At 42.9% G+C, this 72,089-nt stretch overlaps 2 protein-coding genes across 5 annotated transcripts; one reads left to right on the forward strand and one right to left on the reverse strand.

The window, feature by feature from the left end:
* Positions 1–968: 968 nt before the first annotated feature.
* Positions 969–32,392, reverse strand: fbxl8 (F-box and leucine-rich repeat protein 8). Of its 4 annotated transcripts, none has more exons than XM_080187139.1 (5): positions 32,301–32,392; positions 27,813–27,948; positions 23,677–23,711; positions 9,211–9,422; positions 969–2,215 (listed from the first exon to the last, which is right to left on the reverse strand). In XM_080187139.1, the coding sequence occupies exons 4-5, from the start codon at positions 9,259–9,261 to the stop codon at positions 1,286–1,288; spliced, it is 981 nt and encodes a 326-aa protein (XP_080043265.1). In that variant the 5' UTR covers positions 9,262–9,422; positions 23,677–23,711; positions 27,813–27,948; positions 32,301–32,392; the 3' UTR covers positions 969–1,285. The 4 variants fall into 4 exon arrangements, 3 of the variants coding, with proteins under 3 accessions (XP_080043265.1, XP_080043263.1, XP_080043264.1); XM_080187137.1 differs by having other exon boundaries at positions 969–2,264; XM_080187138.1 differs by lacking the exons at positions 969–2,215; positions 9,211–9,422 and adding exons at positions 21,956–22,439; positions 25,610–27,628.
* Positions 32,393–32,779: 387 nt separating this feature from the next.
* tradd (tnfrsf1a-associated via death domain) lies at positions 32,780–56,670 on the forward strand. Its single transcript, XM_080187140.1, has 5 exons — positions 32,780–32,817; positions 44,445–44,588; positions 47,901–48,169; positions 51,858–52,104; positions 53,204–56,670. Exons 2-5 carry the CDS (start codon positions 44,453–44,455, stop codon positions 53,497–53,499), a joined length of 948 nt encoding a protein of 315 aa, XP_080043266.1. The 5' UTR covers positions 32,780–32,817; positions 44,445–44,452; the 3' UTR covers positions 53,500–56,670.
* The last annotated feature ends 15,419 nt before the right edge of the window (positions 56,671–72,089 follow it).

A 72,089-nucleotide genomic window follows, 5' to 3' on the forward strand; every position in this document is an offset into this window, starting at 1 on the left:
TTTTAATTTTTTTGATTATTGCATTTATGTTTATCCGATGTCTTGAATTCTTTTTTAAAAAATTAGTTCATAGATTCTAGATTTTTTGAACACTCTGTACAGCTAATAGTTATAATTAGGAACAATATATTTTATAAAACTAAGGTTGTGGCACTCCTGACTGACACCTCTGCTAACAGCCATAAATGGTCAGTAGAACAAACTCTCCAACAGATTATAAAGTCTGTTTTTGAAAAAGGAAAGATTCTTTCCCAAACAATTCCATTTTTGGGCTCTTTTGATTATATGGTTCATTTATGCAGACACCCTTGCATTTTGCAAAAGTAAAATTAAGATGATAAAAAAGTCAAAAGTGATGACTGTGCGGGGGTGGGGGGGGGCGGATGAGGAGAGAGTGAAACACTAGAGTTTGTTATTTTAAATACCACAAGACGTGCAACTCCGATTACACTTTGTATTGATGTGGCTCTGAACTGGAGAATATAGAGTGAGTCGGCAACTCAGGCGGTGGTCAGGTCTGTCCTGCTGTTTGAGTTGTATGTGGTCTTATGCCCTCTGAAGGCAACCTTATAAAATGGAAAGCCTTGCTTCTCATCTGCTCAGAAACTGGCTGCTTATTTTCCAAAATATTTGATGATCAGTGGGCTTACAAGTGAGTTGATTTTAAAATATGGAATTTCTGGGCTGATGAAAAGAGGCTCAGTGGGCCTGATGTGTCTCAACCTCATTTCACATTACGATGCAAATACTCCTATGCACTCAATTGATTCTGCTATGTTTTGAAGACTAAGGAGAGAGTTTGCCTACTGGGCAGGATACTAAAACATAGTAAGGTCCACCATCAAATAACTGTGTGTGGTAGGGGAGGGAGGGAGAGAGAGGGGGAGAGGGGAAGTGGGGGAAGGGGGGGAAGGGAAGGCTGAGGGGTCTGGGAGCAGGAGGGGGGAGCCGGAAGGGCAGAAGAGAGACAGTGAGGAGAGAGACAGAGAGAGAAAAAGAGGAGAGAATAGGGTTAGGAGACAATTATCTATCTCATCTTCCCCCCAGCAATTACACAATGATTTTCAAGGCTGTTTCTTTTGCAGAAGTTGGTAAGTTTCAGCTTGTTTTTTATTCAACTAGATCTTTTTGTTCAAAGTTGATATTTTTTCAACTTGCAAAGCAAATAGATTTTCCCTTGGACAGAGTCCCTACAAAACAGACCCTGAGCGCACTTTTGAAGTCAAGCAAATTTGATGGATGATCCATTCTCATGTCAGAAGATAACTTTGGTCAACTTCCAAATTCATTGTAGAATTTCAGGCAGCCATGGATGTGGCTCTTTGGATGTTTTCAGTGTATATTTGCAGAGTCTGGGGCAGTGGAGGAGGAAAGCTTGCACGACATCCGCAGACACCACACAGTAGCAATGAATCTCCTCCAAAGACAGGCAGCAAGATGCTAGCTGTATCAAGGCTTGGTTCAGTTTATCAGAGGATGTTGTTTGCAGGACCACCCTTTTCAAAGTGCTGTGGTAGTTTTGAGAGATAAAGCTAACCTGTTCCACCATAAATGTGAAGGTGTTTAATTCTATACTAGCCACAGGGATAGCAGGCTGCAGGATTTGGGGTATTTTCTTTGCAGGGACTGTGTGATCCAGCTCGATGTCCACAGAGAGAGTCGGGTGTCTCTTTGCCACAGCCTCCCATATCTCAGCGGAGATAGCTGGGTTGTATTTATCCATACGTTCACAGTGCAGCTGAAGGAGTTTCAGGGGTGGGCGCTTGTCATTTAGCAGCTCAGCAAGGACATCTTCTGTCAAGCTTGAATAAAACAATCCCAGAGCAGACAGATTTGGACAACACCTCAGGGCCTCCTTAAGGCTTTCTGAAGTCACTGTACACACAAATGTCTTATTATTGATGAATAGACTCTTCAAACATGGACTTCTGCTGGTGACAAGTTGAATGGTGTCATCATCCAAATTGAATGGCATTTTTCGGAAGTCAATGTGTCGGAGGTGCAAATGAGAGTTTGCTTTGAATAAATTGTGGACACTTTGCAGCAAGTCTTGCCCAGAATAGAAGTAAGGATTTTCACCCGTGCACACTATGGAGAGGCCCAACAGATCAGTTGCCAATTCAGACATATTGTGCAGAATTTGGGCAAAGTTCTTGCGATTTGCCTTCAAAGACTGATCACACAAAATCTTCAGATATTTCACGTTACGCTGGAACTGTTGATAAAAATGCACATTCTGGTCATTTTCCTCTCCAGAGTCACACCTGTCATCGAAAGCATAGCAAGACATTAATACAAACATACCTTAGGAATAAGGCACAAACAATCCAAAGAGAAAATGGTGAATGGAGTGTGCTCTTGCTATAAGCCAAGACCACAACATTGTAAGACTACACACAATCCGCTGACTGCTCCATTTGATCCTATTGTAGGCTAGGATCAAATTAGAGCGTAATAAGGACTTAATCATCTCAAAAATGTGTTTAGAGGCTGACAGAAGTGTTATTTCAGGATCATGCACAAGCACTGGTCCAGCTTATTGTATGTGAACATGAAGCATAAAAGGATTAAGTGGAGCCACAGAAACAGCCCTCGCTTTGCCCAGTTAATACTTCCAACTGTTCCCTCTGGACTAAAAACAGAATCATAGAATTAACTGAAAGTCATAAGTAGCTCGCAATAGAATGCTACAGAATAGAAAGAGGCTATTCAGCCCATCATGCCAGTGCCAGCCCCTTGAAAGAGCTTTCCAATGGTCCTCATGCTCTGGATCCTTCTCCATAGCTCTGCAACTTCATCCAATTTCCTTTTCAACGTTACTGTTGAATTTGCTCCAACCACCATTTCAGACATTTCTCCTTGATCTCCCTATCAATATGTGGAACTTTACATTTCTCTCCACAAAATTTCATCTGCCACATGTCTGTCCATTTCACCAGTGTATCTCCAACTGAAGTCTGTCATTATTCTTCTCATTGTATACTGCATTTTTAAGTTTTGTGCCATCTACAAAGTTTGAAATTATGCCCTATTTACCTATGCTCAGTGAAATACTGACCCCTGGGGAACAGCACTATATACTTCCCTCCAACATTACAACAGCTCTCCACTTTACAATCGTTATCCAATTTTCCACTGACACAGCCACTACACTGTAATCCCACAGCTTTTAATTTTGCTAAACTGTTTACTATGTGGTATTTTATCAAATGCTTTTTGAAAATCCATTTGCACAAAATCAACTGCACCACTCTCATCAAATAAATGGATGCCTCTTTAGTTTTAAAGTTTATTTATTAGCATTACAAGTAGGCTTACATTAACACTGCAACAAAATTATTGTGAAAATCCCCTAGTCACCACACTCTGCCTGTTCCTTCATTATCTATTCCATATTTTTCCAAGTACAGGCACACTGTCTCAAATCAGGCTGTCCAAAAACTGGAGTTGTCTGAAAATCAGACATTTTTATAATGTGCATTGCACCAATTTTACTTAAGTACAATAAAATTGAACTAACCTGGACAATACAGCTAGGCACTGCACTAGTGTAGCGTGGCACCATACTAGTTATCTGCCTTGCCGCTTGCCTGCCAATCTTTTCCCGCACTCCCGCACTTGATCTCATCAGGCCTGGCTTGGCCTGAACCGACCAGTCTAAAATCTAGCAAGATCGGAAATGTGGCATAGTCTCAGTCTCAAGTTTACTGGTTTTGGGATACTGTCCCAATTAAGGATCCTCAAGTTGTTATCTACAAAATTTTTCTTCACTAGCAGATGGATTAGCATGTATTTGATGGGTTTATCCCTCTCTCCATTTTTGAACAGAAGTGTAACATTTGCAATCCCTCAGCGCTCCTATATCTAAAGGGCCAGAGTTCTGCATTTTCCACCTTTACATCCTTCAGTAACCTAGGATGTATCACATGTGGACTGTGTGACTTTTCTATCAGCACTGCCAACCATTTAAGTACCTTCACTTTATCTGTTTTAAACTTATCCAAATTTTTCTGTCATCTCCTCCTTCATTGCAACACCTGCAGCAACTTATTTAGTGAATACAGTGCAAAGTACTCAGTACATCAGCCATGCAATTTACCTTCAAAATAAAAACTCTTTTGGTCCCTAAGCAGTTCCCACCTCCATCCCTGCTTCCTTTATTAAAGCTATTTATATGTTTACAAAACAAAGTTTAGAATGAGCTTTTAAATTCCCCACTGTTATATTCTTATATGCTGTCTCTGCTCCTCTTATTTCCTTCGTCAGTTCCCCTTTGTATTTTATTCAACTTGGTTCTCTACCATATTATGAACTGGACATTTATCATAAGGCTCCTTTGTCTGTTTCATTTTAAAAAACTGTATCTTGAGTTGTTCAATGGCTTCACCTCCCCTCTCTTGGGAATATATTTAGACTGAATCTGAACTATCTCCTCTTTGAAGATTTCATAAGAACATAAGAAATAGGAGCAGGAGTAGGCCATCCAGCCCTTCAAGTCTGCCCCGCCATTCAATAAGATCATGGCTGATCTGTCGCTGCTCAGTTCCACTTTCCCGCCCTCTCCCTATAACCCTTAATCCGCTCTCCTATCAAAAACCCATCAACCCGCGTCTTAAAAATATTTAGCTAGGCAGCCTCCACCACTTCAACGGGCAGAGAATTCCAGAGATTCACCACCCTTTGAGTGAAGAAGTTCCTCCTCAACTCCGTTCTAAACCGCCCCCCTTTTATCTTGACGCTGTGCCCCCTAGTCCTACTGTCTTTTTTGAGCAGGAAGAGTCTTTCCACCTCTATCCTATCCATCCCATTCATCATCTTATACGTCTCAATGAGGTCTCCCCTCATTCTTCTAAACTCCAACGAGTACAAGCCCAGTTTATTCAGCCTCTCCTCATAGCTCAACCCCCTCAACTCCGGTATCAGCCTAGTAAACCTCCTCTGCACTCCCTCCAAGGCCAAAATATCTTTGCGCAGGTGCGGCGCCCAAAACTGCACACAGTACTCCAGCTGCAGCCTCACCAATGCCCTATACAGCTGCAGCAAGACCTCCCTACTTTTATATTCAATCCCCCTCGCTATGAAGGCCAGCATCCCATTCGCCTTCCTGACCACCTGCTGCACCTGCAAGCTGGGTTTTTGCGACTCATGCACAAGGACCCCGAGGTCGCTCTGCACTGTCGCCTGCTGCAGTTTCTTGCCGCGTAAGTAATAGTCCTTCCTACCATTCTTCCTACCAAAGTGGACCACCTACTCTTTTACTGTTTTACCACCTGATTCACCTGGGCCAGATCTCTCTTCAACTCAGTGAATTTAGCTCTTTTCCAGTTGAGTAGTTTCACATGCGATTTTTCCTTGTCCTTTTTCATAACTATTTTCAACATAATTATGTTGTTATCACTGCTTCCTGAATGCTTCTGCACTGAAACATGCTCCACTTTACCTGCTCCATTGCCCATAACTAGACCCAGTACTGCTTGCTTCCTCACGAGGTTAGAATCATATTGAATGATTAGAGTCTCCCATTATCACTACTTTGTTCCTTAATTCTAAACAAATTAATTCCATTCTTCAACACTTAAATATATCATTCATTGCTTGAACAGTATCTTTAATTAATCCTGCTACTCACCCACAACATTTTTTTTGCCCTTCTTATCTGTCCTTTAATACCCTGTAGCCAGGCTTCCATTATTGCTATTATATAACTTGCCAGAGCTCACTGGCCTTATTTATTACATTATGTAATTACATACTTGCATCCCAAATATGTCTTAATCAGCTTTGCATTTTTACTCTGGCTGATTCCTCCTATTTCTGAACTATTCTTTAATCCAATGTGGTTTGTCATTCCCAGTGCTCTGTGCACCTTGTATTTCCTGTCTGATGATTCACTTGGCACTATGCCACTGAGTTTAAAATAGACCATCTTTAAAATTTCACACATGGGAATTATAAATAATGCAGAATCTTTTCCAACACTTCCAACCTGAGTTCTCAGACTGTCATTATTGCTCACTGTGCAAGTATTCACTTTTTCACCTTTCAAAATATGCAGATCTCTTCTCAAATGGGACGTTTACCAGACCAATTCTGTGCACACTTTTTCACATAAACTTCACAAAACAGAGTGGAATCAGTGAAGTAATCTTTACCTAGGACACACCCTGTGGATAAGATCCTGTCAATTATTTAATTTGGCTGGATAAGAGGTCTGCTTTAAAGTTCTATGCACAAATGAACCGACATTCCCATCAAACAGAATAAGTGCAACTTCCACCCACAGCCATGTATTTGTGTTGATTTCAGGGATCCTGTAATTTGTTTTTGAGTCATGTAATTTTTAATTGAACGAACTCCATACCATCTGCATCTATTTTAACCACCACCACACCAGCCTCCATCAAAACCAAACTATATTTTTACAACAATATTTTTAAGGGCACCAATACCTTTGGATTTAGGATGTGTCAATTTCCAATCCATGAGAATCTCAGGGTAGGTATTCCAGATCCAGCAATGCTGCTGCAGGGACAAGGTCACAGTGAAAACACTATGTGCCCTGTATAAGAAAATGTACATTCATTGTGAGATTGCCCAAGGCATAGGGTGTATGCTGATTTGGGACCTGTGGGTAGGAGAGAGTGGAAGCAGTGACTCTGAATGTTAGCTGCAATAAAACCAGCAAATTACCATTTGGATTGTGGAGCAATGGAATCTGGAGAGAAATTCTGGCCCACTTGAAAATGCTGCCCTTGATCTGCTGCTGCAGGAGGGGTCTGGAGCCAAGGAATACCTCAAAGTGTTGGCTATCAGTCAGCAGTAATGCTCTCACCTCCAAGTCAGAACATGCCTATTCATAATGTGTAGCCACAGAATCTATGTCACAATGAATTTACTTTCAGTCTGTTGCAGCTTCAATAAGTCAGTTTTTGAAACTCTATTGCACAAAGATTACTGCAGGGCAGAGTTTGTTGGTAGCACTTAAAATGCTTCTAAAAGGCACAGATTTGTGCTACCCCCAAAATATGCCGCCAAAAAAAGCTATGTGTATGTCGCATTTTTATGAATGGTGCCTTAGGCAGAATCTTCCCGGTGCCACAGGGAGCGTTTCACAAAGTGAGATTGGGAGAATATCCCAGGAAAGACATGGTGAGTCAGTGCACCTTCAGAGGACCTTTCCAGGCAGCTCTGTACCTGCAGAGCTTACCCATTTGGCAGCTGCGAGTAGTCAATCTCCATCATTACGTGCTTATTTGCGGGCTCATTGAGGTGACCACTGGGATATTCCTGGAGACATACCTCCCCCTTACTGATGGCCAAGCCCAGCAGGTGCCTGAAGGAGAGCTTCCAGCAGCTTAGCTAGAGGAGCGGCAAGGTCTCAAGTGCTAAATACGGTCCTACCAGAGCCACAGCTATCATTAGACCATAGACGCTGCCACCAGCCATTCTGTGGAGGTTTCCCCTCCACTGAGGCAGCATAAGAATAACAGAGAATAGGAGTAGCAGTAGACCACATGTCTCGTCAAGACTGTTCCACTTTTCAATACAATCATGGCTGATCTGAGGCTTTAACTCCACTTTCCTCAACCACTCCCTATATTCCTTGGTCCCTGAGAGACCAAACATTTGTCTATCCCGGAATTAAATGTAGTCAACCATGGAGCTTTCACAATGCTCTAGAGTAGACAAATCTAAAATTTCACAACCATTTAAGTGAAGAAATTTCTTCTCAACTTAGTCCTAAATGATCAATCCCTTATCTTGAGACCTGAGTTTTAGATTTCCCAACCAGGGAATAATCCTCAGTGTAGACCCTGTCAGGCCCTTCACAATCTTGCTCGTTTCAGTGAGAATCCCTATCATTCTTCTAAACTCCAGAGACTATGGGCTCAATTTACCCAGCCTCTCATCATAGGTCAGCCTTCTCCTCCTAGGGACCAACCTTGTGAACCTTCACTGTATTGCCTCCAATGAAAATAAATCCTTAAACATGGAGACCAAAACCACACACTGTGGTCTCATCAAAATCCTATACAATTGCAACAAGACGTTATGATTCCTGCACTCCAAACCTCTTTAGTAAAGACCAACATGGCGGTTGCCTCACAACAGTGCCTACTGATTATTTAAGTGAAACAAGTAACTCCTCAGAGGGGCCCTGGAGATGGGAGTTGCCCTCGTGTTCCCTCTCGTGGCAGCACCCATCTCTGGTGGTGGGACTGTACTGCCATTCTTCCAAGACTGAGGTTCTCTGATTTGACTTGCACCCCAGAGGAACCTGTCCCTTTGTCCTTAGTTGGATGGTGACCCAGTGGCAGCCATGGGAAGATCTAAGAGCCTGGTGACCTGACAGTCCAACTGGAGTCAGGACCCAAAAACAGTCGTAGCCTAAGGGCAGAAGATTTTGCCGCATCTCTGTTTTTCCAAACTTCCTAATCATAACAACAGGTGTTCTGATGTGGGTTGCACTGCCTAAAGGGTGTGTTGAGAGATTAAATCACAGCTTGCAAAGGTGAATGGGATACGTACTTGGGAAAATAATGCGGACTATGGGGTAAAAGAAGGGGAATGAGACTAAACAGCTCTTTCCAAGAGTTGGCACAGATCGAATGGGCCGAATGGTTTCCTTCTGTACTATATAGAATCCCTACAGTGCAGAAGGAATCCATTTGGCCCATCAGGACTGCACTGACAACAGTACCTCCCAGGTTCTATCCCCCTAACCCCACATACCCTGCAAATCTCCTTGACACTAAGGGGCAAGTTAGCATGGCCAATCTACATGTTTGGACTGTGGGAGGAAACCAGAGCACCCGAAAGAAACCCACACAGACATGCAGAGTCTGCCCAGTCAGCTAAGACCAGAATTGAACTCAGGTCCCTGGCGCTGTGAGACAGCACTGCTAACTATCATAATTGCATCTTTACGTTTTGTATCTGTTTAAAGGAACACTACATATAAGCAACTTGAACAAATGTGTAATGAGATGAAGGGGGTTTACTAATTACCAGTCTCTATCTCAACACTCATGCCCCAGCAAGGATTCAACTTGAATGGAACATTCAAAACTAAAAAAAAGGTTTTATTTGTTCAGTGACAAGCAAGTTGCAAAATTCCAAATCCATCATTTAAAGAGTTATCTGCAAACAGACAGCACGAAATGGTTCCAACACAACTGCAGCTAAAAATCCAGCAGAATGACAACTCACCTCACTACCGTATAATACCACACAGCAGGAGAAACAACAGCCTCTGCCCATCTTCTGCAGACCTGTGAGGCTGAGTGCCTCTCACAGACCGACAAGTAGGAAAATATCAAGGCCAGGAGCTCCTCAGGGATTTCCATTCATTTGGGTTAGCTTTCTTGCTAGTTAGACACAAACTCGACTCCTTGGGAGATGGCAATTGTGCACAGGGGTACCTTGCAACAATAAAGACATTAGTTATTGCAGAACTGTTTCTGAGCCATGTCTGAATCTTTCATTTTATAAGATCTGACTTCCCACGGAGTAAGAGCTGTAAGGTTGCACAGACTATTTCACTGCCTCTAGAACACCAAAGGCTAAGCAATGAGCAGTTGGCAGGTTGTAATTCAGTTGACAGACATTCCTCAATAGCAGCTGACAGGAATTTGCACATTGTTATAGGTTGTATGACTTTGTCAGCCTTTTTTGCAATATGCTGTCCTGAGCACTGTTAACTAATATTGTGACTCACCCAGTAGCTTACTGGAGCTTATCAAATCTGATTCAATAATTCACAGACTGACTCAAATTTTCTGATCATGTGTCATATTCACACTCTGTTAACAATATTGGGAATGTTTTATTCCAAGATGGAGTCTTGCTCTCCATGGAAACCACAGGTACGGGTGCTCATGCTTTTCCATCCATAGTAAAGTTAATCGACAGAAAATTGTAAGGAATGTGCCCTAGACTTTCTACTATGTGCATTTGATGAATAAGGCTCCTTCATAGCAACATACACTCAGGAAGTTGCACACTGGCCAATTTGTGTTTGACCTATTGTTTTAAAGGTTGAGATTCACCCTCACTTAACATCACCATGTGCTCTCTCTCTGTCTCAGAGTGGTTATATTGTAATGTGGTGCCTTTGTTGCTATAAAGTTTGTATAACATCCTCATACGGTTTCACCCTGTAGATGTAAAAGTTTCCCCTCTAATGTTTCTAGTAATCACCTTAAATCTGTGGTCCATGGTAAATGACCTGTCCACAAGGGGAAACAAGTCTTCCTAGCCTACTCTCTCCAGGCCCCTCATAATTTTGCACACCTCAATCTAATCAACCATCAGTCTTCTCTGTTATGAGGAAAACAACCCTCCCTGCCCAAATAAAAGCAAATTATTACAGATGCTGGAATCTTAAACAAAAACATAAAATGCTGGAAAATCTCAGCAGGTCTGACAGTATCTGTGGAGAGAGAACACAGCTAATGTTTCAAGTCTAGACGATTCTTCATCAGAGTTAAAGATAACTAGAAATAGGATGTGATTTATACCGTTGAGGGGAGGGGAAAGCAGGGGGATGGAGCAATAGGGGCAGTGACAGAGGGTCAGTAATAGGTGGAGGCTGGGGAGAGATTGACTAAGATGTCATGGGCAAAAAGCCAAGGGGAATATAAATGGTGGCGATCATGGCTGAGAAGGGTGTTGACAGTGACACAATAAGATATCAGAATGTTAATGGCAGAGCAAAGATAAGCAGAGTGTCAAGTGATAACCTGAAAGAGGCAACACTCGGTCCTAGTGGGGTGGGCGGTGGAGAGACAGTGGGGAGAGAAAAAAGATGGAAAGTGGGATTTTAAAAAAAGGATGGAAAAAATGAATCAATGGAAGAAATAAACCATGTAAGAAATTGGACCTGTTTCTGCTAAAATTATGGCTAATACCCATTTCTCATTCATGGCACAATTACGCACCAACATTCAATCTCCTTGTTGAAATGAGCACTGTTTTACTTGTTGTCAAGTAACTTGAGGTGTTGATGCTCTACTATCTTTGAGGTTTCTGGAGGTAATAACAAATCAAATGTAATTCTCAACTTTCTCTAAGAGAAATAATGAAGGTGAACTTTGTGCAGTCGCATGAGATAATGTTTCTATAAGATGCCAAAAAACTATTCATATGATGTGATATCGAACTTTGCTTTTTTGAAGCTTCTTAAAAAAATGTTTCAAGAAGTGTTTCAGGGAATGCACTAGTTGATGGATGATCTGGTATGGATTTTATGTGTGGAGTACCATTTACTTTAAGATAATGCTTGAACTCTTGTGGAAGTAAACTGTGAACCATTATCACTAACATTCTGTTCCAGTTTATCAAGTCTTGCAAAAGATTTGTCCAGTTTCTAATAGTTTGTTCAGTTGTAATAAATTTCATGATAGCAGCTTTTGGCCACTGTGAGTGTGCATCAATTATGACTAAGAATATGTAACCTTTAAATGAACCAGCAAAATCTACATGCAATTATTGCCATGGCATTTTGGGCTATTCCCAACATTGTAAAGGAGACAATAGTGGAGTATTTCTTAATTGTGCACAGAATTGACACTGTCCTACTTTTTCTTCAATCTGAGCATCTAAACTATCCAAAAATAACTACATGCCAGTTCCTTCATCTGGACTATACCAGGATGTCCTTAATGTAGTTGTTCAAGAAATCATCCTTGCAGACTAGGAGGAATGATACGCTTGTTGCTGTTTTGATTTCTTATTGGGAGTTCCCAAATTGTGGATCTTCATTCCTCCACCAAATTGCAAAGCCTCCTTTGGATTTGATCTCTGCAGTCACAGAGGACATTAGCAGCTCTTTAGAGATAACAAGGTGGTAGCCATTCGGAGCAAGTTCCTTTTGTTTGAATCATAGCCAGTTATGACTTCAATCATTTTGAAGTCTTTGTCCAGTTTTAAAAAGTTCTAGATTTGTCTGGAGATATATTTTATAAAAATATAGAGGGAGGTCTTGGCTCCAGAACACTCAAGCTTCTTATAGCTGTGCTGGTTTAGTCCTCACTCACTGTTTTGCTGAAGGGCAGCCTCAGTCTCTTTTGTGCCCATTTATTGTAGTTGTGCAACTATAGAAGCTAGGGCCATTAACTTTGGTTGATTTTATTGCTTTGTTTGAAACACCTTTTATAATCACACATAGATATGCATGTCCATGCATCTAGCTCCACTAGAGGTCAGTAGATCACTACTCCAGCTTCCAAAGATAACTCTGGATTTCAACATGGTCATAATGTGGCGATGTCGGCGTTGGACCGGAGTAAACACAGTAAGAAGTCTCACAACACCAGATTAAAGGTTTATTTGGTAGCAAAAGCCACTAGCTTTCAGACCGCTGGCTGCCTCTTTGTCAGGTGAGTGGGAGTTCTATTCACAATCAGGGCATATAAAGACACAAACTCAATTTACAGAATAATGGTTGGAATGCGATTCTTTACAGCTAATCAAGTCTTAAAGCTACAGACAATGCGAGTGGAGAGAGCGTTAAGCACAGGTTAAAGAGATGTGTATTGTCTCCACACAAGACAGTTAATGAGATTTTGCAAGTCCAGGCAAGCTGTGGGAGTTACAGATAATGTGACATGAATCCCATATCCCGGTTGAGGCTGTCCTCATGTGTGCAGAATTTGGCTATCAGTCTCTGCTCAGCGATTTTGCGTTGACCTGTGTTGTGAAGGCTGCTTGGAGAACGCTTACCTGAAAATCAGAGGCCGAATGCCCGTGACTGCTGAAGTGTTCCCCAACAGGAAGGGAACAGTCTGGTCTGGTGATTGTCGAGCGGTGTTCATTCACCTGTTGTCATAGCGTCCACATAGTCTCCCCAACATACCATGCAACAGGATATTCTTTCCTGCAGCGTATCAGGTAGACAATGTTGGCCGAGTTGCAAGAGAATGTACCATGTACCTGGTGGATGGTGTTCTCACGTGAGATGATGGCAACGGTGTCAATGATCCAGCAAGTCTTGCAGATGTTGCTGTGGCAGGGTTGTGTGGTGTCATGGTCACTGTTCTCCTGAAGGCTGGGTAATTTGCTGTGGACAATGGTCTGTCTGAGGTTGTGCAGTTGTTTCAAGGCAAGAAGTAGGGGTATGGGGTTGGCCTTGGTGAGATGTTTGTCTTTATCAATGGTATGTCGAAGGCTTAGGAGAAGATGTTGTAGCTTCTCCACTCTAGTGGAAGTACTGGACGACAAAGAGCACTCTGTCCACTATGTCCCGTGTTTGTCTTCTGAGGAGGTTGGTGCAGTTTTTTGCTGTGATGCGTCGGAACCGTTGATCGATGAGTCAAGCGCCATATCCTGTTCTTCTGAGGGCATCTTTCAGCGTCTGGAGGTGTCTGTTGCAATCCTCCTCATCGGAGCAGATCCCGTGTATACGGAGGGCTTGCCCGTAGGGGATGGCTTCTTTAACGTGTTTAAGGTAGAAGCTCGAGAAGTGGAGCATTGTGAGGTTATCCGTGGGCTTGTGGTACAGTGAAGTGCTGAGGTGACCGTCCTTAATGGAGATGCATGTATCCAAGAATGTGTTCCAGAGAGTAGTCCATGGTGAGTCTGATGGTGGGATGGAACTTGTTGATGTCATCATATAGTTGTTTCAGTGATTGTTCACCACAAGTCCAAAGGAAGAAAATGTCATCAATGTATCTAGTGTACAGCATCAGCTGAAGGTCCTGTGCAGTGAAGAAGACTTGTTTGAACCTGTGCATGAAGACGTTGGCATATTGAGGTGCGAATTTGGTCCCCATGGCTGTTCCGTGTGTCTGGATGAAGAACTGGTTGTTGAAGGTGAAGACATTGTGGTCCAGGATGAAGCAGATGAGTTGTAAAATTGCATCTGGAAACTGGCAGTTGTTGGCGTTGAGTACTGAGGTAGTTGCAGCAATGCTATCATCGTGGGAGATGCTGGTGTAGAGTGCCGAGACATTCACTGTGACCAGGAATCACAAACCTGATCACGAACCCACTCAGGTCAACCTATAACACAATCTACAATGAGAGACTTTACCATCGCACCTCTCTCACACTCAACCACCTCATACACCAGCACTACAGCAAATGCCGCATCCTGGAAACCAAGATAGAATCCATATGCTCAACTTGCGCTCAGGACACAGACCAGCTGCGAAACTCTGCCAAGTAAACGAGACAAAGGAACTACACCATCTACATGCATGCCAAGAACAGGAAACTTGAGAAACTCAGCTTCACCACCAGCAGCAACCAAGCGTCTCCCAGTACCACAGTAGAAAACAGTACCAGTGCAGGGACGTCCATTGTCAACTTGTCAGACTACACACTTCACCAGATGAAAAGGAAGTTCTCAGCCAAGGGCTCAATTTTTGCCCCACCACCAAAATAGACTCTATCAGTCTCACAGCAGACACAGAGGAATTCATCAGGCAAATGAGGCTGCAGGAGTTCTTCCACAAATCCCAAGACCAACAGCAAACACAATGAGACAGCCAATGAACTGGAACAGCCAACAGAGAGATCTGCAGTGCAGCAACTGTAGAGGAAAGAGTCGAATTGGACTCCTCTGGAAGGATGCTGCCCTCAACTTGACATATATGCTCAAGCCATCAGGAGGTGCATCAACACCAAATTCATCAGCCACACTCACAAGACAGCCCCGCAACAAGCACAATACAATGCCATCTGCGCTCTCAAGACCAACCACAACATTGTCATCAAACCAGCAGACAAAGGAGGGGCCATCGTCATACTGAACAGAACGGATTACTGCAAAGAAGTGTACCGATATCTGAACAATGGGGAACACCACAGACAGTTACCCGCAGATCTGACCAAAGAACACACCCATCAACTCAACACTCTGATCAAGACCTTTGACCGAGACCTTCACAGCACCCTCCATGCTCTCATCCCATGTACTCCCCGTGTTGGAGATCTCTACTGCCTCCCGAAGATACACAAGGCACACACCTGGCCATCCCATTGTATCAGACATGAGACCCTCTGCGAGAACCTCTCCGGCTACATCGAGGGCATCCTGAAACCCATTGTACAAAGAACCCCCAGTTGCGTTGCGACACTACATACTTCCTACAGAAGCTCAGCACACGTGGAGCAGTTGAACCAGAAGCACTCCTGGTCACAATGGATGTCTTGGCACTCTGCACCAGCATGCCCTACAACGGTGGCATTGCTGCAACTGCCTCAGTACTCAGCACCAACAACTACCAGTTTCCAGATGCAATTTTACAACTCATCCGCTTCATCCTGGACCACAATGTCTTCACCTTCAAAAACCAGTTCCTTATCCAGATGCATGTAACAGCCATGGGGACGAAATTAGCACCTCAAAATGCCAACATCTTCATGCACAGGTTCGAACAAGACTTCCTTACCGCACAGGACCTTCAACCAATGCTATACACCAGATACATTGATGACATTTTCTTCCATTGGAAATTGCTAATTGTATTAGCAATTTTGAAAAACCTGAGGGTTGACAAGTCCCCTGGGCAGATGGGATATATCCTAGGATTCTTTGGGAGGCAAAGGATGAAATTGCACAGCCTTTGGCTTTGATCTATGGGTCCTCACTGTCCATGGGGATAGTGCAAGAGGACTAGAGAGTGGCGAATGTTGTTCCTCTGTTCAAGAAATAAGAGTGACCCTGGTAATTATAGGCTGGTTAGTCTTACTTTGGTGGTCAGTAAGTTAATGGAAAAGGTCCTGAGGGATAGGATTTATGACCATTTGGAAATTTTGCAGCTTAATCCGGGATAGTCAGCACAGATTCATGAGGGGTAAGTCTTGCTTCACAAATCTGATTAATTCTTTGAGGATGTAACTAAGAGTGTAGATGAAGGTAGAGCAATTGATGTTGTGTACGTGGATTTTAGTAAGGCGTTTCATAAGGTTCCCCATAGTAGGCTCATGAAGAAAATAAGGAGGTGTGGGATAGAGGGAAATTTGGCTGATTGGATAAATAACTAGCTATCTCATAGAAAACATAGGGTGGTGGTGGATGGAAAATTTTCAGACTGGAGACCAGTTACCAGCAGTGTACCACAGGGATCAGTGCTGGGTCCTCTGCTATTTGTGATTGTTATTAATGACTTGGAGGAGGGGCTGAAGGGTGGGTTAGTAAATTTGCTGATGACACCAAGATTGGTGGAGTAGTGGATGAGGTTGTAGGCTGCAAAGAGACATTGATAGGATGCAGAGCTGAGCCGAAAAGTGGCAGATGGAGTTTAACCCTGATAAGTGCAAGGTGATTCATTTTGGTAGGACAAATTTGAATGCAGATTACAGGATCAATGGCAGAGTTCTGAGGAATGTGGAGGAACAGAGAGATCTTGGGGTTCATATCCACAGATCTCAGAAGGTTGCCACTCAAGTGGATAGAGCCGTGAAGAAGGCCTAAAGTGTGTTAGCGTTTATTAACAGGAGGTTTGAATTTAAGAGCCGTGGGTTGTGCCTCAACTGTACAGGACATTGATGAGACCACATTTGGAATATTGTGTGTAGTTCTGGTCACCTCACTATAAGAAGGATGTGGAAGCATTGGAGAGAGTGCAGAGGAGATTTACCAGGATGCTGCTGGGTTTGGAAGGTAGGTTTTATGAGGAAAGGTTGAGGGAGGTAGGGCTTTTCTCTTAAGAGTGGAGGAGGATGAGAGGTGACTTAATAGAGGTTTATAAAATGATGAGGGGGATAGATAGAGTGGGCGTTCAGAGACTATTTCCTCGGCTGTTACTAGGGGGCATAACTATAAGGTTCATGGTGGGAGATAAGGAGGGATGTCCGAGGTAGGTTCTTTATTCAGAGAGTGGTTGGGGTGTGGAAGGGACTGCCTGCTGTGATAGTGGAGTTGGACACTTTAGGAACTTTCAAGCGGTTACTGGATAGGCACATGGAGCACACCAGAATGATAGGGAGTGGGATAACTTGATCTTGGTTTCGGACAAAGCTCAGCATAACATTGAGGGCCGAAGGGCCTGTACTGTGCTGTACTGTTCTATGTTGGACTCATGGTGAACAATCACTGAAACAACTATATGATGACATCAACAAGTTCCATCCCACCATCAGACTCAACATGGACTACTCTCCAGAATCGGCTGCATTCTTGGACACATGCATCTCCATTAAGGACGGTCACTTCTCCACTTCACTGCACCACAAGCCCACAGATAACCTCATGATGCTCCACTTCTCCAGCTTCCACCCTAACATGTTAAAGAAACCATCCCCTATGGGCAAGCCCTCCGTATATACAGGATATACTCATATGAGGAGGATCGCAACAGACACTTCCAGATGCTGAAAGAACAGGACATGGCGCTCGACTCATCGATTGACAGTTCCGACGCGCCACAGCGAAAAACCGCACCGACCTCAGAAGACAAACACGGGACACGGTGGACAGAGTACCTTTCGTCGTCTAGTACATCCCTGGAGCGGAGAAGCCACATCATCTTCTCCGGAGCCTTCAACGTATCATTGATGAAGACGAACATCTCGCCAAGGCCAACCCCATACCCCCACTTCTTGCCTTCAAACAACTGCACAACCTCAAACAGACCATTGTCCACAGCAAACTACCCAGCCTTCTGGAGAACAGTGACCATGACACCACACAACCCTGCCACAGCAACCTCTGCAAGACATGCCGGATCACTGACATGGATGCCATCATCTCACGTGAGAACGCCATCCGCCAGAGAGTATGTACATACTCTCGCAACTCGGCCAACATTGTCTACCTGATACGCTGCAGGAAAGGATGCCCTGAGGCATGGTACATTGGGGAGACAATGCAGACGCTACGACAATGGATGAATGAACATTGCCCAGCAATCACCAGGCAAGACTGTTCCCTTCCTTTCGGGGAACACTTCAGCGGTCATGGGCATTCAGCCTCTGATCTTCGGGTAAGTGTTCTCCAAGGCAGCCTTCACGACACAAGACAGTGCAGAGTCGCTGAGCAGAGACTGATAGCCAAGCTCCGCACACATGAGGACGGCCTCAACTGGGATCTTGGGTTCATGTCACATTATCTGTATATTATCACCTATAATGTGACTTGCCTAGACTTGCAAAATCTCACTAACTATCCTGTCTGGAGACAATACACATCTCTTTAACCTCTCTCCACTTACGTTGTCTATACCTTTAAGACTTGATTAGCTATAAAGAATCACATTCCAATCATTATTCTGTAAATTGAGTTTGTATCTTTATATGCCCTGTTTGTGATTGGAACTCCCACTCACCTGACAAAGAGGCAGCCAGCAGTCCGAAAGCTAGTGGCTTTTGCTACCAAATAAACCTTCTGGCCTTTAACCTGGTGTTGTGAGACTTCTTACTGTGTTTCAACATGGTCTCCAGACATCCTGCTGTTCACTCAGTGATTTAGTTACTTAATTTACTTTGATATCAGGCCATCCTGTTCCTCTGCAATATTTCAATATCCAGCATTCTGGGTGCCACTTCTCTCTGTGGCAAGTCAGAGTTTTGCCTACTATCACTTCTAACATTTTCAAATCTTCACCAACTCGCTTACTAAGTCTCAGTCACTGGGTAGGGTAAGTAATTCAGATTTCTGATGTTTATTTACTTATGCCATTGCCAAACTGGAGTCTATTGGCACAATCCCATTACTATCTACCTTTCTGGCAGTGTGGGTCGACTAGAAACTTTTTCTTGCCTCTTTCACAGGAAACTTCCCTACAGCCATTTGGACTCTTTTTCCAAACTTGGTTTCAAGTGCCTTGTGATAACTTTCCAAAGAAGTATACGGTTAATTTTTCCAGGAACAGATGCAATAAGTTTGTTTTCAATTTGAATATTATAATTTTCCCTTTCATTTGGACATGGGGGCAGGGGAGGAGTGATTGACTTGATGGCTAGACCATGGTGCAGAATCATAGATTCCTACACTATAGAAAGAGGCTCTTCGGCCCATTGAGTCATATGGTGGTACAGTGGTTAGCAACACTGCCTCACAGCTCCTGAGGCCCAGGTTCAATTCCAGCCTTGTAGCAGTCTTTGTGGAGTTTGCACATTCTCCTGTGTTTGCGTAGGTTTCTGCCTACACTCCAAAGATATGCAGGTTAGGTGGATTGGCCATGCTAAATTGCCCCTTAGTGTCCCACGATGTCTAAGTTAGATTGATTGGCCATGGTAAATGTGTGGGGTTACAGGGATAGGATGGGGAAGAGGGCCTGGGTAAGATACCCTGTCAGAGAGTCGGTGCAGACTTGATGTGTCGAATGGCCTATTATGCACCGTAGGGATTCTATGATTCTATTAGTATGCACTGACTCTCTGACAGAGTGTCTTACTCAAGCCTCCTTTCCTGTCCTATCCCCTAACTAAGAGTCAATATATAACAACTTGTTTCTCTCTAACAGAAAAGATGCCAATGCTCGCTCATGGTCTGTGGCTAATTACCTTATACAACTCTGATTTTTCTGCACGAAGTGTTACATTGCCAAATGTATTTATTGCGATAACATGGCTAACTGGTAGTTGACTTTCTTAACTGAATGAGAACACCTCCTCTGGTTGTCCTATGTAACGTTATGTTCTATCTTCAATAGCTCACCAAGAGACAGGCTTATGTATGGGCAGGTCAGACCTGCTTGACGTAGTTAGTCAAACCAAGGATTCTATGGATCCTTCATTTGCAGCATCTGATTAGAGGCCATCCTCAAAGTTGAAGCCCCACATACTTCACTTCTCCTTCCTTTAATCTCTTGTATTCCTGCTTCACTCCGATACCTTTTTATTAGCATTGCCTCATTAGATCCTCCAGTTGCTATGCTCCCATTCATCTGTAACCTAGTCTAAACTGTCATTCATTAGAACAGTAAGCCCCTCCTGACTTTCTATTTTAAATGCATCATGTCTTTTGGCATTTCTGTAGCTCACAGCTTCCTCAAAAATCATTGTGAGCTGCACATATTCCAGTTATGTAACATCCTAACAATTTTGAAATGATAGATGGCACATTCTTCAGTTAATAACTCATGTTAAGTTCAATTCTTTAGGTTCACAGTGGTGAATTGTTCCACTTTTGCTAGTTCAGCCAAAACACCAGCTTTGGGTGAGAGTAGCAATTACTTTTGAGGATATTGTTAAGTAGCTTTTAATTGATACAGAGTGTCGCTTTCATTTAGCACAGGTAGCTCAATAGAAACCACATCAGTATTTATAGAATGACTTACTGCAGCTATTTTACAAGGCATTACTACTCTCTTTAGTGACCTCAAGGTAATGGCATTCTCAAACCACATGGTACTTTCATACCTGTGCTGTTCAGTACACTTTCTCTGAAAAAAGAACAAATGAAACTTGACATGGGACATGATGAGGTAATTCATTTTGGAAAGTCAGTATTTTGAGGTAATTCATTTTGGAAAGTCAGTATTTTGAGGTAATTCATTTTGGAAAGTTGGTGTTTTAAAATTTCCAGGTGTTCGATAAGGTGCCTCACAAGAGGTTGCTGCAAAAGATTAAGGTACACAGAGTTGGGGGTAAAGTGTTAGCATGGATTGAGGATTGGCTCAATCCAGGAAGCAGACAGTTGGAATAAATGGGTGCTTTTCTGGTTGGCAGTTGGTGACTAGTGGCGTGCCGCAGGGATCAGTGCTGGGGCCTCAACTGTTTACCATATACATAGACAATCTGGAGCAGGGGACCGAGTGTAGGGTAACAAAGTTTGTGGATGACACAAAGATGAGTGGGAAAGCGAATTGCGCGGAGGACGCAGAATGTCTGCAGAGAGATTTGGATAGGCTAAGTGAGTGGGCGAAGATCTGGCAGATGGAGTATAATGTTGGCAAGTGTGAGGTTATCCACTTTGGAAGGAAATGATAGTAAAATGGACTATTATTTAAATGGTGAAAAATTACAACATGCCACTGCGCAGAGGGATCTGGGGGTCCTCGTGCATGAATCACAAAAACTCAGTTTGCAAGTGCAGCAGGTTATCAAGAAGGCAAATGGAACGTTGGTCTTTATTGCGAGGGGGAGTGGAGTATAAAAGCAGGGAGGTCTTGCTGCAATTGTACAAGGTACTGGTGAGGCCGCAACCAGAGTACTGTGTGCAATTTTGGTCCCCTCATTTGCGAAAGGATGTATTGGCCTTGGAGGGAGTACAAAGAAGGTTCACCAGGTTGATACCGGAGATGAGGGGGCTGGTTTATGAGGAGAGATTGAGTAGATTGAGCCTGCACTCGTTGGAGTTTAGAAGGCTGAGGGGAGATCTTATAGAGACATATAAGATAATGAAAGGGCTAGACAGGGTAGAGGCAGAGAGATTACTTCCACTTAGAAAGGAAACAAGAACTAGAGGGCACAGCCTCAAAATAAGGGGCAGTCAATTTAGATCAGAGTTGAAGAGGAACTTCTCTCAGAGGGTAATGAATCTTTGGGATTCTCTGCTCATTGAAACAGTGGAGGCTACCTCGTTAAATGTGTTTAAGTCACAGATAGATATTCTGATCAATAAGGGAATTAAGGGTTATGGGGAGCAGGCAGGTAAGTGGAACTGAACCACTATCAGATTAGCCATGATCTTATTGAATGGCGGGGCAGGCTCGGGGGCTAGATGGCCTACTCCTGCTCCTATTTCTTATGTTCTTACAGAAGTCAGTGGAACTACACAGCTCGGACATTATTGCATATCCTTAACAAAACCTGATGTTTATTATCAGAGTGTTCCAAAAGTATTAATGATATCAGGCAATGAGGATCGGCAAAGGGGAAGTTGCAATTCGTTCAAAAGTTGATGAAGAATATAGGAGATTAATAGAAGAAATTAGTAAGAAGTGTGAAATCTGTATATTAAGAAAAAGTATCAGAAGATATTGACATCTCCTATGCCAAGTCTTCTATAAACACTTGACTTTAGTGAAGGATTGGCATGTATTTACAGATGTAGGACAAAGATTGTCATTCTAGACTGGTGATTAGATTTGGTGTTTTTACAAATATTATCAACAAGATCATGGAGAAATGGGTAGGGACTAAATCTGAGCCAAAAGCTATCTTTTAAACTGATAATAGAGGGGAATTTGCCAATTATGTGTTCAGATGCGGTGAACACTTAAATTATGGTCCTGAATACTGGAGTTGCAAGTCTTTTCAGCAACGGACTTTGTGAAAGGAAGCATGTAGTCATTGACAATATGTCACATTTTAGCTACCAACCAGACTGCAAGTTGACAACCATCGAGCATTGTTCCTGCAAAGAATTCACTATAGATGTTGGGAAGGTCGAGTTCCTATCGATTAGTCTGTGTACAACATCCCAATTGCCTTTGGTTCTGTGTAATAGTCTTCCTGTTCCAGAAGGTATTAGCAGTTTCTCCTTTATTCGGCACAATTGAATGCTTTGCATGCAGGTTGATAGGCTTTCATCAGGTCTGAGATCCCTGAGGGAAATCAGAGAGGACTGAGACAAGTGTTTAAAATCATCTGATACAGATTTCAATTCAGACATTTAGTATGTTATTAAAAAAGGATCAAAGGCAATGGACACCCTTGTAAGCTAATATCATGTGATGGTAAGACAGTATTCATCAACCAAGGCAAAGTGTTAAGGTTTATTTCTCATGGTTACTCAGAATTAAATACAAAACCTTGAACTCTGAGCTGTTGCTGGAGTCAGAAGTCTCACAACACTAGGTTAAATTCCAAAAGGTTTATTTGGTAACACAAACCACTAGCTTTTGGAGTGCTGCCCCTTCATCAGGTGAATGGGAGTTCAGTCCACAAACAGGGCATATAAAGACACAAACTCAATTTACAAAATATTGGTTGGAATGCAAGTCTCTACAGGTAATCAAGTCTTAAAGGTACAGACAATGTGAGTGGAGAGAGGGTTAAGCACAGGTTAAAGAGATGTGTATTGTCTCCAGCCAGGACAGTTAGTGAGATTTTGCAAGTCCAGTCAAGTTGTGGGGGTTACAAGACTTGATTACATGCACAGACTCTCCACATCATGGCTACTGTTGATGGAAGCAGACATGATAACTTGTATCTCTGGTGCTTGTGTGTTTTATGACGAGCAGTTTGAAGAACAGAATGCAGTAATTTTTAATTAATTTACAGGACGTGGTCATCATTGGCTGGGCCAGCACTTATTGTCCATCCCTAACTGCCCTCCATTTCAGACGGCATTTGAGAATCAACCACATTACTGTGGCTCTGGAGTCACATGTAGTTCAGAGCGGGTAAGGATGGCAGATTTCCTTCTCTAAAGGACATTACTGAACAAGCTGGCTTGCTACAACAATCGATAATGGTTTCATGGTCATCATTACATTTTTAGTTCGAGATTTCTTTATAGTGATAATGCAAGTGACCTCGATACGCACGACAGAATTATCACATCCAAAGGCCTATGATGCAGAGTGAGCTCTCAGATGACATACATTCCAGAGAGGTTGAATGAGTGGAAGGATGTGACAATTGTGGAATGTGCAAGAAAGGCAACTGGTAAGTTTCACTATTAGTTGCATGTCCAGAATGATGGTTAAGAAGGAAGGCCATAGACTGGCAGAATGGGGTGAAAGAGTGGAGAGTAGGAAAGCACAGGTGCACGTACTGATTGTGGGTTGACAAGTGACCCTAGTGTAAGAAAAAGATGACCTTTCAGAGAAAACTCACCAATTGTGCAAGAGGGAGATCTCATCGTAGGAGTTCTGAAAGACACAAAAGTGGTATTAAGAGTGATAGGTCAACTTGATTAGATGATGAAATAAAGACCACAGAATAATCTTGGAACAAAATTAGAAACAAAACTTCTCAAGATGTTTTGGTGGCTGCCAAAAACATGAAAATAAACTAATAAAAGAGCCAGAACAAAGTGGTAAGATAGTTGGAGATAATTTGGACTTTACTGAGCTACCAAATAAGGATCGACCAGTTTTGTCACAAGAAATTTGCACTGAAAAAGAGATATGGAGATAGGACTTACAAGGCTAAAGAGAGGCTGGTTGCTGCGAGTACTGAAGACTGATTCAGTCATACAGATGCTGGAGTGGATTCCTCCAGAACTGGAACAGGGTATGGTATATTTTGGTGAGATGGTTTTGCTGAATTTAGATTGTATTTAGCTAAAAGCAGATCCCGCAATGTTGCATTGGCACCATAAAAATAGTAAAGACCATACCATTTTGGCACTTCCAAGATGCATATTGATTTCTTACAAGGTGGCCCAGTGGAATTTGCAAAGCATCTTATTAATAAGACTAGAGCAGAATTTAAAATTGGCCATCAAGCTTGTGGGACTTGCTGGGGCCTCAGCTATTTACCATTTATATAGATGATCTGGAGGAGGGAACCGAGTGCAGGGTGTCGAAATTTGCTGATGACACCAAGATTGGGGGAACGGCAAATTGTGCGGAGGGTGTGGAGAGTCTGCAGAAGGATCTAGATAGGCTGGGCGAATGGGCCAGGAAATGGCAAATGGAATTTAATGTTGGCAAGTGTGAGGTGGTCCACTTTGGTAGGAAGAATGGTAGGAAGGACTATTACTTACGTGGCGAAAAACTGCAGCAGGCGACGGTGCAGAGGGACCTCGGGGTCCTTGTGCATGAATCGCAAAAACCCAGCTTGCAGGTGCAGCAGGTGGTCAGGAAGGCGAATGGGATGCTGGCCTTCATAGCGAGGGGGATTGAATATAAAAGTAGGGAGGTCTTGCTGCAGCTGTATAGGGCATTGGTGAGGCCGCAGCTGGAGTACTGTGTGCAGTTTTGGGCGCCGCACCTGCGCAAGGATATTTTGGCCCTGGAGGGAGTGCAGAGGAGGTTTACTAGGCTGATACCGGAGTTGAGGGGATTGAGCTATGAGGAGAGGCTGAATAAACTAGGCTTGTACTCGTTAGAGTTTAGAAGAATGAGGGGAGATCTCATTGAGACGTATAAGATGATGAATGGGATGGATAGGATAGAGGTGGAGAGACTCTTCCCGCTCAAAAAAGACAGTAGGACTAGGGGGCACAGCCTCAAGATAAAGGGGAGGCGGTTTAGAACGGAGTTGAGGAGGAACTTCTTCACTCAAAGGGTGGTGAATCTCTGGAATTCTCTGCCCGTTGAAGTGGTGGAGGCTGCCTCGCTAAATATTTTTAAGAAGCGGGTTGATGGGTTTTTGATAAGAGAAGGGATTAAGGGTTATGGGGAGAGGGCGGGAAAGTGGAACTGAGCCACGACAGATCAGCCATGATCTTATTGAATGGCGGGGCAGGCTCGAGGGGCTAGATGGCCTACTCCTGCTCCTATTTCTTATGTTCTTATGTTCTTATGATATTAAGTAAAGTAGATCTGGAAAATGGTAATTGCTCAATTAAAGTACTAGCTGTGTTCTTTAAAATTGTGATTATAAATGAAGCAGCTTTAAGTCATTCAGAGACTCCCAAAGGAATCAATGTATAAACTGGAGCTAGGTTCTTTTGGACATTTCTCATCTGGAAAAATTAATTGCAAGTTGAAATACTGTACACAGCATAGACAGTAATGTGCATTCCTAAAAGAAATAACTTGTAAAATAATCACTAAATATAAACAAATCATTGTATAAATTCAAATGAGATAACACTCACCGGTCTTTCTTTCTTCTTATAGTGTCTCAGATTTGGATGTCTTGCTTCCAGTCTGGTTCAAAGGGTTTTGTGATGGCTGATGAATCCAAGGTACCATCTGCAGACCACTGTCCATGAGGTAGGTGCTTCTTGCAGAGGCAGGTAGCTTAGTTGCTTGGAAGTCTGTGCACAGTCTCCAATGCCCTGACTTTGCCCCTGCTTGTTCCTGATATTGTTTGTCGACATGTCAGTGCCTTCCCAAATGAATCTTCTCCATTTTGACCAGTCACAAACCAGAGGCTTCCAGAGTCGGTAGAGATGTTTGATCTCTTCAAAAATGCTTTGAGATGATGCCGCAATGATTGGCACATTGGCCTGGGAGAGAATGCTGTTGGATTGCCTTTCTTGACACTAAATCCGGAGGATCTTGTGAAGGCATTGTTGATGGTGCTTCGAGATCCCTTCTGCAGGTTATCCAGGTCTTAGAAGTATAGGTAGGATGTGCAGGGGTCACCGCTGCCTGGTGAAGCTTGACCGTAGGATCAGGTTTGAGAACCTGATCGCCAAATGTTCTTAACTTCAGTTGGCCAAAGGCTGAGCTGGCACATTAGAGGCAATGATGGATCTCATTGTCTGTCTGCCTTCAAAAGGAGGCTTGCAAGATATGGACAATGGTTTATATTGTTTTGAATCTCTCAGTTGATCTCAATCAAAGAGGAGAGATGTTGAGCTGTGGGAGCTGGTTGGAATAGGACCTTCATTTTCCAGATGTTTAGTGAAAGGTCCATTTTCTTCTTTGCTTTCTGAGTGCACTCGAAAGCATCTTCTGCATACCAATACTCACTGATACCGATAGCTGAAGTTATTTTGGTCTTGAATGGAAGGCAGCATAGGTTGCACAGACAGATATTGTTAGAGTTAATGGGATGAAGGGCCAGGCTCATCAACAACCTTGTAAAATTTATCCAAGGACTGTTGAACGGTTTCTCTTTTCTTCTGCCGGTAAATCTCTTTGTAGCAGCTAATGCCATCATTGATTGCCCGATTCACTTTGGCACTGCGCTCTTTGTTTGGGTCGCTCTCTGTGAAGATTTCCAATGCCTCTTCGATGAGTTGGAAAGCTCTCGATAGTCGTTTGGTTGATAAAACCCGAGGGGGGAGTGTTTCAGTGCCAACTTCCTCTTCAGCTGGTTGACTCTCTAGCTGCATCAAATCTTCACTGGATGATTTCTCTCCATGGGACCCAAGCGATTCCACCACGTCAGCTTTGTCCACTTCATCAAAGCCGACTTCCCTTGCCAAGGTGATGGCTTGATGCTGAACCTGAGGGGCAGTGTCACCTGGCCCTTTGTGTTTGCTGGCATACTCAGTCTTCTCCTCTTTGGAGATGTATGTTCTCTGTGGCACACGCTTCCAGGAAAATCCCGTCTCATCAAAGTTAAAGACTTGTTTCGATGAGTAACTGCTTTCTTCAATAATTCTCTTCAACTGGGAAGGAAATTCATCAGCTGCAGCAGTAGCTGCTTCACTGGTCACTTTAATGTTGTGCAAACAGGAACGTTTCTTGAAACGCTCAAACCAACCACGACTAGCATTGAAACTCTCCAACTGTGAATTCCCACCCTGCTCATTCTGTAACTTGTCATAAAAGCTTTTCGCTTTTGCTTGGATGATCACTAAACTAAGAGGCACCTTGCGTTTGTTTTGCTCTTTGATCCAGACTTCCAAAAGTCTTTCCATATTTTCCATGATGCTGCTTCTAGTCCGGCTGATCCTGCCAGCACTGAAGGGTGTGACACTTTGTGCGCTCTGTTTGATCTTGTTGGCGTTACCACGGATTGTTCTCACTGTCGTAGGGGGTAGCCCCAGAGCTCGGCCAATAGCAACAGCTCGTTCTCCAGCCTCAAAACGTTTTAAAACCTCCAACTTCATTTCCAAAGTGATAGTTTTTCTTGTTTTCTTAGCAGCAGCAGACTCGCTGCCATCACCTGCTGGATGCTTTTGACTCATGTCTCAGAGTGATTCCAAAGGATTGAAGCACTAAATCAAACGTTCAAGACAATCTCAAATGATTTTAAAATGGCTTATCTGCATCCACCCAGTGCAGCGTTGAACAAGGCCACATTCAGGACTCCAAAATTAATCAGAAGAGTCCTGAGGGACAAGTACTGCATTCTGCATTTTTCACCCAAACAAGCCCCAGAGCCAAGGAAACCAATTTTACCTGCAGCAAATGCCTCTCTCAATGACTTTAAACTGGCTTCTCTGCTTTGCCCGCCACACAGCTGCACAGCCACCAACCTGGGAGGATTGCAGTCAGGAACTGCATTAAAGTGAGCAGCCCCAGCTTTAATGTCACCCTGAAAAAAAAATACATTGAGTATATAGTGTTTCTTTGTACAGCACTGTTCTGCAGAGTTTGCAGCAAAGATTCAAACGTGACCGAACATCTCTCTCCACACTCATTCCAAGATGGCACCAATGAGTTCATGGGATGCTATGCAAACAAAGCAACAAAAGTCAGAATGTTCAGCACAAGTACTGGTTCCAGTACATCCGTAATATTAAAGTAGGACAGTACAAAATCAAACAACTTTAAGTGGGGATGTACGATAACTTTAAATTAATGATTTTATTTTGAGACTGTTACTCCAATCCTGCTGCTTAATTGTGCTGGGTCATCACAGAACATAGAACATTACAGTGCAGTACAGGCCCTTTGGCCCTTGATGTTACGCCGACCAGTGGAACCAATCTAATAAAATGATTTTACATCTAAAGAGTCAAAGCAATTGCAAAGATTAACTGGCCAGCTGGACTGTTTAAAAAATGTATTTTATTATTGTCACAAGTCGGGTTATGTTAACACTGCAATGACATTACCATGAAAATCCCCTAGTCACCACACACTAGCACCCATTCGGGTACACTAAGGGGGAATCTAGCACGATCAATGCACCTAACCAGTACGTCTTTCAGATTGTAGGAGGAAACTGGAGCACCTGGAGGAAACCCATGCAGACATGGGGAGAATGTGCAAACTCTGCACAGACAGTGGTCCAAGCTGGGAATTCAATCCAGATCCCTGGCACAGTGAGGCAGCAGTGCAAACCACTGTGCCATCCCAAGTTGTGGATTCAGAATAGATCACATGCTAGTTTTAATGTACCAGAGTTAAACACCAGGATGAGTATCAACAGAATCAAAGCGAACAGAATCTTACAAGATTCTGAAGGAGGCCATTTTGCCCATCATGTCTGTCCTAACTTTGCAAGAGCAGTCCAATTATAGGTCTGCACTCCAGCTTTCTCCACAAAATCCTGCAAATTGATTCTCTTCCAGTACATTTGCCCATCTGTCCAATTGCCTTTCCAAGTTGCCTTTGGCATTTAATCCTCTCAAGATACTTCAATTCTGATCTTAGCAACCCCACATGAAAAATATTATTTTTCATTCCCCTTAGTTCTTTTGTCAATTATTTTAAAACCGTGACACCTGCTACCATCCCAAATGCCGAAGGAAACAGTTTATCCCTATTTTGTCTATCAAAAATCCTCATGATCTTGAATAGCTATTCGATCCCCCCCATCCCCCGATCCCCCACCGATTCCCCCGACCCCCCCCCAATGATCCCGCCCCATTCCCCCCGCTGATCCCCCACCGCCGATCCTCCCCTCATCCCCCCCATTCCACCCCACCGATCCCCCATCGATCCCCCCATCCTCCCCTCCCCCCCGATCCCCCCTCCCTCCCCACCGATCCCCCCTCCCTCCCCACCGATCCCCCCTCCCTCCCCCCTCCCTCCCCCCTCCCTCCCGATCCTCCCCCCAATCCCCCCTCCCTCCCCGATCCCCCCTCCCTCCCGATCCTCCCCCCTCCCGATCCTCCCCCCCCCCGATCCTCCCCCCGATCCCCCCTCCCTCCCTCCCGATCCTCCCCCCCCGATCCTCCCCCCCGATCCCCCCTCCCTCCCTGATCCTCCCCCCCGATCTCCCCGATCCTCCTCCCTCCCCCCAATCCTCCCCCCATCCCTCCCCCCTCCCCCGATCCTCCCCGATCCTTCCCCCCCGATCCCCCCCTCCTCCCTGATCCTCCCCCCCCCAACCCCCACCTCTTTACCCTTCTCTGCAACAAGAGCAACTTCAGTTTTCCATTCTCCATATTACAGAAGTCCTTCATCCCTTGTGTCTTCCTGGTAAACCTCATATGTACACTCTCCAAAAACAGGACGTCCTTCCGAAATCGTGGTGCCCAAGACAAGTTCACAAGTTGAGGTTCAACTAGTGATTTTTTGAGGTTCAGCAGAACTTTCTTGCCTTTATATTCAATACCCCTATTTACAATGCAAATTACAATTTTAGATTATACGGTCTCCCATGTTATTCCACCCAAATCATATCACTTCCTATTCATCTGATTATATTGCATCTGTCATGCGTCTACACATTTCACAGTCTGTCTTTATCCTAACGAAGTCAGCTACTACTCCTCAGTATTTACTATCTTGTCAAGTTTTTTATCTGCAAATTTGGAAATTTTACTTACGATACCGAAGTCCAGGTTACTTTTATAAGAATGCGCCTAATATTGGCCCTGGAGAATACTTCTCTACAGTCAGAAAAATACAGCCACTCAAGCAACTCAATCAGTTTATCAGACATTATTTGCCTTTAATAGGTCCATGTTCTATGTCCATTAGCAACCCATGCTTCTCCATGTGAGAATTAATTTTATTTTGACAATGGTCTCTCATGGTTTTCCCACCACTGACATTAAGCTGATTGGCCTGTAGTTCCAGGTTTATCCCTCTCCTGTTTCCTTTGGCACAAGAGTTGGTAGCAGGTCTCAGAGATTTAAAATAATTGACAAAAGAACTAAGGGGGAATGAAAAATAATATTTTTCACGTAGGGTTGCTAAGAATGGGATTGAAGTGCCTGAGAGGATTAAACGCCAAAAAAAATTTGAAAATGCAATCGGACATGTACTGGAAGAGAATCAATTTGCAGGGTTTTGTGGAGGAAGCTGGAGTGTGGGCCTATAATTGGACAGCTCTTGTAAAGTTAGGACAGACATGATGGGCTGAATGGCCTCCTCCCATATTGTAAGATTCTGTTCGCTTTGGTTCTGTTGGTGCTTTTCGAGGTTCTTTATGAAAGTTAGTGATGTTACTTAACCTAGGCTGTCTCTAGGCTGGTAAACCAAAAACTCCTCCTCCCAATAATAAAGTTTATCACCATCTCTGTGACTGGAGGTGATTTGGTTCTTAGTGCAGGTGTCTCACTGCTTGTGAATGGGTTGCAAAATAAGGCCTTTCACTATTTGAAAATAATTCATTTCCTGTCTTCTCTTGTCAGTTCCTTCAGCTCTGGATTAAATTTTTAAAAATGTCGTGCATATCCTAAATGTCACCATGGTTGCATAAAACTTGACAACTTCCCACTGTTGAACAGTCAATCCAATTGACAACCTTTGTGCTGAACTATACACATAATTGACGAAATTACAAAATAAAGTGACAATGGCCAGATATGTTTCTGCATTTTTGCTAGTCAATTTGGTAGGAGTGGGCTAATTTAATGTTACTGATGCAAAATCTAAAACTGTGGATTAAAAATATTTCAATACTCTTAAGCCCATATTTGCTCACAACTTTTACTGATGCAATAACCTCGACGAATAATCAAGAATCCAATAGTCTGATTCAGTTGTGCCCAAAATGGAATCTTATCTAACATCCAGCTCCACAAGTGCTAAATATGCCTGAAGAAAACGCTCTTTCTTTTCTCTGCATGTTTCCTTCTCACTAAGCCTCAGCTTGCTACAATTTCTAGCTCACCAGCCTCAACCTCAGAAGGCTGCAGGGTCAAGCCCCATCCCAGGGACTTGGGTGAGTAATACAGACTGATGGTCATGTGTAGAACTATTGGAGTGCTGCAATGTCTTTCTCGATTAAACATACTGAACTGAGAATAAAAGCAAAATAACGTAGATGCTGGAGATCTGAAATAAAAACAGAAAGTCATACTAGATTTGAAATGTTAACTCTGTTCCTCTCTCCACAGATGCTGCCAGATTTGCTTTGTTTTTCCAGCACATTCCATTGTAATATTAGACCAAAATCCTGCCTCACTGTTCTAGTGGCTTAAAAGATGCTACATCAGCTGAGAGTGCTACTAGTTTGGAGTCATAGATGTCTACCACACTGAAAAAGGCCCTTTGGCCCATCGTGTCTGCCCCAGTGAAAGACAAATTATTCTAATCCCATTTTCCAACAGTTGGTCCTAGCCTTGTATGTACTGGCATCATAAGTGCACACCTGCATCTTGAACGAAGGGCTTCTTTCTGTACTGTAGGGTTTTATGATCTATGAGCATTCATTCCTCAATCAAGGGGGTTATTGCATCTGATCACTATTAATGGGACTTTGCTATGTCTGCCATGGCTGTTACAACATAAGTGACTGCACTGCAACAGTAAATTATTGGTTGTGAGACTAAAGAAGTATTTTAGAAATGCAAGTTCTTCTCTGCCTTTTCTCAACTCCTGCATTTACACTCCTTTCCTATCTGTCAGGCACTAAACCCACAAGGCCTTCTCTGACGTCTCAATATTTCATAGCACTATTTTGAAGAAGTGCAAAGTTCCATCTCTCTCTTTAGCCCAGTCGCCTTTTCTAGGTGTGTTTGCCCGTCTCTCTTCCATTATCCTTACCTCTGATTTAGTGGGGCGGTGGGGAAAGACTCTCAATGGGACCAGAGGTCACTTGTCCTGGACGCAGCAACAACAGGCGCCGGAGAACCAACCTCCCAAGCGGTAGGGGGCGTTCGAGGGGCCCGGGGCCGGAAATAGCTGAGCCTGCAATGCGCATGTGCTGCCCGCCAGTCCCACAATGCCGATCGGCATCCTTTAGGAAACATAGAGCAGTTTCTCTGTCACTTTGTATTGTGGTCCTTCCCCACTTCCATTACCGTGCCGTTCAAACTCGAGAAGGCAAGGCGTGGGCTCGCTGACTGTTACGGCATTTTGAACGCTGCAATAAAACGTTGTAAATTCCCGTTCCGAATGTTTTTTTTAAGCAGTGCGGGCGGGCGGCTTCCTAAAAGGGCCTTTCATTCATTTAGTGGATGACAAAGCGGAACGTTTCCAGACAAACTGAAGTGCGCAAGAGCAAAGATGCTGTGACGCTGGGGGGCGGAAGTGGGGCTGAGCAGGCGGCGGAGAGCTCGCGGTAAGTAAACGGGAGGGAGGGTACCGGGAAAGGTCACCTAGCAACCAGGTACCAAGGGGCCGCTCACTGCCTCGTTCCCCAGAGCTGGGCCGCTTGTGGAAATGGACTGTTGTGTCGTCAGTGAGACAGATATGATCAGTCTGATGGGGAAGGGCTGAAGTTGCTGTGCCTCTCGCACCAGTTCCCAGTATTAACCTTTGAGGAGGTGTTAGTTCTTCTCCATCCACAGCAAGTTTGGCCCAGCCGGTTTGCAGGGCGGGGTAGTGAAGGAGGCTTTTATGTCTAAATTAATGGACAATTTTAAAAGTGATTTGTGCTCACCCTGTTTTTTTAAAAACTTTATCTGTTTTTCTTATCTCGAAATAGTTCAGTCCCGGTTTTTGGAAGGCCTCAGACTTGTGGCTACCCTTTAGAAAGGCGAAGTTTGAATTTAAACACCCCCTTCTCGTATCTCAGATCCATCTCCCAACACTTGCTTTTTATACATTCATTTCTGCAGGAGAACGTCCGCCATTTTGCCCACATAAATAGCCATGATAGAAATGACTGTAATCCAGTTGTTTTGGGGATGAGGAAGGAATGTTGGTGAGAATATTGGCTGTACCTAGATTGGTACCATTGCATCTTTGATAAATGCAGTGGAGGGGGAGGATTTAATAACTCACCTGAAGGAAACGTTTTTAAAGTTTATTTATTAGTGTCACAAGTAGGCTTACACTGCAATGAAGTTACTGTGAAAATCCCCTAACAGACACCTCCAACAACTTGATTTCAGTACTGTGTTAAAATGTGAAAGCGGATATATGCTCACAGCATGGAGTGAAATTGAATGCACAATTTTTAATTTTAGGACATTTTTAATTCAGCAGAAAATGGTGCAGAATTCTCAGCTTAGAGTGTGACTGGACAGTGGTAGAATATGGGCAGTTCAGGTGGATTGAAGTGGCACTGCACCGCCTTGTAGAAGGGAGGTCATACCACACACACTTGATTTGAGTTTTTTTATGAAGTGCCGTAGAGTCTGCAGGATCCAGTCTGAGATTGAGTGGAAGCACCTTTGGATTTTGCAGAATCCTGTTTTTTGTTTAAAAAAGGAAAATGGTAAACAGAAATATGAGAGACTTTGAGAATGATGAATGATTAGACAACCCCTCTACAAACTGGTGAGGAAATTTATTCAGTGATGTGGTAAAGGTTACTTTCCCGTATCCGTGGGTCCTTAAGACGTCTCTGTTTATGTCAAAATGAATAACCAATCATGTGCATGCTCAGTTGATCAACAGGATTGGCTGTTTTTCTTTTTCAATACTTGTATTAAGTGTTGAGTTATGATTGTTGTCCTATGATTCGTAAGTGAGAGAATGGAGCAAGAACTGACGTTCTATATTTGCTAGGTGTACTTGGACTACTTTTTTTGGGAATGGGAAGTGTTGTAATATGAACCTTTTCTCATTCTTGGCAAACAGTTCATGCACCAAGCTGACTGAGTGTCTCTCTGTACTGACCCTAAGGCTAGTTGCTTATCAAAAAGGCAGACTCACCATCTAGAAAGGATGCATTAGTCAACACTAGGATTGGGGATGGACAGACAATGTTGAGCATGAACTGCTTGATGTAAGTTGTTTTTTAGAAACTTGCTTTCTTGAAAGTCCTGAACTAATGCGTGGTCAATTTACATTAGCAATGGGGGAGTCACTCGGGTAGTTTGAAGTGACCTTTTGAACAATGAACTTGCTTTGACAATGGTGCTTGTCACTAGAATATGGAGATGTTTTCATGCCAATATGATTGACGTCTCGAGGAGTTGTTGGCCCAGAATGTGTGACCTTGTAATACTCTTGCATTGCTCATAAAGAGCTAAGAGCTAATTGTTATGTGAGTATATATCCCAGAGTTCTAGGCTGCGGGTGTTTGAGGGGTTTGTCCGAGCCAACTGTCTGTCCCACTACCATGGCTATGTTTGCGGTCAGGTGACTTTGGAGATGAAGCATGAGGTGTCCATTGACACACCAGACTTTTCACAACCAGTGGACGCCACGGGCTGGAGTGCATCAATCACCACTGCACCTCCCCCCTCCCCCAACCTGAAATGGCAGATTGGTTTGATTCTGTAAGTTGCTTTTTGATGTTTTGTTTTAGTTACAGTGCCCCACCACGGGCTGACACCCCCGCTCTCGTGATTTTCATTTTATTCAAACGAGTAGATCCTGGGGAGGGGGGGGGTGCATTCTCTGTCATATTGCAGTCATCTGCCAAGTAACAATGTATCAGTCTTCAGTCCACCAGAGAGCTGAGAAAAATTCATTTGATGGAACTCCAGCATTTTAAGAAGTGTGACTATTTCCTGCTTATGGAAACCAGCAGATATAGTGGAATGAGAATGTGTATATGTGGATGAGCAGATCTTTATCAAGGTGTTGTCAAACCAATTAGTTGTTTACTCAAACGTTCAATGTCCTTTGTGCTGACATTTGTTGTGACTTAAGATTGCATAACAGGGTTGAGCAATCATCCGGGCGAGCAGATACACAATGCTCAACAACAGGTTCAAATCAGTCCCGGCAGCCTGTTACTGAACGTCAACACCAACAATTTGCCTGAAGCAGAGTCCTGCAAATGGATATATGTGCATGGCATTGCTTTGCAAGAATCGGCCTGAGGAAGCCCTGACTTATGATTTACAAAGGTTGAGGGCCCACTTCAGCCAATGGCAACTTTGGCTGTGCATGCGAACGCCACTTCGACGTTCCACCAAACACCCATCAAGCAAACAAAGCCTTATGGCACACCAGTTACCCCACATCAAACACAATGGCTCTTATGATATACACAACTTCTCCAGAACCTTCAAAAATCTGTGTTTGGCATCACACACCTTGACATATTCTACAGAAAAGCACTACTCCCTGGAATGGGTGTTCATTCTGCATCTCAAATATGTCAATATGAGAATTATTTTAGAATGCCTTTATGCACACCAGCACCCAGGATGCATGTAGTGACAAACTTCATATCACCACACTGAAGCCTTGGATCTGAAATCTCAAGAGTAGAAGTGTCACATCAACAAAGACATACCAGTTCACTTTGACATGAGCATCTTGCCTTGAATGCAGATGGGTTAGCCCAATTTGGGCTGTCACCAAAGCCTTTCAGCATTGGTGCAATGTTTGGAGGAACTGTAGCGTGCTGGCACAGTGGTTAGTGCTGCTGTCTCTCAGCACCATGGACCCAGGTTCAATTTCATTGGATGACTGTGCAGAGTTTGCGTGTTCTCCCCGTGTCTGGGTGGGTTTCCTCTGGATGTTCTGATTTCCTCCGACAGTCCAAAGACGTGCAGGTTAGGTGGATTAGACATGCTAAATTGTCCCTTGGTGCCCAAGATATATAGGTTAGGGGAATTAGTGGGGTAAATGTTTTGGGCTGCAGGGAAAAGGTGGGGGCGGAGAGGGTGGGTCTGCATAAAATCTTCTGCTGAAGAGTTGGTGCAGAGTCAATGAGCTGGATGGTCTCCTGTTCTATAGGAATTCTATGAAATGCTTTCTCACAGGAGAACCAACTGGACAACCTGAGTGATTTAACAGTGCCCATTAACAGTGACCAGTCATGTCAGAAATAGTTATGGTAGATAATGTTTCCTTGTCTGTTGGTCAAAGATTAAAACACTCCCATCATGTGTCTGGAACTGCTAATTAGACCACCCAGCACATCATTGAATATTGACCTCTGAGGCCAAGTCACAGGCCACCTACAAGATATACATGGGAAGCTTTGGCCTGAATATCTGAGTTAGATTTTAAAATTGCAGTCATACAAAAAAGAAAGCCAGTTGCTACAAATACCATCTGCTTGTACTTAAGACAACACTTGAAGTTTGGAGAAGTTTCTAATCTGATCTCTATCTGCTGCTGCTTTGAATCTTCACAGCACCGCATCTGCTTGTTTGGAGCTGAGCAGAACCTAGCTCTTCTTGCTTCAGGATGCGTGACAGCAGCTCACCAAAGTTCCTTAGGCAGTGCTTTCCAAACCCACAGCCACTGCAGTCCAGAAGGACAAGGGCAGCAAACGCATGGGAACACCACACCTGGAAAGTTTCTCACCATCCTGACTTGGGAATATATCACCATTCCTTCACTGTTGCTGGGTCAAAATTCTAGAGTTCCCTTCCTATATGCACTGTGGGTGTTCCTACACCAGCGGTCCAAGAAAGTGACTTATCAGCTTTTGAGTAATAAATGCTGCCTTAGACAGCAATGTCCGCATCCTGTGAAATAATACATTTTTAAAAATCTTGAACTGGGTTTCCTATTTCGTATCAGGCCTAATACCTGGAACAAGCCTAGTGCTCATACCCCTCCTTCCACATAACCTAACATTTCCATTTTCACACACACTCTGTTCCCTTTTCTCCACCCAGCCATTCTCCAATTCCGTTTACTCTGTCTCCATCAATTCCTTTTTGATTCATACTCAAATTAATCCCTGGTCTACTTTTGAATGTCTCTTGAAAGAGCCTTTTATTTACTTCTGTGCCTTGCTTATTATCTTTCATTGTGGCATTTATTGCTGCAAATCCTAACATTTTTAGCCTGCTTTCTCACCTTGTCAGGATCAACTTCTATAACCTCAATTTTCATCTCATTTATGCCTTTCAGTCTAGCATGATCGGGGACCTTCATTCAATGTCCAACTCTTTATAAATAAGACCATCTGAAATCTCATGACGATGACGATTAATACTTTGGCACTGAAAGCCATGGCTGATATAAATGGCATTTCTGTATGGTGACGCTTGATTGTGGGTTAGTGAGTTCACATCCCATGCTGAGCACATTATCTAGACTGATGCTGCAATGAAATGCTGAAAGAGTCCTGCACTGCTGGAGATGCTGTCTTTCAGCTGATATATTATACCACAGCCCTGTTTTGTCCCTCCAGTGAGCATAAAAGATCTCGTAATATCATTCACTGGAATGAATTTATTTGGAGCGATTTTTGCATTGTGCATTGCTGCTTCACAGCACCAGGGACCCGGGTTCAGTTCTGATCTTGGGTCCCTGTGTGGTGTTTGCATGTTCTCTCTGTGCCTGTGTGGGTTTCCTCTGGGTGCCCCAGTTTTCTCCCACATTCCAAAGATGTGCGAGTTAGGTTGATTGGCTGTGCTAAATTGTTCCCTAGTGTCGGGGGAATTAACAGAGCAAATATCTGAGGATAGGACCTGGGTGAGGTTGCTATTGGTGCAGTCTCAATGAGCCAAATGGCCGCCTCCTGCACGAGAGGTTCAATGATTTTATGCGATTTGCAGAAATGAGAGATATGAGGAAGGATTGCATTAGAGCTGGTGTGTCTATATGAAAGAGCGCTAGCCATTTTGGTGTTAATTATTTGAGAACAAATCTCCTAGAACATGTTTGGTCAGTGGAATGGACGTGGGTTAGTCCTGAAAGAGGAACCTTTATGTACCAGTGCCATTCTAGTGCTGAAGATAGGATTGTGCCTAAGGATACAATAGCTTATTCAAGGATTTAAGCATTATCCAAAATGCACGCATACTTTTACAATAGTCGATGTCACAAATGATGCTTGCAGAGGTTGACAAAACAAATAGAAGTAAAGTCTGCTTGAATTTGTGCCTGAGGATACTGACAGATCGTCAGCAGGATGGAGCTGAACTCTCATTGCAAGAAGTGAAATAAGATTCGCTTGCTGCTTACCTATCATTGTGACCTTACCCTCAACTAACAGGAGTCTCTTAAAGCAACATTCCCTATAAATGACCCATTTTACCAGTGACTGACACTGATCATTGCAGCAGTCTTTGGGGAGAACACATTATGTCAAAGGCAGCCCATTCCAGTGATGCCTTCTTGTAACTGGTGATGGTAGCAATTTTGTCAAAAAATTGCATAAAATCATTTTGTATTTTTAAAAAAATTGGTATGGTTTTCCTTTTGAGCAGAAGGATTGCAGCTAAGTTCCACCTCGCTACAATAGATCCTGTTTCCCAGGCAACGGGTGACATGTTGACGTGTGCAGCAGGCAAACTAAAAGGCAGGATCAGCTGGGCTTGAGATATTTCTGTTTTTACAAAAGCTGCAAATTAAGCGCTGTTCCTGTTTTTTTTTAAAGCTAGTCTCCAGTATTTATATTTCAGAAATATAAATTGTTCACCACATGTGCCATGCTCACTCTGGCAGCTGATGGTGATATGTTTGCAGAATTGCACCCTTTACAATTCATTGCAGAATCTAAAGCCTTGAGTGTCCAGCTTGCTTTGCTTATACCCTCCATTTTGTGAGTTTTTTTTAATTCAGATGAACAGAAGAAGCTTGGAGCTAGTTAGTAAATCTGTGGGCAGAATACTTTTGATTCTGGTTCACAGGAAGGCGAGTATGGACAAAGCAATATGCCTGTGTTTTATTTTCTGTAATGTTTTAATTTGACATTTGGCAGGAATGGATACAGTGGAGTCACTGCAAATCTGCAGTAGATCTTTTTTAAATATTCAGTCAGGGACCCTCAGCATTGCCTGCAAAGTCAGAATTTATTACCAGCACTTAATTATCCTTATGGTGATGGTGAGGAGTCATGGTGTTAAACCATTGTAGTCCAAGTGGTCTTGGTACATCCACAGTGCTGTAGGAGAGGCACTTCCCTGAATTTGTCCTGATTTTTGACGCAGTGACATTATGGCAGCATAGTTCCAAGTCACATTAGTTTGTGTCTTGGAGGGGAACATTGCAGGTGGTCGTGTTGGGGTTGTCAACTGTGCTTCTATGTATTCCTGGAGATTTCATCACATGACTTTCCCCCACATTCCAGCCATTAATCTGCCAACATGTTCATCTGCCTTCCTCTGTCAACTGGAAAGCAAAAAATATCATTACCCACAGCGAAAACAGAAAATGCTGAAAAATCTCAGCAGGTCTGTGGAGAGAGAATAGAGGCAACATTTCCAGTCTGGATGACCCTTCATCAGAGACTCATTACCCAATTGGACGATGCTTGACTGTCAACCAAACAGACTTTCATTCTCATTTTAGTACTTTTATTTCTGATGAAGTTTTTTTTTTCAAAGAAAATGGATAGGAATCTTTAATGCTCTGAGATTTTTCTCCAGGCTTGCACATGGATATACTGGAGATTGGTCTTCAATTCTTGAAGACTCCAGGCCAATCCAGGAAGGATGGTAACCCTAGGTGATGTTCTCATCCATCTGCTACCCTTATTCTTCTAGGTGGTAGAGACCATGGGTTTGGAAGGTGTGACTGAAAGAGGCTTGTTGAGTTGCTGCAGTATATCTTGTACAGGGTACACACTACTCCTGCCATGTAGGGAATTAATATTTAAGTTTGTGGATGGGGTGCTGACTAAGCAGGATGTTTTGTGCTGCACAGTGTTGAAATGCTTGAGTGTTGGAGTGGCACTCATCCAGGCAGGTGGGGGCTATTTCATTGCACCGCTGACCTGGGTAGGATTGACAAGCTTAGATTGCAAGACTACAGGTGGTGTATGTATAGAATCATTACTATTTGGAATGAGAATCAAGCTAGAATCCCAAGGCTCAGATTGATTCTGTACAGGGAAAATGGGGTCCAGGATTCTGTGACAGTGCTGCATTGATACCGTTTGTACTTCACATGTAATAGTTAACCCCACTTAGAGTCAGACTCTGAATCTGTGGTGAAGCACTTGGTCATCTTTGTGTGCTGGAAGTGGCAATGAGACAACAAAATGATGTGGGCTTTGTGGCAGACAAATTGCTTTCAGATGTTATCAGGTGGGAAACTGCAATATTTTATTTCTGCTTTTTACATGAAGAAAACACTTACTGATTCCTTCACATTTAACCCGTCGAGTATTTGACAGTTTGTTAATTGAGTTGTGATTTTTTTTAAAAAAAAACAACTTTAAATAGTTGTGGCAGGTTTGCAAGGCACAGCATCAGATGCACTTTGAATGCAAAATTTGTAATTATGTGCACAGATTAAGGATGATTTTATAGACTCAGGATATCTTGCACCTCAAAGGGGCTGTCACATTAACTGGTGCTTGAGCTGGGCACTATTCCTGCAAGTATGACATCAGTGAGGGTTAGGGAGAAAAGCTGAAAATTGCCTCTCTCAACGGGATGGCAGTGGAATGTGGTGTTTTCAGCTGGGAGAATGTTTGTGCCAGTGTGAGACTGTCTTCCTGCTAGCAGGTGGTGCTGTGACTCTGTAAACCCAGGTATAAAGTCCAGAACAAAGATCTAATAATAGGTTGTTTTTTAATCTTCGAAATAGCTGCTTCCCCGCCCCATCCATTTGCAGAAATTTAGTAGAAACTGGAATATTAACCATGGTTAAAATTCATGCTGTTCTCCTCTTATGAAGAGCAAGGATTGTTCCAGTGAAAATTATATTAACTCAGGGGATTGTGGAGGTGGTGGTGTCATGCTGTACACCATGAAAAAAAACTGGCATCTGCACAAGCCGAGTTGGTTAAATTCTATAGCACCTTGTGTTTACGTAACACCTTGAATTTAGTGGGACTTTACAAAGCACTTCCAAGAACGTTATCTGACAAACTTTTGACTCCAAACTACATAGTGATATTAGGATATGTGACCCCCAACTTGGTCGAAGATTTTAAGGCGTGTCTTGAAGAGGGAAAGTGAGTTGGAGGTTTAGGGAGGAAATTCCAGAGTTTAGGACCTTGGTGGCTAAAGTTATGGTGTTGGAACTTTGAAACTCTCAAATGACCAGAATTGGAAGAATTTTAAATTCCAAAAAAACAGGAAGATGTGTCTTTCCTCAGTGTGATGTGTAATTGATGTGGAAATCCTAGTGGATGCTTCAAAGTCTTTTCAATAGATTATTAGATGTCTTGATTCTCCTGCTCCTCCACAAGCAGCATAAGTATACAATATGTCGGGCTGTAAAAATTGTGATTTTTCTGAAATACAGCAATGTTCGTAACAGGGAGGTTCTCTCTTGGCAGCAATACTGCTTTTAACATGAACAACTGAGGACATTAACTGTACCTTAATGTAACAACTGGAGATGGTTCCTTTTCCCGACACCCCCCCCCCTCCCCTCCCCCCCACACTATATAATGTAAGGCCAGACACTTCTTCCTTATGTGCCTGAGGGGTCACAGATCATTTGGAATCTTAAAGCTTCGAGAGGCGGCGTCAATCACTTGGGAATGCAATGCGGAAAAATCACGTCATTCAAAGGGTTGTGAATCTTTGGAACTCTCCATCCCCAGAAAGCAGAAATGTAAATTTTTTTGGTCTCTTGGGGAATCGTGGGATATGGAGAGCAGGTGGGAAAATGGAGTTGATACAAAAGATCAGCCATGGCCACATTAGATGGCAGAGCATGGTCGATGGACTGCATGGCAACTGGCTTGCCCAGTTGTTCTGAGATTGGGGCCAGTAAATACTCTCTCAAGCTGAAAGTTTTTCCCAGTAGGATTGTTGAGTTACTCTGCACACTGCTTGGTGAGGCAGCATATGTGTCTGTATCTGCAGATTGCCACACTGTGCTCCTGATCTCAGCTGGACTGTTGAAAGGAGGCTCCCAGCATGGGAGGCAGAGAATGATTAGCAGAACTGCATTCTAGAAAAAAATGCTTGGGATAAGTTTTAAGTTTAAAGAACATGCCCCAACATTCAGAAGAGGGTGTGGGAATTACAATTAGTGTGCTTGTTCTTGCTAGGAGCCCTTATTATAAAAATGTGGAAAAAACATCGTCTGCCTAAGGCTTGAACAGGAAGCCTGATTCATTTAATTACCGGATGTACCCAGAGCAGGAAGGGCCTATGAAAACATCAGGTGTTGATAGAGCTTAGAGACTGAAACTGAAAATCCCAAACTGCTATGCTACAGATCGAAAGTTTTTCATAGATTCTGCATTTTCTAGGTGGATGTGGGTTTGGTGAAAGACATGGGTACATTTTAATCAGTTGTACTCAAGGATATGCCATTGTTATATTTGTCAGAAAGGTGAGGGCTGATTGAACTTAAGAAATAGGAGCAGAAATAGGCCATTTGGCCCCACCAATCAGTACAGTCTTCGCTGATCTGATCTGATCTGGCCTTAACTCCACTTTCCTGCCTATCCCCTACAATCCTTGACAATAAACAATCTGTCTCACTCAACTTTGAATGTATTTGATGATCCAACCTCCACTGCTCACTGGAAACGAGAACTTGAAACACTGAAGGCACTCAGAAGGAATTCGTCCTCGTCTCTGTATTGTTCTGAAACTGTCCCCCACAGGAGGAAATTGGCAGTAGTGAGCCACTGACCTTCCACCCCAGGGTTTCAATTTTGAATTCTGTCCGGTTAATGGAAGGTCCACCGTGGGTTTCCCATTGACATTAGATTGGGCAGTAGCAGATTCCTTTCAGAAATGGTCCACGGGGCAAAATAGTATGATATATGTTAGCATGAAATAGCTGATCTCACTCAAGTAGACCATAGCATGGCAGGTCAGTGATATAGGAAAGCTTATACTAATGGCTTGGGAGGTAAACCTGAGGTGATGGCATTCTCTTTGTACAACTTAGAAACTTATTTCTCATTTTATTGTTTCTGTCAGTGACTATTATTTCTATATAATACTGTAGTGCATCAGTGTTACTGTGTTTCATTTCACATTTCTACCTCTGATCCTCCCAGATTGCTGCAGATATCATGTACTCCTGGGGTAGCACTCCCCTGGGTAATCAGCTTCAGCTTACTCAGAGTAGTTGTCAGCCTGGTAATGTGCTTGACTGAATTATCTGGACTTGTATATAAGAGATTGTGTTTGCCTGAGTCTGTATATAACACTGAGGCTTCAAACTGTCCAGGAAATAGAAATAGCCTGGTCCAATCTTTAAGAGTAATTCTTGTTCGGTGACACAAAGGTTAGCACTGCTGCCTTTCAATGCCAGGGACCTGGATTCAATTCCCAGCTTGGGTCACTGTCTACGTGGAGTTTGCACACTTCCCGCCTGTCTGTGTGGGTTTCCTGCAGGTGCTCCGGCTTCCTTCCGCTGTCCAAAGAGGTGGATTAGCCATGCCAAATTGCCCCTTATTGTCAAGGGGGCTGGCTGAAGTAAATGCTTGGGGTTATGGGGATAGGGCCTGGGTGGGATTGTGTTCAGTGCAGACTCGATGGGCCAAGTGGCGGCCTCCTACACCACAGGATTCTACGATCATTCTACGAACGTGTCAGAATGGACAAAAGTTGATATATTTCTGATATTCTGCCCTTGAGCATCATTATATAAATAATACACAAAATATATAAGTGGTATTTTGGGTGTGTGGGGGGGGGGGGGGGGGAGGTAGTCACACTCAAAATATAAGGCTATGTGAGCAAATCATTAAGTTTGCAGTAGCAGAGTTTCACCAAACACAATCTTCATTCATATTATTATAAATCATTCTTAGCTCTAAGGCTTATGCGGTCAGTGGTGAAATCTTGTGTTCTCCAGGTTTCTGGATGATTTGGTAATAAGTTGGTATTGGAGAAGGACCCATATTTCTTCGTAAAGTATGTGCATTTCCGCCTACACTCCAGTCACCGAGCGTTCAGTATGTGCGAGACCATCTCACTGGTTTGAGTGAACTGTTTATGTTGGTTGCAGGGCTGAGGATGGACTCTGTGGCTCCAGCCTGGGTGGGCAGTGTCTTCCTCTTCATTCACTCAGACAAAATGGATCTATCGACCTTGTACCGGGACCCCCAGATACAGCTGAGAATTTATAAAGCTCTGAAACTGACTCTTGCTGGTAAGTTGCAACTTCCAGCTGTCTGGTATGGTGGTGTTCTCCATCTCTGTGCTAGTTATTGTAAATAAGCTGGAGCACAAGATGCTATTTCTGTTCTCCATAGCTTTCAGTGGTGTGCACAATGTATAGTTAGTATCTTTGAGGAAACTATTTGGTCCATGAGATAAACCAGTCCAGATTTAACTCCCCTTTGTGAGGGCTTTATCGAACAATTTAAACCACCAGAATATTATGTTTATCAGATTTTCAATCTCTCGAAATATCTGTTTTTGATCCTGTTTCTAGATTTCCAACAACTGTATTGTTAGGGAGAGTTTATTGGGGCCAACTCTCTCACAGTCTGAAATGGGCAAGTATATTGGACATGGATACAATACAGTCTTGGATAGAGTAGCTAGCATCAGGTGAGATTCACATTGGGTTGGCTTTCTTCAAATTGTTCAGGTAGTCCATTTCCATGTGCCTTGAATGATCTCAAGCAAATATGTGCCACTTCTATCCTTAGAGAAACAAAAATGTAATGCAAGAGGCATCAATTTCCCTGAATGCGTTGATAGCATATTTGCCAATGTGAACCAGAGGGAAAATATCTAGGGATAAGATCAGGAAATGTAACATTTATGGTTGTATATTTCCTTAAATATATAGTGCATCGCCATGTATATCCCACTGGAAAGCCAGGTTATCTCCTGGATTAAGTGGAAAATTGGACCAATTAGACAAAATGTGAAGAGTCCAATCTAGATATTTTTTAAAAAGAAACTGCATTAAGATAGCGTGTTTCATGACCAAAGGACTTTCCCAAACACTTGCAGCTGATGAAGTACATCTGGAATGTAGTTATTGTTGTAATATAAGAAACTAAAAAGAAATTGTACACGTTGTCAAAAAAAAGTCTTATAGATAACACCCACTCATCTTACTTTTCTTGCTGTTGCTTCTTGGCATTGTAGAGAAATCTCTTTTGTGAAAATTTAGCAAAATGATTTGAGAATTCTGTGTAGATAATCCACTAACTTAATGACTTCATTTGGAAATGATGGTGAGTGTCAGACTGCCCAAATTCCAAAGGGAAATGCAAACAATTTTATGAGAAGCTATCTGAATTTCAAACCACTTGTGAAGATTTAAAACTAAATTTAACATTTATTAAAAAAGGACAAAAAATGAAACTTGAAGACCAGATTACATTTACATAGTTAATAATACTTCTACAAACATTTTCCACAGTGGTTTCTGTTTAAGTAACTCAGCTCGCTATCCATTTTAGGCAACAGTCCTAATGGATTTTAAACTATAAAATTCCAGTAATATTACTGCACGTGCACAGATTAATATTAATAAACTATTGAAAAGTCTTCTATTTTCATCACAAATATCTGCCTCTTCGTCTCATAGAAAGAGGGAGAAGGAAATAGAGTAAGAGACAAGTGCAGGGATTCAGGAATTATGATAAATCGTGTTAGATATTTACTCTGAAAGGAAATATCAGGGCATGAAGACAAAACCTTGGGTCAATAGAGCAGTGAAATAAGCTAATAAATTTCCAAATGTTATCTCAAAGCATTAAACATAAAAAGAAAGTACTGATGAGCCTGTATAAAAAGACTTCGAGTTAGGTACTTTGGCTCTACGCAATAGGAAAGATCTTAATGCCTTAGAAAGGGGACAGTACCTTTTACTGGTCAAGTTAAGAGATTGGGATTCCTACAGTTCCACACACTATAAGATTGGTCTTATTGAAAACTTTGTCAATAGAGACTGAGCCATCTGCTCACCATGCAAGCTTGATGCTGAGGTAGTGCACATCAAAGACATCCTGCGGGATAGTGGCTACCCTGGACAGATCATTGTTTAAGTTTATTTATTAGTGTCACGAGTAGGCTTACATTAACACTGCAATGCAGTTACTTTGAAAATTCCCTAGTCGCCACACCTGTTGGGGTGCACTGAGGGAGAATTTAACATGGCCAATGCATCTAACCAGCATATCTTTCGGACTGTGGGAGGAAACTGGAACACACAAAGGAAACCCACACAGACACTGGGAAAACTTGCAGACTCAGCACGGACAGTGACCCAAGCTGGGAATTGAACACAGGTCCCTGGCACTGTGAGGCAGCTATGCTAACAACCATGCTCGCTGTCTATTGTCCAAACTCATGAATGGGTCTAGGATGTTGCTTTTGGTCCTGAGAAGTGCCTGGTCTACCTTAGATTACCTTGGCAGGGTAAAGTATCTCAATTTGAGCAACAGTTGAAATATACTTGCATACTATTTTGCAGAATAATGTGAAGTCAGTGCCATTGTCATGCCAGGTACGAAGGCCATACCTCCAAATGATTGGAGAACTGTATAAAACAATATGTATCTTTGGCTGTTTACAATAGGCAAAGTACTGACCACATCCAACCAGCCTATTCTTGCAAAACTCAGAACATAGGCTGGAATTTTCTGGCTGTTCTTGCCAGCGGGATCTTCTGGTCCTGCCTACAGTGAACCCCTGCCATGGGTTTCCTGGTGGTGTAGGCCAGATTGAATGGCAAATCCATTGGCAATAGTGGGACCAAAAAAAAACCCACAGCAGCTGCCTCCTGCAGCTGTAGGAGGTGCGGCAAATCCTCCTGTAATGTCCAACACTAAATGTGATTTAGCAATTGGGCAACATTTGCTAAACAATCCTGAATTGTGGTACTTACAAAGCCATTGCTGCTGGCACTGATTTTGTGGCAATTACACTGACAACCAATTTAAGATTATTGGTCAGATTTGCTGAATGGCTCACTTGTACGTGCTGGGATTTACATAATTCACATACAGGGCCTTGTCTTTTCCAGACAGAAGGAGCATGCCCGTGAATTGCACCTTTTTCAACTAAATAAAAGTACGGGGGACAGCTTCCTTGGTTCATTCCAAGAGAAATGCCTTGACCAGAGTTGACTTGACTGGTTTGAATTTAAACAAAAGCATGTCAGTTAACTGTTCCCTGATGTCTTCTCCATGGCAACACCTCAACCGAGTGTCTATTAGCCAACCAATCGGTACTCTTTTCTCATGCAGTATAAATTAGCGTTCCCTATCCAATAGGCATTCTTGCAAATCTATCTTGAAGAATGCAAGACAAAAAGCTTCGACAGCAACACTGGGGTTCTGAACTACTAAGTGAATATTTAATGCATCTCTCTGGACTCAAAACTTTAGAAGAAATTCTAAACTTTTCTTTTGCAATTCTATGAGGCAATTCAAATCTACATGCAGCCTATGTAAGTGGGAGCAACTGGAAGGTTAATGTGCAGTCATTTCTTTTACAGATGCCACCGGCAGTGCAGGAGGTTACGAAATCCTGAAAATTTATGGAAGTATCTTTGGACTGCAGCTGAAATTTACAGAAGAGGAGAAATGCAGGAAGTTTCTTCACAGTTACAAAAATGACAAACTCCAACAAGCTTTAGGGTATCATTTTCAAAACCAGTCTATGCCCAATACCACTTTCAGGACAGAGCTGAAGGCTGGTACAATGACACTGGATGATATCATGGATAATCCAGACACCTGCCTAAAACACATCAAAGAGAATGAGGTGGGTGTAGAGTTTTACAGTACAGAAATGAGGTCATCAGTCTTATAGTAATGCTTTTAAATGTGTGTCCCATAGGCAGGTCCCAGACCACAAAGCCACAAATTTGATAACACGTCCCCAGTCCACCCAGGCCAGATAGGGACAAAGCACTTGTTGTCGGCAAGAATCTGATCCACACCGGGCTGTCCAGCCAATTGAGCCTCCTCCACCCTTTACCAGGTAGAGTTGAGTAGTTGTGCCAACATGCATTCTAACACATGCTGTAGTTCCAGAGCTATGGATAGTGATGGTAGAGGCTCCAATTTGCTCCCATCATCTGGTTGACCAGGAACCTCTCCTGCTCTTACTGCCTGCCATGTGGCCATGCCATTTTCACACCTTCCTTGGCTATCATGCTTTGGGCTGAAACTTGAACCTTCAGTTTCTGGCTCAGAGACAGGGATGCCAATGCACCATCACTGAAGTTCACCTACTGCTGCAAAAAGTCCACAGCATATACCATCTCCCTGGCCCTGCACTCAACCCTGGAACACCTAGATAACAAAGACACCTATTTCAGACTCCTATTTATTGATTACAGCTCAGCCGTCAAAACCATTACTCCTAAGAAACCTATCTCCAAACTCGATGGCCTGGGCCTTGGCTCTTCCCTCTGCGACTGGACCCTGAACTTCCTAACCCAGAGACCACAATCAGTAAAGATAGGCAACAGCACCTCCTCCACAATCATCCTCAACACCAGTGCCCCACAAGGCTGTGTCCTCAGCTCCCTACTATACTCTCTCACCTATGACTGTAGCCAAATGCCCCACCAACTTGATTTTCACGTTTGCTGATGAAACCTCCGTAGTGGGTCAGATCTCAAACAATGACAAGATAGTAGAGGAATGAGATAGAGAATCTGGTGAACTGGTGCAACGTCAATAATATCTCCTTCAACATCAACAAAACAAAGGAGATTGTCATCGACTTCAGGAAGCATGGAGAACATACCCCTGTCTACATTGGGGACAAAGTAGAAATGGCTGAGTTTCAAGTTTTTAGGTATCTAGATCACCTGTCTGGTCCTCCATGTCAATGCTATAGTTAAGAAAGCCCACCAATGTCTCTACTTTCTCAGCAGACTAAGGAAATTTAGCATGTCCACTACGACTCTCCCTAACTTTTACAGATGCACCATAGAATTGTTTTCTGTTACATCACAGCTTGGTATGGTTCCTGCTCTGCCCAAGACCGCAAGAAGCTACAAAAGATCACGAGTAACCCATGCCGTTATACAAACCAGCCTCCCATCCGTTGACACTGTCTACACTTCCCTCTGCCTCGGAGAAGCAGCCAGCATAACTAAGGACCCATGCACACCAGGCATTCTCTCTTCCACCTTCTGCCGTTGGGAAAAAGATATAAAAGTCTGACACGTACCAACCGATTCAAAACAGTTTCTTCTCTGTTGCCTTCAGACCTTTGAATGGACCTATCTCACATTAAGTTGATTGTTCTCTACACCCTAGCTTTGACTGTAACATGACATTCTGCATTCTCCTTTCCTTCCAGTATGCTTTGTCTGTATAGCATGCACAAAACAGTACTTTGTCACATGTACTAGTATACAGTGAATTAATAAATCAAACCTCTCTTAAGTGAGTTGTCCTACTGTGAGATCCACATTTCTCCTTGTAACTCCGCCAATTAGTCCTCTTCAAGAATAATTCCAGTTATCTTTTGAAAGTTCTTATGGAACCTGTTTCCACCACTTCTGTCCAGATCTCAGCAATCCTCTGCGTGAAAATATATTTACTCATTTCCAGTCTGGATCTTTCGCCAATTATTTTAGATCTGTGATCCAATTAACCCACCAACCAAGGGGAAACACATCAGCCTCTTGGAACCATTGAAGCTCCTCAATTTAGAATGCTTCCATTATGTCGTCTCTTAACTCACCCGGGCCCAAGGAGAACAATCCCAGTTTCTGGAATTGTTCTACTATAACTGAAATCCATCATCCCTGCTAATGCCTTGATAAGGCTTTGACATCCCTCCTAAGTTGTGCAGACCACATTTCTATGCAATATACTAGCTGAAGTGGGGCCAGAGATTTGTGCAAGTTTAACAATACTGCCTTGTTTTTGTCTTCAGTGCAACTGATTAGACAGGGAAAATAAGAGAGCAAGCACGATCAGAACAATGAAGTTACTGCAAAAGTTCCCTAGTCGCCACACTCCAGCACTTGTTTGGGTACACAGAGAATTTAGCATGGCCAATGAACCTAACCAGCACACTTTTCAAACTCTGGAAGGAAACTGGAGCACCCAAAGGAAACCCATGCAGACGGGGAGAACGTGCAGGCTCCGCACAGACAGCGATCCAAGGCAGGAATCGAACCCGGGTACCTGGCGCAGTGAGGCAGCAATGCTAACCACTATACCATCGTGCCACCCCCGTTAAACCTCACAGGCAGATGCAATAGATCCCATGGTACTATTTTGGAAAAGAGCAGAGTATTTCTTTCTGGTGTCCCAGCCACTATTTATTCCTCAACCAGTTATCAGGTTAAAATTTCCAATGTTACCACAGTGACAACACTTCAATACAATAGTATTTCATTTGAATGGCACAATGGATGTAAAACTGATAAAGCCACAGTTTGGCAGAGTGGTAAACTGCTGTTTTTCAGACTGGGGAAATGTATACAGTGGGGGGGGTTCTGCAGGGTGTTAGGATCATTGCTCTTTCTGATGTTTGTCAATGACCTGAACCCAGGGACACAGAACAAACCTCAAAGCTGCAAATGACAGAAGCATGGTAAACTAGGAGGAGGCTAGTAACAGGTTGTAAGAGGAAATAGATTAGCCATGTTTCAGACCAATGAAATTGTGTGCAAAACCATACATTTTGGGACAAAAATTACCAGTAAGTAGGAGGAAGTACAACTGTAGGAACAGAAATGGGATTGTATGTATAAAAACATTGAAAGTGGCAGGGCTGGTTGAGAAGCCTGTTTTTGACAAAAGACATTGGATCCTTGACTTTGTAAATGAAGACAGGGTGCAAAAATAATGCTTAAACTTTATAAAGCACTGGTTAGGATGTAGCTGGAGTGTTGGCCACTACATTTTAGGAAGGGTGTCAAGACCTTGGAGAGGATGCAGAAATTATTTACCTGGACTCGAGGGACTTTAGTTATGTGGAGGACTTTGAAAAGCTGTGATTTATTCATTCTGGAACAGAGCAGATTCAGAAGTAACTTTCAAAAAATAATTAGGTAAATTCTCGAAGGGAAGTGTTTTAACCGAGTTTTGGGAAAGAGCAGGACTAATTGGATAATGAGCTGTGCGGCCACTTCCTGTGAAAATCATACATGACTCCATTTCATCATAAAACATTTTGGACGGGAATGTGAAAGGCGCTATATAAATGCAAGTTTTAAAATTGTCTTTAATTCATCCAAAAGATTGACGTAGATTTATGGAGCCATCTAATTTGTTTCAAAAGAAAGCAAGCTTCCTCCTTGCTGAAGTGGTTGTGTACTTTCATTCTGTCCCCTCTCATTGCCCCACTGATATACCCAACAGTATTACGTAACTGCAGCAAGTTCAGTTTTGAGCCTTTTAGCGTATTCTATTGGTCCACTGTACAGGCCTGAGCCTGACCTTTTAGTAATTCAAGTATTTTCCAAAATATATTTCAGCCAAACCATCTCCGTGATGATGAGGTCAGCAGGTTGGAAGAAGACATTAGGCGATTGGTTCTCGAATGCAATTCAAACTGCCAGAACGCTGGAACACTCTGCAGCACCAATTCCGAAATATCACCCACAGCCTCAACATTATCACCATCCTCACCAGTTTCATCAAGTCTGTCTCTGTCTTCAACACAAGCAAACGGAAGCTCACTTTGCTCGACAGACCGTTTTGAATTTCGGGGTATTTTGTTTGGTGAGTGTCAGTCTCCACACATGCAGTTGTTGAAAACTACCCGTGGGGTAACAGAGAATCATTGTTATCACCCTCATGGCTGCTCCATCAATTTCACTTAAGAGCTAGATATTCTTCAGTGGGGTGTTATTAAATTTTCAGTAATGACACAGGACAAAGTGACTTCTTGATTAGGACCCATCCACTATCTATTTCTTTCACCACCTGCACCACCTACAAGATGCACTACAGCAACTTTACAAAGGGTCTTTGGCTGCACCTTTCCAACCTGTGATGTCCAGTGCCTGGAAGGACGAGGGCAGTGGGTGCATGGCAACACGATCACTTGCAAGTTCTCCAAATCACATACCTGACAATGCTGTTCCTTCATCAGCATTGGGTCAAAATCCTAACAGCACCTCACAGACTGCCACAACTCAAGAAGGCAGCTCATCACCACCCTCATGAAGGCAATGAAAGCCTGTGGCAGTAAAAGCTGGCTTTGCAATTGACTTCTTTATCCAACGAGTGAAAGAAGCTTTAAAAAAAACAATTCTATGCAAGTTTATCTGATATATTTTACTCTCTTTTGGTAGGTCACTCAGTAGAATGTGTAATGATAAAAGGCACAGGAAATGAACCTAATAAGGTCAATGTGATTGTTGCTTTTGAACTTACTGTCGGCATACAAGTGGGGTGTAGGGATCCTCTTAATTTATTGTCCTTTCTTTGATCTCCCCTCTTGGCACATTACCTAAGATTGAGTTAAACATAGAGTTTGAAGGCATAGACCTGTTGTAACTTAGTCAGCTTCCATAAGCAGTTTGCATCTCCATGGAACTAAATTGGTGGTTTAATGGATGCTAATTCTGCAATGATGTGCTCCAGATTGACTGACTGAGTTGAGAATTGACAGTTACCCTTGTTGCAGCATTGATGGTTTGGCATTGTCGTCTTGCCCCTTTGTAACACTAGTAAATATGATGCAATCTGACCAAAGCTTTTTGGATAAATTTATTGGTTTGTTTTATTTCCAAAGAAATTATTACGCAGCAGCAATGCAGTGATTGAATTTGTATCTTCCCCCTCAGTAATGTTTTTGTTATCTTTTTGCCCCCAGATGACCATGTCTTGAATACACAGGATCACTACACCTTTGCCAAAACCGTGGGCAGGAACTGGAAGCAGGTGGGTCGCATGTTACAGAAAAGCTGCCGGGGTCTTCGGGATCCTGCCATTGATAACATAGCCTTTGAGTATGAGCGGGAAGGATTGTATGAACAGGCATACCAAATGCTGCTCAAGTTTATTCAATGTGAAGGCAAGAAAGCTACAATGAGTCGGCTGATCAAAGCTTTGGAGGAGAGTGAACTGGTCGGAGTTATTGAGCTTTTGCTGAACGCCTCGAATAATTAGAAGATGAGTGCAACTAAGGTGAGACAATGAAATATTTCATGTGGCAGTGTAAAACCAAAGGCAAAATGTGAAAAGTTTTATTACTTCAACTTTAATCATTGCTTCTGAGCATTATTCCTTAATCTCATCATTTATGACAGAGTTGTGTCTTGCATTGGGCTGTTCACTTCCTTCCAAGTTCAAAAGCAATTTTTTATATTAAAAAAAATCACGGTATCTTGTTAGCATTTTCTCATTTATATATTTTAATGCATACTCCACAATATTTTCCAGGTTGATTTGCAAATCAACATGCATATTAATTGTAAGCTAGACAAAAGTATTGGTGCGCATAATTATATTGAGTACACTTCAGAATGGCTAATTTTGTTTTCTTTTTAACCAGTATTGTTATGGAGAAAGACTAGGCCAAGACCTGCATTGCAAATTTTTGTTTCTTCTCATCCTGACCAAAGCCAAGTTCATTAGTTCTGTCCTGAGTGTAGGCAAGTGTTTTTTTTCCTCACATTAATGTCAGATGTTTCTCAGATGAAAATCTCTTCTGTCAACTAGCTATGTGGAAGTTGGCAGTTTCCTTCTAATCCCTGGCAGGTAATAGGCCAACAGCACAAAATTGTCCCAGATCTGGCACTGGATTGTATTGTATCATTGCCAGGCCAAAGGATAATATGGAGTACTCTTCTGGGATTGAGAAATGAGGTGTTTTTAGGGGGAGGAACAGGATATAACTGTTTTAAGCTTTAACTCTGCCGTTAATCCTCTGGACCTCTCCTGAGAGTGGTAGATGCATGACCGACACGGGAAGAGTTTCCAACCTCACTTTGAGCCCAAATGCTCTTTCCCTCCTAAAATAACACGGCGATATTAGGATTAAGACACCTTTCCCTCTCAATTCCACCTATTTGAAACCGACAAATTCTGAAAGATTCACGTACTATATGATATGTTTGTCCTTAAGTAGGCTTGACTCGCCAAAGGTCACTTACTGGGTGGGACAATTTGCAATCTCAAATATGTGATTTTAAAAAGCAGCATTTTCCTGAGATTTGCAAAGCAGCAGCAGCTAGTGCAAACTGTTGAATCCATCCTAGAAAGAGCCCACTAATGTGCAGCTAATCCCTTACAGTTTTGGGTATTATGGACAAGGCCCCTTTGTTGTCCCAATGAAGTGTATTCCATATGGAATGAAATCCCAAAAGCACTGGTAAAATTCCTCGGATGTTAGTGCGTTCGCTCACAGTAGATCATTGAACCTGATCATTGACAAAGAGAAGGAAACATTTGACCTCGTAGTTTCCCATACTGTGGGTCCAGATGGAGAGAACTGCTTAAAAGCAAAGAACTCCCAACTAATGAATCTCGGAGAAATTCTGGCCTCAGTAATCAAAGATGCATGCTAACGGACATCCTATATTGGTGGCAATGATTCCAATTGCAGTTACATCAGGTTTATTGTGCTACCGTAGGAGAGCCCCAGAGGTGATGGTTCTTTTAATGAGCGATAGAATGTTTGCCAGAAGATTGACTGGGACTGTGCACAGGAAACTAAATCCTAAAGTGTAATTCTGACGTGTTTCGATTCATCGGTGTATACAGTAATCTCTGGTCCAGAGGGCACCCAGACAATGTGCTTTTATATTGCATGATAACTAAAACCCAGGAAGTACTCTAAATCAGTCTGCTCTGACGTTGGTTGTTTTTTTTGCTGTTTTGGGAAGTGACTTTTCTCTGCCCTCAGCATTAAGATTTCCACTTGAGTTCAGCTGAGGCTCAATGGGAGCTCTCTCTCCAGTAAGTCAGAATGTTATTAGTTCTAGTCCCACACCAGGGAGATGCATGCAATGCAGCCTGCCACTTCAGTCTAGAGCCAAGGAGTGTTACATTGTCAGGGCTAGGGATCTTTCAGATCAGACCTTTACCAAGACCTTGTCTGCCCTTTGAGAATGTGAAAGACCCCATGGCACAATCTGAAGAACAGCAATGGAATTCTCCTGGTGCCCCAGCTATTGTTTATCCCCCAACCGAGATTACATAAAACAGGTGATCTGATTATCATCACATAGCTGTTGGCGAAACCTGCTCTGCTCAACTCAGCTGCTGTGTTTCCTACATTTATTCCAATGACCAAACTTCAAAAGAAACAGTAATTCATTGGCTAGGAAGCACCTTGGAATGAGCTATGGCTGTGAAAGTTGTTACCTAATTGCAAGTTTTTTTTCTATGTATCAGTTGGCTGCTTGTGGTTTTGAGCTCTATGAAAAGAGACAGCCTTTACTGTACTGCAGTTTATCTTTTACTCTGTTTGTGTTGTGACCTCTTTTTAATGACATCCTGTATCTGCATCAAACATTCACTGGTATCAAGTAAAGCTGTCGCTGTCTCAACACTGTCTTGAGCTCAATTAAATGAGCGCCCTCCACAACAACAATGTGACACTTTGCAGTTCTGGGCAGTGCATGGGATCTCAGGGTGAGTTTGTCAGTACAAGTTGGGTTGTTTTAAATTAGGACTCAGTGTTACTGCCCAACCTTATTTTACATCAGACCTAAAGAGACAAAGTAGGCCATCAATCTGGGCTGGGTCTAAATCCAGAGCCTGCAGTGGAAAGACCACTACTCATCCCCTTACACCACCACCCAGTTCCCCATTGTTTAAAGTAATGTGCCTCAAGAGTTTTAGAAAACCTGGTTTAAAATCTCCCCTATTTGTTTGCCTATACCATTTGAGCTAAGTGTACAAACCTCCCCTGTATGGACAGTATGTGTTTTATGCTCATCTGTTTCTATTCAATGCACTGACATTTGTCTGCTCCTTGTATTGTCAGTATTCAGAATGCTCATTGAGACACCATCTCAAAGCCAAATAAATATATGTTGTCAATCAATTCCACTGATGGTAAAATGAGAACCACAAAGTGTAGATGTTCATTGTGGTATGTTCTCGGTCCGAAGAAACCCGTGCAATGTTCTGGAAATGTTCTCAACATACAAACCAATTTGCATGGCTATGTATCTGACTTCATCTTTGCTGCTTCATGTTTTACTGAAAAGCTCAAAATGGAGAGCAATGTATCAGGTGCTGTGTATGTTTTAATTTCTCTATTTGAAATGCTGTGCAAATACAAGTTTTGTTTATACATAATGCAAATAAATTTACATCTGTTAAATTCAATATTGCAGCAATTTTTTGGCATTTTCCAGTTAAATCATTGTGTGTAGCAGCGCAGATCTTTTGTCTAATGGTTTTCACTATCTGGACTCCTCCAATTAGGTCACTGCCTATAACTCTATCCTGCTTTTCCATGGCTTTGGCTTTGAGATGTAGATCAACTCAAATGTTGTCATGGCTTTCCAGATGTTTGGTGGCACAGACAATGGTGTCCTTCTCCAGTGTATCAACCCCAAGACATCCATCTACTCTGATTTACAGGGTTTTTGTGTTACGCCATTCAGGTGTTAGCTGTAGCTCAGACTTGATAGTGCCCTCACCTTGGAGACAAAATGTTCCAGCTTCAAGCCTCACTCCTGGACAAAAATCAAGGCTGACATTCCAGTGCAATACTGAAGGAGTGCTGTGTTGTTGCAGGTGCCAATTTTCAATAAGGCATTAAACTGAGACCCAGTCTGCCTTCTCAGGTGTCCCATGGCACTAGTTTGCAAAGGAGAAGGGAGATCTCCCTGGTATCCCGGCCAATATAGTTTGTGTCTGCATCATCTAAAGTGCTGATGTGATACCTACGGGAGATGAAGTTGCAAATTCCCTGCAGTGTTCCACTGCCAGCTAGGTGAGCTCAGGGATGGGATGGAGCTGAACTTTGGAGCCTAAAAAAATGTTGCTGTTTTCACTGGAGCCCAGTTTCCCCAAAGCAATCAGTTGACTACTATGATCAATATCCAATGCTGCCCACAGTAATGCCAAGGATCAGGCATTTTCACATGCCCTCACATTCATAACATCACAATACCACATCCAATTGTGAATGATCAATTGTGTCTTTCCAATGCTGCCAGAATTCAGGTGGATAATGGGCAGGGAACTAGATTTCACCCATGTCCTGTTTTGGCAACCAGTTTCAGGCTCCTGATCTTTGAGACTGGCAAAAGGCAGAGGATGCTAACAAACTTATGAAGGAGTAAGATTACAAATAAATCTTAAGAGTTACAAAGTGTGAAAGAGCAGGATTACCATCAGTGGAGACAAGACCATTAGTGCAGAATCTTAGCTTCTTTCTGCTGTTCGTTCTGTCTGAATGACAGCCTTTTAGCAAACATTTTACGATGTGTTTTCATTTATTGTCTTCAGGCACTGATTGTAATGATTATTACAGTGGTTATGCACATAACTGATATTGACAATGGTAATAAGTTTATGTTGGTGTTCTGATGTTGGGGGAGATATGATTGTCGAGGGTGTAGGTCAAGAGGACAGGAGTTATATATGGGGGGTGCCAACTATTGAAAGGCCCGTTCCAAAATATTACTGATTGCAATGCCCATGTTAATGGAATACGAAGGCATCTAACCACATTCTGAGATGTAGTCTAGGTTGAGTATTGTGAAAGCAATATGCTGTGGATATCAGGCCTTGTGGCAGTCGGTGTGAATCGGAGTTCGGCATTACGGAAGACTAAAGGAGTTAGTGTCTGAGAAGTTAAGGCCTGCCGAGGACGAATTGTGTGGGAGCAGGAGAGTGTGTGTGCGGGAGCAAAGATGTGGTGGGGGGGGGGTGGTTTGGGAAGGTGGTACAGTGGTTAGTACTACTGCCTCACAGTGCCAGGGACCCATATTCGATTTCCAGCTTGGGTCACTGTGTGGAGTTTGCATGTTCTTCCCATGTCTGCGTGGGTTTCCTCTGGGTAGCCTGGTTTCCTCCCGCAGTCCAAAGATATGTATATCAAAATCATTTTTCTTTCTGCTTTCAAAGCCATGTTATCAGATTGTTCAAGGCAATCAGACAAACCTTGCTTTGACAAAGGGTCATCCTGACTTGAAACGTTAGCTCTATTCTCCCTTCACAGATGCTGTCAGACCTGCTGAGATTTTCTGCACTTTTTTTTTCAGATTCCAGCATCCTCAGTAATTTGCTTAAACCTCGCATCTTGTCTGGGTAATAGGATGAGCACATCTGGACATTATGGGCCAAATGGCTCCCTCCTGTGCTGTAAATATCTGTGAATATATAAAGCAGGGCAAATAGATAATTGAAAAATGATGGAATATTTGGGAACAGTGACTGTAGTAGACTTGGATTAAGTTCTTGCATGCGCAAGGTAAAACAAAATCAAGAACAAAGGTACTTGAGGATTAAAGCAAATTTTAATGAGAAGAACCAGAACCAGACTTGGACTATGTGGAAGGAAAATTTGGCAAATAAAACTGGAGTCAGTAAGGAAAATATTTAACTGGGGGGATTGAAAGGATGCAGAAGGGAAATGAGCATATTCAATCTGCGGCTCCATGCAAAAATAGTGAAATTAAATCAAATGTGAAACTTTAAGTATTTATAGAGAGGATAATAAAAATGAAAGCCAAGATAGAATATTGGAAAGGTGCAAAAAGATTTTAAGTTAATAAAATAAAAATGAGGTGCCTTATGAAGGCCCATTAGGCAGTAAAACAGTCTTCTACGTTTGTAGTATTGTCATCAAAAGCAGAAAGCAAATCTGAAGTGAAGAATGAGGAAATTGGGGAGATATTAAAATTGTGTTTTTGTCTCAGCTTTTACAGGGACTCTTTTTAATCATTCTTGTGATGTGGGAGATGCTGGCCATGCCAGCATTTATCGCTCAATCCATAATTGCCTTTTAGATGGCAGTGATCAGCTGTCCATGTAGAGTAGGTACACCCACAGTGCTGTTAGGAAATCAATTCCAGGATTTTGACCCACTGACAATGAAGGAACAGCGATACAGCCCCAAAGTGTGTGGCTTGGATGTGCCAGTGGTATCTGCTACCCATGTCCTTCTAGATGACAGTGATTGTGGGTTTGGCAGGTGCTGTCTAAGGAGGCTTGGTAAGTTCTCTCATGAGAGATCAATTCTTATAAAATAAAATGACCAGGGGTTGGTTAGCTGGTCAGCACAAGGCTATGTGAGGGTGGGGAAGGGGTGTTGGGGTGAGGGTACATTGAGGCACGTTGGGGAAGGGAGTGTTGTGTTGGGGTAGGTGTAGAGAAGGGGATGTTGGAGTGGGAGGTGTGGGAGTGGTTGCTGTGACCTTAACTCCCCTTCTGGCGTGCATGCTCACAAAGATCAAAAGCAAGAGGAGACTAGCAGGCTCAGTCTCCCACAGGCTGTCCTAGAAATGAGGACCACAAGAGCCGAAAGATACATGACTGTTGGCCACAGTATCCTGTGCAAAGCATTCTTCAAACAAAGCCCATTGGGTGAACTTTCCAGCCCATCCTGCTGGCTGGAGCTTCTGGTGCCCCCAGTGACGCCCTGCTGTGACTGGGTCGAGCCACCCAAAACAGCATAAACACCAGGCGGGACTGGAAGATTCTGCAGGTGGACAACTGGGAGTCACCTGCACTGGCGGGAAACATGTCAATGAGGACCAGAAATCCCACACCTATTTTGGCGCACCTTTTTTGGATTGGGAAATGCGCGTGTTGGCCATTTCACAGGATTCGCACGTGTTCCGGACACATGTACAATTCCCACTGCCAGAGAGCAGGCGCAGTCGAGAGCATACTGGAAACCAGTTAAGCGATTTTAATCTGTTTTTAATTTCATATTGATGTCATTATTGGACCCAGGTCTGATAGCATCTCCTATCCCGCCAGGAATATTTCATTCCGGCGGGGTTTAGAGTAGCTCCCTACATTCGGGGAACTAGCGGGAGACCCTACTGGAGTGAAGGCGGGCAGTGGGGTTCCCCAGGGGTCAGGTGACAGGGGGGTGGTGTCCCTTGGGCATAGGCATCCTAGCAGTGCCTGCCTGTGCCCCTGGCACTGCCCAAGGAGCAAAATGCCCATGCCTAGTGGGCACTTCGGCACTGCCCACTAGGTATGGGGCAGTGCTGAAAGGGCAGGGCCTAGAGGTGATCGGTGGGCATAGGGGGTCCGGCTTCCACTCTGCATTGGGACTTGGTCAGTGGTGGAGGGAGGCTAATGATCAGGGTGGGTTGGGAGTAATCTGCTGGGAGGGGGGAGGGGTGCACTGCCTCCTGTTTTGGGGGGGGGGGGGGGGGGGGGGCGTGATCATCACTACTGGGGAGGGGATGGGCTGAAGATTTGGGCATTCTTGGGGGGGTGGGGGGCTGCTAGCCTGGGAATGGTTGTAGGGGCCGCAATCAGGCCATGGAAGGGTTAGGGTGGCAACGTTGTGGGAGTCCTGGGCTGACCAGTAATCAAGCTGACCAGCAAATGGGAAGCTGACATTTTGAGGGCCACTGCGCACAGTTCCAGAACTGTCAGACTCCAGCGTGAATAGGCCCTGCTCCCCCAGGCTTTTAATGATATTCATGATTGTGACCTCTGCATTGCACAGAGTATAGGAAATTTGAGTCTGAACTCACACTAAAGAAACAATCGTGATTTATGCCAGTTTTCCAGCAAATTCAGTACTTAGAAATTTTTGGGGGGAATCGGGCCTCGTGTTTTAAAAAATGAATTCCTTGGGAAAGAAAACTATAAAAGGGTAGTACAGGGACTGAGCTCGAGGGTGCTAAAAGGCCACGAAAAGATTTGGTAACAGTTTAAGATTGTACAATAACAATGGTAGGCTTTTGGGGTTGTGGGTGATTGTGTTTCCTTAAAGCCACATTGAAAGTGTTGCAAACACACTGTGACATAACCAAACCTAAAGAAGGCGGAGAACTATGGTACAATAAAGAAGTTGGAATTAGATAGAATACACTCCTTGCAACAAACAGACTAGACTGGATTTCTAATTTGTGTGAGAGATAAGACTAGACGCGTGAGGGCTGGAACCAGCCTTCGAGAGCAGATTTCAGCAGTATGTTGTTAGCTTAGCCATTTTGAAAGTGGCTGGCTGATGGAGGCGGGGGTGAGAGCTATCCAACCCGTAAGCAGCAGTTAGCCAATTAAATCTCAGAACAGCGGGGGAGACACTGAATGACACTTTGTTTAATTGGACAGTGAGCATATTCCCTGGCCTTTAACTGACCATCCCTAAAATAAATTACGTCGCACCCAGACAGAACGCAGGACTGGAAGTTGAAAGTTTTCTTGGCCGGATCCTGAACTTGAAATGAAAATCCAACCCACTGTCTCTTTAGGGTGGGTCAGCAACTCAGCGCTGACATCTACCCACATGCTATAAGTACTGTGACCTTTAACACCATACTGTATAGATGAAACTCTCAAACATGGCATGAAATGCATGTCATTTAAACATGACGTGACCTGTCAGACTTAACTCATTCAGAAACGGTCTCTTGGGAAAGTCACTACCACAAACACACTCTTTTGGACAAGGTTGATGTGGAAGTTCACTAGGATTTATATCACATTATGCATCCTGTAAAGGTTCCAAAGTGCCTCAAATTCAAATTACTTTTGAGTTGCCATGATAGTTTTGTTCAGGTTTTATAAGAAACAATGTTTTTTTCTGGTGACGTTGAGAGCAGAATGTTAACTTGGATAGCAGGAATCTTAGAATTTCTTCAATTACTGGAACCACTGGAATGGGCACACCCAACCTTATTATTGTCTTTGTATTTAAAGAAAATAAGTGTAACAAGACTAAAATGCACCCAATTATATTCTAGCATCATTGAACATGCATAGAGGAAGCAGCAGCATTTCATGGCTTTGGCTTGGTGCCAGTATAATAAAACTAGCAAAGACCCTGTTACGCCTGTCAATGGTGGGATTGTTGGCATCGGCTGACAGAGAACATGTGAATACTAAACCTGCTGTAAATCAGTCTCTCACAGACTCATTAGCTAACTGCTTCAAATATTTATCTACTCTTTAAACTGTACAAATATTCTTCACCGCTGCCTGTGACAAAACACTCTCCTATTTCTTATGTTTACTTCAACTCTGGGGAGAGACATTCTCCCTGCAGCCCAATGCACCGCCAATCAGTTTTAAATTGAGGACCCCTTGTTACTGACTGTCCAACCAGAGGAAATAGTCTTTCTAGCTTTCCCTATCAAATCCCTTTCTAATTTTAAATATCCTATTAAATCTCCATGTAGTTATTTTGTTTTCCAATGGAAATAACAACGTGTTGGATGAAAGAAGCAGAATGTCGAAAGTTGACCTACCTTCAAATGAAGTATGTTCTCCATGCAACATCTTCCAATGCCCACAGACTCTGCTGTCTCCACCACACATCCTCCAATTTCCACTGATTCTATTGACTTAAAGGAGGAGGAGGAAGTTGAATAAAGGCTTAATTATTTTCAGATTAAAGCAATCATCCCCAGATATTCTGGCCTTGTATGATGTGGTAACAAGAGCATCACTTACTGTGTGTAAGATCATGACAACACTTTTTATTCATTCACAGGATGTGGATATCATTGAGGCCTACATTTATTGTTTACTCCCAATTGCCCTTGCAATATTATTGAGTGGCTTGCTTGGCCATTTCAGAGGACAGTTAAGAGTTAACTGCATCATTGTGGGCCTGGAGTCGTGTATAAACCATGTCAGATATGAATAATAATGGGCAGAGCAAAGATCTCTTTTCCCAACAATCTGGTAGTTTCATGGTCACCATATACTGACGCCAGCATTTTCAAAATATATTCCAGATTTATTTAATTAACTGAATTTTAAATCCTCAACTGCCATGGTGAGATTTGAATTTATGAGTCAAGCGTGACATGATCACAATGTGAGTCTGTAGTCAGGATATGAGTTCTTCAGAACCTAACCAGTTAAACTGTATTGTGTGGATGACTTAAGGGAGACATTGCCAAGTAGGATAATTTGTCTTTGTATAAACACTCCAAAATTCATCAGATTACAATTGTAACTTATGTTTGCCTTTTTTTTAACCTTTTTTAAATCCGGACTTCTGAAGATGAAGAATTGAGAGAGACAATGAAAATGAGATCAGAGGGGAGCTGGCTCTATCTCATAATGCCATATATTTTACATCTGCAGGTCAAACCATACCTTACTTCAGGATTTAGTCCAGCAAAGATGATGTTTCAAACTGTCCATTCGGTGCCAGTAATGATAGTCTCCCCATTTCTGTAGTTTATTGCAAAATGTCAGTAGTTTGGTTATCTTTCATCCCCTTCGCCTGCTTTTCATGTTGGTCTCACCATTTGTTTTGAACTTCAACTACAAACCAGTTCAGAGAAACCATAGAAAGGATACGGCACATAAACAGGCCATTCAGTCCATCATGTCTGCACCAGCGAGACAAAGAATAAGCCATCCATTTTAATTTCACCTTCCAGCACCTGGCCCGTTGCAGCTTTGCAGATTGCAGTGCTTCAGATGCAGATCCAGGTGCCTTTTAAATGAACTGAACGTTTGTGCTTCAGCCACCAATCCAGGCAGCAAATTCCAGACACCCATCACCCTCTGGGTGAAGAAGTTTTCTCTCATGTCGCCTCGAATCCTTCTACCAATTAAATTTGTGCCACTTGGTAATTAACCTTTCCACTAGGGGAAACAAGTCTTTCCTTCGTATGCCTCAATTAGGTCACCACTTAGCGTCCTAAAGAAAACAACCCCAGCCTATCCAATCTCTCCTCATAGCTACAATTTTCAAGCCCTGGCAATATCCTCGTAAATCTCCTCTGCACTCTCCTCAGAACAATTGTGTCCTTCCTGTAATGTGGCAACCAGAACTGTACACAATACTCCAGCTGTTGCTTAACCAGAGTTTTATGCAGTTGTAGCATTACATTTCTGCTTTTGTAGTCTGTACTTACTGCAATGTAGGAAAGCATTCCATAGCTTTCTTTAACACCTTATCTACCTGTCCTGTCACTTCCAGAGACCTACTGACACACCCTAAAACCGTCTCACTTCCTCTATCCCTCTCATATCTTCTTGGTTATTGCATATTCTGTCCACCTCCCCTAACCCCACCCCACACCCCACTGATCGATTTGCAGTTGCCATTTCTCTGCCCTCTCAACCAAACCACTAACATCTATTTGGCCAATATTTGCTTCATCTGCAAATTTCATAACCATGCCACCCACGTTTAAGTCCAAATCACTAATATATACAACAAACAGCAAGGATTCCAACACTGGGCCTGGTGGAATGCCACTGGAAACTACTTCCCATTCACTGGAACATCCATCAATCATTATACTTGGTTTCCTGTCACTAAGCCAATTTTGGATCCAACCTGCCACATTTCCCTGTATCCCTATGGGCTTTTATCTATTTGACCAGTCTGTCATTTGGGACCTTGTCAAATGCCTTCACGTAGACCACACTGAATGCTTTACCCTCATCAATCCCCCTTGTTGCTTCCTCTAAAAATGTAAGTAAGTTAGTAAAACACGTCTTTCCCATGCTGACTATCCCTGATTAATCCTTACCTTTCTAAGTAATAGTTTATCCTGTCTCTCAGAATTGATTCTCATAATTTGCCCACCACCAAAGACATGCTGACTGGTCTATAGTTATTTGGCTTATCCCTCATGCCTTTTCAAAAGAATAACATGACATTTGCAGATCTCCGATCCTCTGGTACCTCACCTGTATCTAGTGAGGATTGGAAAATGATCCTCAGGGTATTCAGTTTTTCCTCCCCAGCTTCCTTTAATAGCTTGGGATACAATCCATCTTCAAGAATGTCAGGTCTTCCAATACTTCCCCTCCTGTTATGCTTATTGTATCTAATATTTCACAATCCTCTTCTGCATCATCCCTCTCCTTTGTGAAGACAGAGGTAAAGAACTCATTAAAAACCTTGCCCATATCTTCTGCATCAAGGTGTAGGTTATATGTACATTCCTGATAGGCCCTACCCTTTCCTTGATTATCCTCTTGCTCTTAATGTACTGATAAAATATTTCTGTTTTCCTTGATTTTACCTGCCAATATTTTTTCATTTCCCTGATTTTAATTTTTACTTCACTCCTGTATTTTCCATACTCCTCTAAGCTTTCTGTCATAGGCTTTCTTTTTCCACTTTATCTTGGCCTGTATGCTTCTAGACGATGAGTGGGTTCTAGGTTTGGTAGTACCATCATTTTTCTTTGTGGAGACATGCCTACACTGTGCCCATAGAATCCCACAGATCCATCGCTTATCCCCCTTCAAGTAGCTATATCCAATCCATTTTTCTCAAATCGAGCTTCCTCCACTTTTGAACTTTTACTCCTGTTCTATCTTTATCCTGATCCACAATTATGCTAAATCTAACCATGTTTTATGGTCACTGTCTCCAAAATGATCCTCCACTGCTACTTCATCCACTTACCTATGACTCCATGACCAAGTTTCATTTCCTAAGACTTAATCTAAAATTGTGCTCTCTCTTGCTGGGCTTGTTAGATGCTGGCTAAAAAAAATTCTTGAATGCAGTTTGAGAATTTTGTGCCTACTGTACCCTTCACACCCTATGCCAATTGATGTGAGGATGGATAAAGTCCCCGACTTTTATTATCCTATTGTTTTTGCACTCGAAATTTGCCTATGTATTTTCTCTTCTATCTCCCTCTTGCTGTTTGGGGGTTGGTAGTGCACTCTTACTAATGTCAATGCCCCTTTTTTATTTCTGAACTTAAGTGATGTGGCCTCTTTTGATGTTTTATTTAGTTTATCATCCCTCCTCACGACTGTAATTAGTTCTTCTATAAACAATGCTATACCCTCACCTTTCTTAATCCCCCTCTCTATCCTGTCTAAACACTATACCCAGGAAAACTGAGCAACCCATTCTGCCCTGCTTTAAGTCAATGATATGATGCTGCCACATCTCTGTCTGTGCCCCTCAGCTCATTGACTTTGTTTGTTATACACCTTGCATTTAAATATATACTTTTTAACGTGGCCAAATTCCTGTGCTGTCCATTTTTTAACCTTTGATGTTCTATCTTGCAGAATCACTCGTTGATTTTCTGTCTCCCACTCCCACTCCTGCTCCAAATTTGCCCTCAGTTTCGAATCCCCTGCCAATCCAATTTAACCCTCCCAACAACACTAGCAAATCTCTCTACAAGGACATTTGTCCTGGTCCTGTTCAAGTGTAGACCATCTGGCATGTACAGATCTCCCTTTCCCCAGAGCTAATCCCAAAGCCCAAGAGATCTGAAGCTTTGCCTCCTGCATCTTCTATCCAGCCACACACTAATCTGGTGTATTCTCCAGCTCTGTACTCACTACCACCCCACCTTGGGAGTAATCAGGAGATTACTACTTTTGAGATCTAGTTGCTATTCTCTTTCCTAACTCCCTGAACTCAGCCTGGAGGGTCTCATCTCTTTTTCTACCTATATTGTTGGTACTAATATGGATCACAACCTCTGGCTGTGCACCGTCCATTTCCAGAATGGAGGCTGTTCAGTTAAATCCATGTCCCTGGCACCAGGGAGGAGCATTCCATCTTGGAATTATGTATGTGCCTGCATAAGCACTTGTCTGTCCCTCTAACCCAGCGGTCTCCAAACTCCAATTCGGCTGCGACCTGTTGTGGGCCGGATGTGGCCCACAGGCTGTAGTTTGGAGACCCCTGCTCAAAGTAATGAATCTCCTATCACTATTGCTCTTCTCTTCTTCAGCTCCTCCTGTACAACTGAGCCCTATAGTACCACAAATTTAGCTTGCATCACACTTCTATGAGAAATCAATGCCTTCACCAGCATCCAAAAAATAAAATTAATAGTGAACTCAGGGGACTCCTGCAGTACATGCCCTATTCTCTTAGATTGTTTAGTGGTCACCTATTCCCTTTCTGTCTCCATGCTCCTAGCCTGCAGTGTAACCACCTCTTTAAATGTGCTATCCAGGTAGCTCTCAGACTTGTGGATGCATCACAGTGACTCCACCGTTTGAGTGCCGAAATCCGACACTCAAATTTCTGCAGCTGGTGACACTTCCTGCACACGTGTCATCTAGGTCACTGGTAATGTTCATGAATTCCCACAAGTATATAGGACACGCATTCCATGTGACCCAGCTGCCCTGTCATGTCTTAATTTCACTTACATTGACTTTATTTTATTTGGTTTACTTAAATTAATTTTCCTTTACCGTAACTTAATAAAGCTTACAACTATTGATAGCGCTCACTAGCACTGATAAATCTGACTAAAACTTAGTACATTTTACAAGTTGCAATAAAATTTACTTGAAGCACCTCTTTCTCCCATGTATTGAATTCCCACAAGAACCCAATTTGTTCCTCACTTGTTCTCTATCTGTCTCAGACATATTCTCCAGTTTCCTCATGCACCCTTTATTGATTTGCACAACATCTCTGATATGCACTGAGACTTCATGGTACTGCAAAAATCAGCTCTGCCTTTCTTGCCCCTTCAAAATACTCATTTCTGTTGGAGAGCTGCTCAGAATTGCATCCCGGGGGGAGGGGTGAAGGAAAGAGTGATGGGTATAAGGTCCTGCTGGCTGGTTTTAGAAATGCAACTAAGGGTGGCATGGTGGTTAGCACTGCTGCCTCAGCACCAGAGACCCAGGTTCAATTCTGGCCTTGGGTGATTGTCTTTGTGGAGTTTGCACGTTCTCTTGGTGTCTGCATGGGTTTTCTCCCACAATCCAGAGATGTGCGGGTGATGTTGATTGGCCATGCTAAATTGCCCCTTAGTGTCCCAAGATGTGTAGATTAGGGGGATTAGCAGGGTAATAAGTGAGGTTAATGAGTAGGATGCTCTGTTGGAGAGTCGATGCTAACTTGATGGGCCGAATGGCCTCCTTCTGCACTGTAGGGATTCTATGATTTTAGGACACGTTTCCGCCATTGAATTTGGGGCAAATTGTTGATGCCCTGTAGAAATAGTTTTTTTTTTGTGTTATCACTCATGTTATCAGAACTGGAGGGGGAAGGGGAGAGCAGTGAATGAAAGAAACAATATGCCTGATTCATGCTACACCAGATCTAGAATTTATCACTTTCCCATAACTCTCCCTCTTTCAAGCTCTAGATGTTAAAAAATAATTCATGTTTGAAACCTGTCCCTCAAGACTATCCAAGCCTGAATCTCAGCAGTCTTGCATCTGAATTTCTGACCTGCCTGTTTCTCTGGTCTGTCTCTGTGGAGTATGTTCCTTGCTCTGTCATTATTATGTCATGCATCCCTTTCTGTTGACCCCTTCACAGTAAAGCCTCACAGCTCCATCTGACCTTGGCCAATTCGCTGAGCTACTCACAGCTGCTCCCCCCACAGCAGCTCTATTCAGAGTCAGCACCTCCATTTAAAACATACGGTGACACAGCAGGACTGAGTGGTTTACATCAAAATAAACCTCCAGTTGGACTTGTACTCCTCTTATTCAATGGCTTATTATCCACTGTGTAGCAAGCAAACAAGACAACCTGAACGCACAGGAACACAGTGTTAGAAAGACTGACAAAAGCAGATTGCAAAGAGATCCTTGGAAAAGATGGATAGGGGAAAATGCCGGGTGGCAATGCAGGCCTGATGCATGGAGACAGCTCTCTTGCCTTTTCTGACATTGTACCAATGTGTTAAAGCCCACACTGGGAATCTTCTCATTTGTACTACTTGATTTACATACGAACTGGTAAACACACCAAATAGAGGCCATTTGGCCCCTCGAACCTTTCCATCAGTCTATAAAATAATGATTAATCTATTTATGCTGCGAATTCCACATTCCCATCTACCCCCGCTTACCTTTGATTCTCTTGCCTAACAAGAATCTATCTACCTCTACCTTAAAAATATTCAGTGACAATGCCTTCACCATCTGCTGAGGCACAGACTTTCAAAGTTGCACAACTCTCTGAGAAAAGTCACTTCTCCTCATTTCTGTCCTATAAGGGCAACCCCTAATATTAAAACAGTGCCCCTAGTTCTGGCTTCACCCACAAGAGGAAAGCTCCTTCCCATGTCCAGCTTGACAAGACTGTTCAGGATCTTATACAGTTAAGTCACACCTCACTCTTCTCAACACCAGTGGAAGCAAGCCCAATTTGTCCAACCTTTCCTTGGAAGATAACCCACTCTTTCCAGGCATCAATCCAGTAAATGTCCTCTGAACCATACAGTCCTTTATTGTCCATTTCTGCATTTTATCTAGCTGCCTCCATTTTTAAGAGAAAAACAAACTGGGTTTGCAACAGAAATGGACGGCAGAACAGAATCCAGCAACAACAGTGGCTGCCTGGACAAAACAAACAGAGTTGAAAAAGATTCAGTGCTGAGAATCAAAGTAGGATCTCCTCATTCAGTGACAATTTTGGTGGATGCAAAAATAATCAGCCAGGTAGTGCAAGAAAGGTGAGGATGCAAGGGAGGTCAGGGCCATGTGAAATCGAGACCAAGAAGCAACACATACAAGTGGGGGAAAAGTTTGAGGGAAACAGCAACAGAGGAAGAAGAATGAAACCTCAAAGGAAATGTGAAAGAAATCTGAGTGTGCAGGGAAAGGAAGGTCCAAAGCACTAATGAGATACTGAGGAGAAATGTCGGAACTGTAATTAAAGAGGAAGTTGTTGAGAGGAAATGGTATAAATGTGAATATGCAGCTTCTGTTCCCTCAGCTTACAGAATAATGGAGATTGTTAAGAGTGGAAAATCATCATGATTCTTAGACTTGTTGATTTGTGTCTCTATGGCTGTGTGAGAAAGTGACCCAGTCATGTTGGTGGAGAGCAAAGTCAGAATATTCCAAACAATGATCCAAAAAAACAGTTTATTTATCGTGTTAGATTGCAGCAGGTCTTTCTTCATGCTCCCAACTAATCCAATGCTTGACCTGAAAAATTCATTTGGTTTTTTGGACCAGATCTGTGTGAATGAAATTTCACAAAATAATTCTAAATTGGATTTGAGTAGAATAAGGACTGTGTTAAAAAATTGCTGTGATCCTCAAAGCTTGAATCACAGCTGCCCTAATGTAAGATTGCTTTCATAAACCATCATTATATTTTCAAAAGGTGAAAGAACTCAAATTGAGGTCTTCCCCCTACCAAACTTCACAATCCTCTTATCTTCCTTCCTGACATTAGTAATTTCTTACTGGGATATAATTCTATGGGAACTGCCACCTAGATTCTCACCTAAATTTGCATTATTCATGCACGAGGATTGACGGTGGCAATCTGTTCAACTGCAGAGGACAGCCAGGTCAAGTCTGCTTCTGTCAGAAGTGGGCGACCTACCTAATTTTTCCTAACATTCAATTGTGAGGAGGTCTTATGGCACAGTGGATAGTGTCACTGCCTCTGAGCTAGGAGCTCTGAGTTCGAGCCCCACCCCTGGACTTGATGGCTAAGTAAGGTGTGTGGACAATGCGGCCAAATAGGATGCACATGAATGAAAGAATGAACCTACAAACCCTTCCAACAAACACAAACTAATGTCAGGTGGTAAGAATGCAAGAGATTCCTGGTCAGCCATGTGTTGAAAAGAAAGGGTGGCACAGTGGCAGAGTGGTTAGCACTGCTGCCTCGCAGCACCAGAGACCTGGGTTCAATTCCGGCCTCAGGTGACTGTGTAGAGTTAGTACACTCCCCGAGTCTGTGTGGGTTTACTTTGGGTGTTCCAGTTTCCTCCCGGTTGAAGGATGTGCAGTTTTTGGGGGATTGACCATGGTAAATGAGTGGGGATAGGGCAGAGAAATGGGCCGAGGTGGGGGTGCTTTTTCAAAGGTTCAATGCAGACTTGATGGGCCAAATGGCCTCCTTCTGCACTGTAGGAATTCTCTGAACGTTGGAGCCTTTGCCATCATTATCCATAGCTTCAGAATGCAACATGTATGTAAAAGTGTATGTTGCCTCAGACTTCCTGAGTGACCTGTAACACACCACCACCAAAAATCTTTTCAACTGATATCAAGCAGGAAGCCGTTTTCAGAGCCTACAGACTCACGGGGGTGATATCCTAACAATCAATGAAAACCTGGATGTTCCTTATGACATAATCTTCTACTATCATCACCGACAACCCAAAGAAAAATATCTTGTCCTCCAACAGAGCTAGAGAGAATGGATGAGTCAGCTTCTAAGCCAATTGTAACCACATGTGATCAGCTTATTCAGACTGGGGCATGAACCTGAAACCTTAATCTGAGTAGCTTAGATACTTCCTGGTCAAAGATGCTGGGATAAGCCTGTAGGGCTTTTTGTTTTATTAAACAAAAATATATTACACATTACCTCACCAATATGGTGTCCATTATCAATATCCTTGTGACATCCATATTAGTGAAGTGACCAAGATAGATAAGATTATAGGTTCAAAGACCATGTATCTAAAGACAAATCTTTGATCTCCTCTGTCTGTGTAATAGGTACAGCAAACAATTAGGGAAGTATTTTAGCCTTCATGAAAAAGGAATTTAGAATATAAGTCTTACATGGCACACCCTCTAAGGAGTCTTTCAGTATGTTCACTATACTTGTTCCTTGGATGAGAAGATTGTCCTATGAGGCAAGACTGAGTAGACTAGGCCCATTTTCCCTAGAATTTAGAAAAATGTGAAGTATTCTC

This window comes from Carcharhinus amblyrhynchos, chromosome 4 (genome assembly GCF_965287045.1).
Source record: "Carcharhinus amblyrhynchos chromosome 4, sCarAmb.v2.hapA, whole genome shotgun sequence".
NCBI lineage: Eukaryota > Metazoa > Chordata > Chondrichthyes > Carcharhiniformes > Carcharhinidae > Carcharhinus > Carcharhinus amblyrhynchos.

Excerpts from the sequence above, each read along its gene's own strand:
- fbxl8 (XM_080187137.1), bottom strand. The coding sequence starts at position 9,347 with ATGGAAATCCCTGAGGAGCTCCTGGCCTTGATATTTTCCTACTTGTCG. Across the intron at positions 2,265-9,210 it reads TGGTATTATACGGTAGTGAG|GTGTGACTCTGGAGAGGAAA; the intron begins GTGAGTTGTCAT and ends TTTCGATGACAG.
- tradd (XM_080187140.1), top strand. The coding sequence starts at position 44,453 with ATGGACTCTGTGGCTCCAGCCTGGGTGGGCAGTGTCTTCCTCTTCATT. Across the intron at positions 44,589-47,900 it reads TCTGAAACTGACTCTTGCTG|ATGCCACCGGCAGTGCAGGA; the intron begins GTAAGTTGCAAC and ends TTTCTTTTACAG. Across the intron at positions 52,105-53,203 it reads ATTTCGGGGTATTTTGTTTG|ATGACCATGTCTTGAATACA; the intron begins GTGAGTGTCAGT and ends TTTTGCCCCCAG.